The 72,089-nt window shown below is 36.8% G+C and overlaps 1 long non-coding RNA gene across 6 annotated transcripts; it reads left to right on the top strand.

Annotated features, from left to right (window-relative positions):
* Nucleotides 1–12,697: 12,697 nt before the first annotated feature.
* On the top strand, nucleotides 12,698–38,279 carry LOC113275991. 6 transcript variants are annotated; one of them, XR_003323855.1, is made up of 5 exons: nucleotides 12,698–13,076; nucleotides 13,347–13,403; nucleotides 14,920–14,990; nucleotides 17,861–17,939; nucleotides 18,621–18,943. It is a non-coding gene; the product is annotated as an uncharacterized LOC113275991 (long non-coding RNA). The 6 variants fall into 6 exon arrangements; XR_003323853.1 differs by having other exon boundaries at nucleotides 13,347–13,734; XR_003323858.1 differs by lacking the exons at nucleotides 17,861–17,939; nucleotides 18,621–18,943 and adding an exon at nucleotides 38,240–38,279.
* Nucleotides 38,280–72,089: the final 33,810 nt, after the last annotated feature.

Raw genomic sequence — 72,089 nt, 5'->3', positions numbered from 1 at the left:
AACTCAAAAGAGTCAGAGGAAAGAGTTGATAATCGCTTCTGGAAAAAGGTTCCTCCACACCCATATCGAAACAATTGTTTTGATGAAGAACGACTCCAGAAAAAAGGAAAAGTAAGAATCTCTGCCAAAAGAAACAATCAGGATTTTCCAATAATTATTTCAGACAATCACACTGACGTGAATCATAAGGAAGTCCTTAGAATGAGAAAATCCTATGAAAATCTCATTGAAAGAATTAACAGGGATCTATCAATCTCTGAAAATTCTCGCATTAGTAAGTTTTCTCCACATGATCATATCTCTAGTGTTAGAAAAGATCATCGTCTTGAGAGAAAATATTTTGGGCAGAAATTCCCTAAGAGAAACATGAACTATGTTTCTGATATTCACTGTAAGCTGGAAAAAGCTTACTCAGATACAACTTAGTTGTATCAAAATTATGCACTCTCATCCTTTTCGGTGCTCTTATTCATGGATGGGAGAGGCACAATAAAACTGGAGCACATATGTTTGTGTAGATGATTATCAGAAAAGTTGTGACACTTTGTGGATAGCTGCGAATCCATGGTTGCTTAAAAATGTTCATGTTTAACATGATTTTCCAGAAAATAGGTTTTATTTGGAGTTTTCGAATTTTAATAAACCTTCCAACTTGAAAAGTTCGGACAAAAGGAAACGAAATATTTTCCTGTAATATTTTCGGTTCTCGGATTTTCGGTCTGAAATTTGTCTCTTCTAAAGGGAAACTATCTCCTGTCTGCTTTATTGAAACCCTGATCAATCCTTTATATATATATATAGTCGATCATGCCTCCAATAACTCGCAGTATCTCAAAGGATGATAAGGAGGAAGCACAAAAGGTCAAAGATTGTCAAGGAATCGATACAGGGAGGAAGAAGATAAATAGATAAAAAATCATGTCTGATTATGATTCTGATAGTTCAGTAGGATCACAAGAAGAGTCATGTTTATTGGCTTACAACCGTCAAGATCCAACCAAAACCAAGTTGGTTCGTTCTGATAGTATGATTGACTATATTCGGGGTTTTGAAACTAAGAACCAATCTCATAATAACGGTTCGAAATCAAGACTGTCTCAATGATAAGATTGAGAAAACAAAAGCTGGAATTATTGACATGAAAATTCAAGTTGAAAAACTTGAAAAACAAGAAGTGGTTGCAGACAAGTCTCTTGATACATGCTTTAACAGTTTGAACACTGAAGAAATACTTAATCTAGAAAAAATAGGCTGCAATTTTTGATTTCTTTCATTGATTGTATTAAGTCTATTATGTATAAAAACTATTATGAATAAAGTTATTTGATTTATAATTTTTCTTGTGATAGTTTTTGATTTACATAGCCTGTGCTTGAATGGTTTATTTATTGCTATGTATGTTTATGAGATGTTTGATTTCGGTTTTATTACCTTGATATTCGATCTCATAATATGTTGTGAAACCTTATGGTTTAGTGGATTTTTTGATTTAGCGGGATTAAGTTCTATCCCATGTTGGTAGGCTTTATCAAAGGATCATGAGGGGTTCTGATAGAAACAATATGTGAAAAATTCACAATATGTTGAATCGGTTTGGTTTAGCATATAAGCATATGTGTTTCGCAGGTTTTCAACTTTTGCTTGCAATAGTTAAAAACCGATTTTCAACCTTTCTATGGTAAAGGTTGGTTGTTGTTATTCTTTTGTTTTTCATAAGGATGACAACATAATGGTATTTCGATATCAATTCTCCCTGTAAGAAGAAGATGTGATCATATTGGAGAAGTTTGATGCGAAATTGAGGTAACAATCTTGTTAGTTAATTGCTTTCCTGTTTAAGAAAATCCTAATGTTATTGCTTATATCTTTTTGCCTTTGCTTAACAAAAATTTCGGTACAATTGATGTTTTTATTCCATTATGTGTGTATGGACGTGTGTGTGATTCAATTGGTTCCGTTTAAGAAAAACTATTGTTATCTTACTTTGTTGTGTGGTATCAATTTTTTAGGCTTAAAAAATTTACGGTGCAATTGTAGTGCTTTAATGTTTATGTTGTTTAAATTGCTTCCGGTTGAGGTGAATAATTATGCAAGTTGATTTGTGTTGGTTTGTATGAATTATTTATGACTTGACAAAAGAAATTGTCTACGGGATGAGTTGTTTAGTCCAATTTGATTCCGGATTAGAGAAACTAAGTTAACTCTGATCTTATTTAGACTTATCAAAGTGGTGGTTTCGGTTATTCAAGTCTAATCGAATGCCTTAACAAGAAATGCTAGTTAACTAACCTAGTATTTGGCTTGTTTAAAACGTAAAGGCCTAAGTTATATTGATAATTCGAACCTGATGAGAAAAATAGAGTTATCTTTATTTTGTTCTTATCGAATGAAGCGATTGTATTTGTACAATCGGTTTAGCAAAGGAACTAAAATGCTTAGTTGATTTTTGGTTTTCTAAACTAGTTGGGAAAAGTGCTTCGGGAAATTATTTCCATGATAACATATCAAAGCATAATTACTTTGTAGTTTCGGTTTTGATATTGGTTATCAAAAATGATGTGTGGAACCCTCGTGCTTGACTCAACAGGTTGCAAATCTATTTTGAGATTTGTAAGATCCTTTTCGTGTTGTCGTTTATTTTTCGTTTCTTTGTCACTTTGTGACAAAAAGGGGGAGAAATATATGGAGTAAACAAGTGATGCTGGTGTCAATTTATATTGATTGGTCTCACTAAGAAAAAAGGACATTGGTGTTTGAATGTTAACGAAAGGGGAAAATCATAGACTAAGGGGGAGTAACATATCATATGATTTGGTATAACAAAGACGTGAGGATTGAAAATATACCTATCTCACCTTTAGGGGGGGTATGATCTTTGTTATTATAATGTCAACAACGGCATTTTTAAGGATTGAATGAATGCAGGTTATGTATTGTTGAATTCGAGAATCAAGCGTATGTGTAATCAATTATTGTAATTTTTTTATCCATATGATTGTAAGAGTTTTGTCACTAAAATTGACAAAGGGGGAGATTGTTGGAGAATAGATCGGTTGAACCCAGCAAGCGTTAGTATGTCAAGTTTGGTTTTCATATTTTAGTGAACCAAAACTCATTTAAGAGTCGCTTGATTAAATGTACTAGAGTCAACTTCGTATAGCTTAGCTTGAAAGTATTAGGATATGAGACATTACAAGTATTGAGAAGACTTGAAGAAGTGAAGAATTAAGGAGCTACAACCAAAACATCATCCTTCCACTTGAGGTTAGTGATATTTGACTTGAACTGTTTAATTCTCTAACGTATCTTTCAAATCGTGCATATTGAAAACAAAACTGCGAAGCATGAACACTCTATATAGACATAGTATTAAGGAGTACAATACAAGGTTTATTGCTTAACCATTAAACTTTGTAGATAAGACATCTACATAATCGTTTGAATGCTATTGTGATTATGTATGGGTATGAGGTGAGGATTTCATCATAGGAAACAATGTTTTACATGTGTTTTAAGGAAGTAATTTCATGAACTTTGTTTGTGAATTGAAAAGAAAATCGCCAGGCGTTATTGGGATTGTTCTTCATTGCATATCTTATAAACAACCAATATGTGTGATTAATATAACCTCTCATGACTTGTTTGTGTTCTTGGTAAAACTATTCACATGAGGCCTGACTTTTGTATTGGTATGACTTTTATTAGTGAAACCGATCTTAAGTAATCACCTGATGGTATGATCGAGTTTGTGTAGTTTGTAAGACCTAACACTGGGTAAAGGGGAACCGATCCTAGTAAGAGGTGCAACACATCACAATGGGGAATCGATCCTTGTATGGGGTGCAACAAGGTTAATAGCAGAAAGGGGAACCGATCCTATGGACATGTGCAACACATATAAGTTAGATACCATGTATATGTGGGGAACCGATCCTAGTACCTAATAAACTGAATTTTAGGAAGCTAGTGTGACTATGCACAGTACTCACATGGAGGTGAAACGGAAACTTGTTTTGGTAGAACTGTTAAACCCATGATTTGTGATTGAGAGTTATTAATCAATCGCATAATTCTTGAAAGTCATATGAACCAATTCTAAACTTGTTTGTAAGAGGACTTACAAAGTAAGGATGTCGACACACTTTGAACACCTGCAGTAATGCGTATCTTTTATTGTTCAAAGATATTCCTTAACAGCTAAGAAGAAAGTAAATCCCAGGATCGAAATTAAATAAGTTAAGAATCTTTTAATTAACGTTTTTAATTATATATGGAAAATAAGAATTAGTAATGTGCATTTGCTAGTTAAAGATTTTCCAAAGAGATTTTCGATCATTATTTTTGGACAGAGCATTCTCAGGAACTATGAAAAACCGAATATGGAAAATTGTTGTTGAATATCTTGAGAATATTTTCGGTTTTGGAAATTCCTTGGTGTCCAAACTTCCTTGTCTATAAATACTTGAAGTTTGCATTTCGGGTAAACTAATCCTTCGTGAAAGTAAACTTCCTCTGTTGTACTGTTACTGGTGAAGCCGCCTATTCGGAGAGGAGAGTAACCTAATTAGGCAAAATATCTTACGACCGCTCAATTTAAAGTCTTCTTTGGGATTAATAATCTCTACGAGTACCGTTGGTGGGAAACTAGATAATTGCGGTTTATCTTGTGTTTTCGATTGATTTGATTGACTATCGGTGGTTGAACTTTGATTTCACCTAGTTTTTTTATGCTTGAGAATCTTCTCTTCTGATATAAGATTCACTAAAACTAGTTCGAAGTTTCAACAAGGATTTTTAGATTGTTGTTAGTGCTAAAGACGATCTTGTGATAATCCATTGTTAACAGACTCCGTTCTGTGTGTCATTGATCACAAGAGATTCAAGTAGTTGTGTGCAGGTGTTTATTGAAGATCTAAGAAGATTTTAAGTCAAAGAAGAGATAAAAGATTTCTGACTTGGTTATATAAATCTTTGGTGTGCACAATACTTGTTTTGGCAAAAAGAGGATCTCACTATAATCGGTTTATCCTTGTGGTAGATTGGATAGAATAGTTGAGTAGATCGGAATCAATACGGTTCTTTCTGATCAAAAGTATTGATTGCAAAATCTTACGATTACCTTAGGTAATTGAATATAGGATATATCTAAGGACCCGACGAAGGAGTTTATTTGAGATAAATAGAAGAGCCTTTGTCCGACTCATATCACTTGGTTGAAGAGAGTTGATACTAAACATATTTTTTGTTCCTTTACTGTTTGGAATACGAACCAAAATAATTGTTCCAAGTACGTGACTTATTCATAAGTTGGAGGCTTTGGAATACAGACGGAACTAGGTGAACTACAGGTTTAGTTGCTTGGTTTCAACTATACGAAGTTGGTTTATTTTGTATAGCGGCTTAATCCCGAGAGTATTCAATTCTGGACAAGGTACCGGGGTTTTTCTGCATTTGCGGTTTTCCTCGTTAACAAAATCTTGCTGTGTCATTTACTTTATATTTCCGCATTATAATTGTTTTATTATAATTAAAGTAAATTACACAAACGTTAATTCCTATTTACTTGATAAGCAATCCTATTCTGTTTGGTTAAGTCCGAACCTTTGTATCAAGTAAACATACTTCGTTGTTGTATTGTCTCGATCTCGTATCCATAAACGATCACAAAGTGTGAACCGATTAGTTGTATTTTCTCGACTCAGTCCATAGACAATCACTTTCGGAGAAAGGACTTATAGGAAGGAAAAGTTTTAGCTTGAGGTATATTTGGGTACCCTCGCCTTTTCAGTATACAATCAAGAACTGAAATCTATCAAAACCTAGGGTTTATGATCAGAAACTCTTGAATGGTCTTATATCAGAAGAGAAGACCTTAGAATATACAAGAGGTGAAAAACCTAGATTACAAGTCGTACAACAATCATGAAGATTATTATCAACTCGGCTTTGTGATCCCCAATATAAAGACTTTTATCTCACTCTTGTTCACGAAGAACAGAAGACATGGAAAACAACCTTATGAAATTTTCACCAATTTTCCAAAGGGGATAAAAACGTGTAGCACTCACGAACCCTTTGTTTATAGTGAACAAGGTAGCTTGAAAGCTAAGCAAAGCTATTTTTGTTTTTCCAGACTCTCCTAATATTGCCTGGCTGAATTGGGGCCTACTGTGATTAATTTGGGCCTATAGATTTCCACATCCACCCAATATAGAAGGATATGGGGTGTCTAAAATTGCTGAAAATACCAATTTACCCTCTAAAAATTATTAATACTATAAATTTACCCCAATTAACTCTTAATAATAAAACCTAAAACTAAAAATCAGTTTCAATTTCATTTCTATAAACTGATTCCTCTCTTCTTATTCTCCCTCTTTTTTTGATTTTCTTGAAACCAAAACATCGTCGATTATCGAAGATCCAAAAACGATTAATCGTTTTCTTATTCTATGAAATGATGAAACATTCAAGAGTGAAGCATCCTACTAATAGGATATTTCCTAGTGCGAATAATCCTGGAATTGTTGAAGCGATTCGAAACAAAACCAAGAAAACGGTTGAGGAAGTTGAACAATATTTGATCGCAGAAGAAGAGGAAATGGGTCGAATCAGGTACTTTTCTATCAACCCAATCCTCTAAACTAGGTTTTAGTAACATGCAATTAGTCAAAAATCGATAATTTTGATTTCAAATTTTTCCTGGTTTACCAGAATCCGACGATGTTCATGTATTTGTGAACTGATGTTGTTAGGAATCGGTTGTTGTTAATGCCAATACACTCCGATTGTGCTGCACGTGTTTTCTGGTTCAAGAAATTTGAACCAGAATCGGTCAATGTTAATACCCACAAAGTATGATTGTGTAACTGTAGGGAACCGTTTTTCTGTAAATTTTGAATTAGAAACGGATTATATATGTGTTCACATAGCCCGATTGTGTAGCCACTGCTTATCCATAATCGGATTTCATTTGCACATGTAAAATCCGATTGTTAATGTGTAATGTTACAATCGGGTTTTGTAACAGTATCGAGTAAACTGATTGTTGTAAGAAAGAATACCCAATGTTTTTGTAACTTTTTCTTGTTAGAATTGGGTTACATTAACTCTTATATAAACCGACTATAGATGTGTTATGTTAGGAATCGGTCTTTATATGTATATCGAGTAAAACGATTGTATTCCTTGGATTTAAAAATATGCATTAAAATTCCATTGGTGTTTGTCGCGTATCTCCGTATTTTACAGGAAAAACAAGGGCTAGCAACAATGTCAAGCCTAAAAGAAATATAAGAGGAGAAATGATTTGGATTCTCCTCAGAGTTTGAGACCTCGTCGAAAGGGTGGTCAAAATTTAAATGCTTCCCACTATAGGGGATCGGGGAGTAAATCCAAAGCGATCCACATCAATGACCCACCACCTCAAGTGGAGCAACTAGCACAAGAAGAATCTGATTCTGATACACCTACTGAAGAAGGAGGTGGTGAGAAGGAAGTTAATGAAGAAGAAAGTTGTGGCAAGGAAGGTGATGGAGAAGAAAGTGGTGGCAAGGATGGTGATGAAGAAGAAACCGGTGGCAAGGATGGTGATGAAGAAGAAAGTGAGGATGGGGATGATGGAGAAGAAAGTGGGGATGAGGATGATGAAGAAGAAAGTGGGGATGAAGGTGATGGAGAAGAAAGTGAGGATGAAGGTGATGGAGAAGAAAGTGAGGATGAAGGTGATAGAGAGATATGAAAAGTTCAAGAATAAGTCCAAGGAGGAGAAGTTCAACAACAAGTCCAAGGAGGAGACACTAAAGATGGTAAGAAAGATGGCAAGAGAGATGGTAAGAATAAAGAGAAAGGGGACCACATGCCCGACCCGGAGAAGATGTTTCCTCGAGGCTCTAATGATCCTGTGAAAGGGTTACCCAGTGATGGAGGACGAGTGTTATGGGGGTACAAAGAGAGTTGGGCAGCGGTCACCGTCTGCCATATCATAGTAAGTACCTAAACCTTATGCTATGTAATATAAAAATTATTATCCGTGTAGTGTTTTGATTGTTGTCCATCGGGTTTGTTTTTTTTTATAAGATCACAAGGATGTCGTTCGTCTAATGAATCCAGGAACGTCAGTGAGTATGATGAGGAAATGGCCATTGGAAGAAATAGAATCAACTGTTGGAGAAGTTCCGGAAGTAATCGATCTAGTCAATTCAACAGGGTTGATACATGCGGTTGAAATTTTGGACCTTGGTTACGACAAACCTCTTTGTTCCGCCTTTTTCGAGAGATATTACGGGGAAACGGATACTTTGCATCTTCCGTTTGGCGAAATGACGATTACTCCAAATGATGCGAAGTTCATTACCGGGCTAAGCATAGATGGTAAAGCCGTGAAACACAAAGCGTACGTGAAAGAGCTTGATTGGGAAAAGATTTACGCGTTCACCAAGGAAGTGTTCCAATGGGATGAGGATATGACCAAGTCACAAATGCTAGTAGGCAAATCAAAGCAGAGGATATTTCATCTCTCGAAGTTGAAGGAACTCTTCAGTGGAACAAAGAAACTTCGTGCTGAGAGAAAAGAGGTGACCAAGGAACGTATCTTCGCCATGGCCAATGCGTATGTCCGCTACGTCCTGGGATTGTTATCTTTCCCGACGTTTCTGGTGCCCGTGTGAACGCCAACTTTATTCAGCTTTTGCAACCATTTGAGAAGATCCACATGTACTCTTGGGTCACTGCCATCCTTGAACACTCGTTGAACGAGTAGAGAAAGGATTCCAAGCCTGAGAGGAACCAAATCAGAGGGAACATGGATTTTCTGCAGGCGTAGATATATTTGCACTTCCCGATATTTGCTGCAAGGGCTTTTGAGAACAAGGATTGGGACGATAAGTGTTATGGAGACATGTACATCTACAAGAGTAAGGAAAAGGACCAAGATACGGTTTATTTGAAGTTGCGACGCCAGTTGGACAACTTGACGACGAAAGATGTTGTCTTTGACCTTACAAGGGGGGTTTGGCCAAAGGAAAAGGAAAGATGGTTGGGCGCGAAGAGCAAACTTATTATTTTGGGACGTTGTTTCACCCAAGAGGATCTTTAATGTATAACTCGACTAGAGTCGCAAGACAATGCAGATACATACAAAAAATCCCAAAGGAGCACAAGGATTTTAAAATCGATGAGAAGAAAACCAAGTCATATGATAATGATGTTCACGACCCTTTACCATCATGTAAATATTGGGATAAGAGAATGTTCAACGGATATGCTAAGGAAGGTCCATTGAAAACTGATGATGAGGCAATTCCGGGTTACATGCCGTGGTACCTCAATATTTCGCATACTCGAGTGATACGAATAAATGACAGACCCCGCATAGATGACAAAGATACAACTCTCTAATTCCTGGTGCGTATTATTTCTCAATTACGGTTTTGTTAATTGTTTTAGCATTAATTGTTTAATGTTTGTTGTTTAAAATGGAAACAGAGAAGACGAATCGGGCACTTGATGTCCCAAGCACATCTAGAAATCAAGCAACGGAAAAATGTAAAGGCCAATGAAAAGATGATTGATGAATTGACCAGTCTCAAAGATGTAGAAGCGGGTGCAAAATTTGGAGAAGAGGAGGAGGAGCCAAAGAAAAAGAGGAAGAGACCCCCCTCCAAAAAAAAAAAAAAAACGGTATTCTGAAGATGCATCGAGCAGCGCCCCAACTGCTAAACGAGGACGAGGTGGTCGTGGTCGTGGTGGGGATGTTGATGAATGAATGGTTTCAAACTTATGTCTTTAACTATGAATAATTATGATGTCAAAACTTATGTCTTAAATTTATTGTCGAATTATGTTTGGTTATATTCCTAGTTTATGAATTACTGAATCTGGTTTATGTTGAAAATTGTTAGTATTTGTCCAAAACACGACAAAAGTTCCCGTAGACACGACAAAATTGTTTGCATGGTGACGTTAGTATGCCGCGAAATCGTATCGGAAGGTATCTTAGACATTAAGGGTGATGGAGGCCTATATTCATGGTGATAAGGTAGTAACTTATAAATGGATGAAAGACCAGGACAAGAGTACGTCCACTAGGTGTGAGCTAAAAAGGATAGTCCATAAACTAGTTCCCACTAGTTCTGAAGTATGAGTTAAGTTTGCACCAAAATGAGACAAAAATGATAGTCCACCAACCAAGGTCCATTAAGTCCATAGTTAAGCTAGCCGACCACCCAAGTCCGTTTGCTTCCCCATAATCATATCATGGTTTTTAAAAGTGTACGCTTAACATTTCAGAGCATACACTTTGCTTCAAATTTCATCATTTCGTTTCGAAGCGGTCATGTGAAGCGCATTTTTCATAAAGCATACGTTTCGGTTCAAATTTCAGCATTTCGTTCCGAAGCGGTCATGTGAAGCTCATGTTTTAAGGGGAAATTGAACACCCCGTCCCCCACTCGTCTGGAATAGGTTGAACTGATGTACACACGTTTTGTTTTTGATAAAAAATAGACTTATATAAAATTTATATATATTATCTTCCTAATAAATTTATTATTACTAGTTACGACTAATTTATTTATAAGAAAACATCCGCTTCAAACATCAAACATGAAGCGACGCTTCACGCTTCGACATACGCATCGCTTCCTAAAAAGGAAAAACGGTTCACGCTCGGCTTCACGGTCCGCTTCACGCTTTCAATACCTTGATCCATATACCATGCAGTTCACCCTATGTATGCGCGTCATTTTCAAATAAGCAGCACATTTCATAAACAATATGTCGACACCACTGGTACCTTTGTCTTCAAGACTTTCCCTTAGACCAAAATCTTGGGAATTAAATGGTATAATTCATATACAAGGAAAATAATATCAAATAATATTAAAATATTTTGTTTAATGGAAATGATTTTGGTTTAAGTTAATAATGATATTTAGGGTTTTAATGTGAGCCGTAAGATCGATAGCATTTAATCCTATGGTTATGGTTAATGGAGAAAAAATATAAATAGTGAGCTAGTTTTGGCGTTGAGGGGTGGAGAAATTTCGGTAAAAATCCGGGGGTTAAAATTAGGTGAACATCTGGTATTGGATAGAGATAAAAACAATTTTGGATGCGATTTTGCGGCAGCCGTGTACACCGTTGGTTTTCTTTATTAATCTAACTAAGCATTTTCAGAACCACTGGCTGACTGGCAGAAACAGGTAGTATCTTACACATCTTGGAATTATTTTCGTACCATTTAGTTGTCGCAAAGTGTTTGAATCATTACCATCAGTGAATAACTCTTGTGAATGCTTTACAAATTTTAATGATTTTGATTGGCTGATTGTTTGGAGAACCATGTAATAGTTACGTATTTAATTGGTTAATAGTTCTCTGCTTTGGCTATTTGTTTGATTAATATTTCTCACTTGGACTCTCTGATTGGCCGATGCATATGAGCATATACAGAAGAAAGCTTAGTGTTAATTGTTAATTAAGTGGTGGAGGTGTTTAGATATCAATAGGTGGTTAGTACTTGAATAGGAGAATCTTGATCTATAGAGTAGCAACGAATTTAATTCATAAGGATAGTTAATGGCAGCAATAGTAATAACTGATAGATAACTGTGGGAATTGAAAAAATAGCCCTTGTTTTGATGCGCTTCAAATATACCCTTCTCTACCTACGGCCCGTTTAGGTCCATTAATATTATTTTTTTCAAATATATTCTCTACCTATGGCCCGTTTAGGTCCAATAATATTATTTTTTTCTTTCCATATTTGGACGACGATCAAAGGGAGGAGTCCCTATGCGTGAAAAATAACCAATGTTGGTGGTCACAATGTTGGTGCAAAAAAAATTAAAATCAGTTACAATTTCATCAAATTCAGAATCAAATCGACATGATCAAACAAATTGATTATGTAATTCCTTCGTATATAATCAAATCAACAGATTTCATGTTCAAATTTAATCCAAAAGATCATTAGATCGATTGGATGATTCGGACTCTAAACGAATTCTGTTTTTTGAAGAGAAAAAAAAAACAGAACACTACCAGTAATTCGGACCTAACCAAGTTTGGAAGACGATGGGTATTCAGGTGCCGACTTTGGACCAGAGTAAGAAGAAATTTTACCCGTATTTGCAAAGGAAAATAAGCTAACCAGACTGATAACTGATCTTGCAATTCTTTTTGATACCTTCATGTCAATAGAAGTCAATGATCTAACTTCTTCAAAAACTGGGTGAACCTATCCAATCATCACCATCAAATGCTTTTGTTTGATTCTCACAATCATATTTCATTAAATTTGAACCAATCACGAATTTATCCAACCAGTATCAAACCTTTCTTCTTCTTTATTTTTCAAACTTAACCCTTAATCAGTAGTCAATTAATCTTACTCCCCCAACACTAAACTTTTAAATCTGACCATAAATTTACAATTTTCACATAATAACTAGATAATGTTGGAAAGTTTTATGAAGAAAAAATTAATCTTTGCAAACAACACGTGTGCTCTATGTAGTACATGTGGTCTCCGGGTATTATTGACTACTTCGACACCTGGTTTGATCACCGTGACCCAGCCAGCTGTCTCAATACCCATTTTCCTACGCATTGTGGGATGGATAGACTCTCAAATCTCAATGAAAAGTGCATTAACCGTTTTTTGTTATTGAAAAGTGTTGTTGGCAATTTTAATAAGAAATAAATACATAAACATTCAAGAGATAAATTATCTTTGAATTGTAAACCGATAATTTATGTTTCTTTGTGTAAATACAAATTCTGATTTTGATGTAATGTTGCCTGTGTGATTTTATCAGTTTTGTTTTTTTGTCGGCCCTCACTGCTGCATCAGTAATCTGGTTATCCTTTCTTTTTTTAACTCTCGATTCTCACACTTATTTTCATCTGATTTAAACAGAAAGCCTAAAATTGAAACCATCCACCGCCATCTCCATCGCTACCACCACCATCTCCTCAGCCATCGCCACCACCACTACTTTCGCCACAGTTTCAGTATGAAAATCGATTTTGAAGATCGATAAGAACAATCTACATGAAGATTATATCAAAAGGTAAACAATCGATTGTGTTATACAAGTTTACATTTCTTATGATTTTGATATTGATTCAATCAATTTCAATCCAATCTTGGATAATATCTATCTGATTTTGTTTGAATCTTCACTAGTAATAATTTTAATTAGTTGGTTTCCTTTCGATTTTTGTTTGATTTGGTTTTTGATAATGTTTTTGGTTGCTACTGATTTTATTATATTCTGAAAATTCATCTTTGATTCGATGATTCTAGACATTAATCTCTGTTGCTTTAACAATATTATCAGGTGATTAATCAATCAAACAAACACGGGAGGAGGTGGTGGTGATGATGATGTAACTCGGTTAGTAAAACAATGTCTTTTATTGTATTTCGATCTAGTGTTGCTAATTGTAGTTGTGGTGGTGGTGGTAGATGTTGTTGCAATAGTGATGATGTAACTCGGTTAGTAAAACAATGTCTTTTATTGTATTTCGATCTAGTGTTGCTCCTTGTTGTTGTGGTGGTGGTAGATGTTGTTGCAATGGAGACAACGGTGGATTTTATTGTACTAGTTTGGCTGGGGGTGTTGGTGATAGCAGCATAAGTATTTTTTGATGCATGTAAGAGCAGCAGTAGAGTGGTAGTGTAGATGGTGGCAGCAACAGTGCTATATTAGAAGCTCTAGCTTGTAGGTTTGTGCTGATGAAAGTATTTCATTTTTTTATTCCTTTGAGTATGCATCTTTGCTGAAGTCCTGAGCCTCAATATGCTTTAGTTAGTGTGAGATTTTTGAATTTCTGTATTTGATTACGATTTTATCCTTATGTAGGTAGTGGTAATTTTGATACTTCATATTGTTTTGATAGATCTTTTAAAAGAAGATTAGAGTAGTAAATATTGTACTATGATGTAAATTAGAGCGTCCACAGTGGGAGAGTAAACTCAAATATTTGGTCTTTTGAACAGACGTAGTGGAACGTACTATCGATCAAATTTTGATCAACGACTAAAACCCAGAGTATATTTGGTCTGGGACCAAGACTAAACCCAGATATAGTCGAGCGTTGATATACTTCACGCCCCACCACCAGGCGGACATATAGTGCACGTCCCACACCAGGCGTTGGTATAGTCTACGCCCCACACCAGGCGTTGGTATAGTTTACGCTTCACATGGGGCGTACGTAAAGTCTACGCCCCATTTTTTTTTTAATTATTTTGTATGGGGAGGGCATTATACCCCCGCCCCATTCTTTGTTTCCAAAATCATTTTAGTGGGGCGGGCATTATACCTCCGCCCCACTTCTTTCATTTTTTTTTTTTTAGTGCACGTCCCAATCAGGCGTTGGTATAGTCTACGCCCCACACCAGGCGAACGTACGTTGGTATAGTGTACGCCCCACACCAGGCGAACGTATAATGTACGTCTGACCAAATTTAGTCTTTCCACCGTAGCGTCACACACCATACTAAACCCAAAATTTGATCTTTTTTTCCCTCTTTGGTCTTTGGTTATACTCGCACCACTGCAGTTGCTCTAAAGATATCGGAGCCTAGTTTAGGTGCTAGTTAGATACTGTAACATGCCTACGAATGTACCAATTCGAAGGAGCGCCCAAAATTGCATTTAAGCACCTGAGTCGACGCAATAGCAAATATACTTAACTACCTGCACAAAAATAAGATCAATTCAGTATTAAAGCGATTTTATGGTTTTGTTAATATGTTTTTATATTCTATTCATTCAACTAGCTAATTTTACTTTCCACTGGTATAGTATTTTGTTTTGGTTGTGTGGATGTAATAAGGAATTCTAACCGGTTTTCTTAGCGGTGCGCTTGTGCTTGACCATTTATATCTTTGTTTTCGGTGGGCAGTCTACTGTCAAGTGGTGGTGAAGGTTTTGGGGGTGCGGAAGTTATGGTGGTGGAGCCAGTGGGAGTCCGAGGTGGGAAATCATTTCGTTCTTTATTTACATTATTAGTCTTTTTATTGCATGATTGGCATCGATGCTTAGTACATGAAGCATATTGTTGGTGTTGGTTTAAGCCTTTGAATACTTAAAATATTAGTATGACTGATTTTTGTTAATCCACTCTGATGTTTCACATGATAATTCAAACAGTCTAGAGTATTAATATTTTAAATTCTAAGTTTAGGTGTCTTACAGCTTTAAAGGAACCTGCAGGGTCTGGGAAGGATACTTCAATGAAATAACAGATAGAAACTAGTATGTCACCGTATGTAGAAACTTGTATGTCACAATAAGTAGGTATGTTCATAGTAATACATGCATTATAATGCACATTAAGTCTAATTTGTGGTGTAACGGTAGCACACATGACTCCACGTCAGAAGATGCATGTTCGATTCACGTCAGGTTCACTTTTTTGGGATCAACTTTGGTTGTTGACACTAGATTTTGGGGTCAATTTTGGTTGTTGATACCATATTTTGGGATTGGTTGTTGACACCATAATTATCTCTTCTTATTATGCCATTGCGATTGCCCAAATTTGGGTAATACTTAATTGTTGCAAAATGCCTTGTCTGACTAATGTTGTTTCATCTTAGTTGGTTGAAATTTTTTGGGTTGTGGCAGTGTTAGTTATGTCGTAGATTATTGACTGATATTTTTGCCTGATGCATCTTGTTGCTTTTCACCCTTTTGTGTGCAACTATTAGTATACAATATATAACATTGAAGTAGTTGTATTAGACGAACTTGTGGTGTAATGGTATCACAACTGACTCTGGTCAGAAGATGCGTGTTCGATTCACATCAGTTTCACTCATTCTGAGTTTGTCAATTTTTGGTGTCAATTTGGGTTATTGACCCCATAATCTAGACCTCTTATTTCTGAATTCTCAATTTTTGGTATCAACTTTAGTTGTTGACATCAGGTTTCGAGATATTGGTATTTAAGGGTATTTAATACTTTAATTAACCAGGTTTCTGAATTCTCAATGATTTTGATGGCTTCTGCATTTCTGTTTTTTCAATCTGTTGTCAAACAACAAAGATAGTCACCGTTCCCACTGATATAGAACTTTAGTATCAACTTCAGTTGACATTAACCAAGATTAGCAACCATCCTAATCCAATTAAATTCTACAAAGCATGAACTACCGTACATCTAACTGTAAGATAATAACCAGCATTTACTACACAATGGCTTCCATTTCGCATATGTCGTATTAGGAACTGTGACTCATATTACAGTTATATAACCGTGTGCACAATACTCGTAGAACTACTGAAAATATGAGTAGTTATACTCAATAAAAAAGAAGACAACTTCAACCTGATTTCCTATCATTTACTGTCAGTTTAAAGCTTCCTAACAAAATACAGTGAAACTTTTTAATCTGTTTGATTAAAAGATTTTGAGTATCTTGCCAGTTCCAACCTAATTACATTGACTCAATGACTAATTAAATTTTAAACTACTATATACTATTAATCAAGACACTAAATCACTAAGAAAGTACCACATTTTCACAAATAAATACATTACATTGAAAACATTTTCAGCATCCTCGGAAATACATTACCAATAAAAAACAATCAACAGTTGATTTTTCCTCCTTTCTTAACACCAACATCGCAGTTAATTTTTCATGTCGATTAAATGGAACAGTAAATGTTAACAAAATTAGTATGGAATAGACAAAAAAATCATCAAATGTATCACAAAAGAAAATCGATTTCACAACAAAAATCAAAATTAGTGAATCAAATAAATTATATACCAAATCAAACTCTAATTCAACATGTATCAGTTGTTCATCGAATCAAAACCAGTAAACAATAAGAAATTAATCATGCATTAGTTTTTCAAAACCGACAAACATATTTCAAAATCAAACACTAATACAATATAACTTCTTTAAAGTAATACTCAATAATATAATATTTTCGTTAAAATAATAAATTTTTGTGGTCCCTATTCGGGCCCTTAATGCTAAAATAATAAATTCGATAAAATCATAAAATAATATATTTCAAAAGTTTCCCTTGATGATTATTAAGTGTCAAATAATATATAAAATAATAATGCTACTAGAAAAATAAAAATTTAATTGCATACATATTAAACTTTCCCAAAATATGATTTAATATTGGTTTATTTTTCCTTAAAACTTAAATAAAATTGTCGTTCATCCCCAATAATTCGTAATGCAATTAAAGTATTAGGGGCCACGTTGTTATACTGCAACAAGAAGTAATTTTGAAGTGTTACTAATACTTGGAGTGCACGTATTTGTATTGCAATTGGTCAATAATATAATGCTTTTACAAAATTAGTCGATATTTTACTTAGCCTACAAGTGTTATTCAACCTCCAAGCTAGGAATTACTTTTTCACATAACTATGTATTATTTAATTATAAAATAATAATTTATTATATTAACGATAATATAATATTTCTTTAAAATAATAAATTTTCTTGGTCCCAAGCCTATTATTTTATAGAAGTTATACTGTAATTTCAAAATCAAACATGTGCAAACTTTTTGGAAAAAAAATCTTTCGGTAGATCGTGGTTTACCTGTTGTTTCCATTTTCAAATTCTAGTTGTTCAAAACCACAGTAAATCAATTCCATGAAACCTAATGTTTTTCATGCCTTATCGGGTCATCTTCAAATTCTAGTTGTTCAAAACCACAGTAAATCAATTCCATGAAACCTAATGTTTTTCATGCCTTATCGGGTCTTCAGTCTTATCTTATGAAACATCTGATGAGATCAAAAAACTTGTTTTTAAGAATTTTGAATCGGTTTTCGATTAATTTCTCTTTTTTTTTTTCTGCAGTTGAGATCTGTGTATGTGGAGAGAGAGAGAGAGTAAGAACTAAAAATGAAAAACAGTCGATCTTAATGCGTTTGTAAAGGTAAGTTAATAATATATATGGAGGGTAATTTTGTAATCTACTAGTTCCGGATTCTTACCTTTCAGGAGGTAGGGGTACAATTATACTCCCCCCGTTTCAAAAAGATAGTCCACTTTAACTTTGTCAAGATATTAAACAGACCATAGTAGTTTACATGCCTACCCTTAATTATTTGCCTAGTTTATTTCAATAAAACTGTTAGTAATAAAAACTACCAAAAATTGTTATGGGATTGTAAATATGACATACAAAAAGGAATGAAGGATATATATTTTTTTCCTTAATTACACAAATTTCATTAATATTTTAGATTGGGTCTCATTAAAAAATATTTTATAAATATAAAAACTTAAGGGTATATTAGAGAGTTCATTGGAAAAATATGACTATAAACAGAAGCTGGTCATAATTTTGAAACAGAGAAAAATGGAATAGAGGACGGTCCTTTTGAAACAGAGGGAGTAAAGGACAAGGGAATTTTTGAAGGTCTTGAAAAGTAAGGGTATTTAATTAATGTTCCCTAGATAATTTGGTTAATTTTAGTTTTATAGTAAAATAATAATAATAATTTATTTTCATCTTTGATAATAATAATAATATTTCTTTAGAATTAATTTTAAGTTCCATAAAATTGGATTTCATTATTTAATTAAGGGTATCTAATACTTTGGTATTTTGCAGGTGATATTTGTACAAAATTGATATTTATGCACTTGTTTATTTTATGTACTGCGATCAAAACCCTAGTATCCCAATTATAAAGTAGAGGCCGATCTTCGGATTGGACGGGTTAGGTGTCTCACACCTTCCTATCCCGTATCTTGATTCTCGGACCTTTCTCTGTAAATTGGACCAGTGCTTCTTTTGGGTCCCATCTCCCTAAGTTGGGTGGCGGCTTCGATTATGAATAATTTCCAAGTGTAATAGCCATTTTAGATATTTAGAGATCCTAACCGATTTCGACGGTATCTACAGTTCCAACTACAATGTTTGTGTGCAAAAAATGCATGATTCTGTAAGTTTTTTCTGCCACAATCGGTTTACATGTACCTGTATAAAATCCGATTCTGACAGTTCTCTCAGGGGGAAAATTTCAGAATCGGATTTTGAAGTTGCACTACAAAGACCGATTATGAACATTTTGTTCACCTGGTTTTTAAGTTTAAAGAATCGGTTTGTAAGGGTAATTATAAAGTCCGATTCTGACAAAACAACAAAAATCCAGAGTTTCACAATCGGTTTATGTGGGCATCCCATGTAATCCGATTCCTGCGATGAGAAGTGACAATGTTTTTGTATCTTTTTTTTGCCAAGAATTAGATTACGAGTGACACATTAAAACCCGATTATTGAGAGGAAGATTTTGGCAACTTTTATAATCGGTCTATGTTGGTATCACTTGTAATCCGATTCTTGCAAGGAAAAGTGTCAGTTTTTCTATAACTTTTTTCGCGAAGAATCGGATTACATGTGCAATATTAAGATCCGATTATTGAGAGGCACAATTTTTATGATTTTTGGAGGATTGTAATCCGATTCTTGCAAGGAAAAGTGTCAGTTTTTCCGTAAGTTTTTTCGCGAAGAATCGGATTACATGTGCAATATTAAGATCCGATTATTCAGAGGCACAATTTTTATTATTTTGCGAGGACTCAATCGGACTATGTGGATATACCTAAACTCCGATTGTTCGAATTTAATATGAAAAAAAATAGCCGTTGAGTCTTGATTTATATAAAGACAACCTTTTTGAGCCACTCCCACAACACACACTTAGACTAGAAAATGGAGTGGGAATCACATGAAGATTTATGTCTCGTTAAATCGTTTGCTAATACGTTTCGTGAACGTCCGAATGTAATCTATTCAATGCTTTGGAAGAGAGATAAAGAGTTCTTTTACGGGCGTACCGGGAATCCCAATAACCGTAAATGGAGAGACTTAGCATTCCGCAACTATATAAAAAGCGCAATGCGAGAGTATGTTAAAGTTATAAATACGGTGTACCAACATCATCCACAAGCTCCTCTTGAAGAAAAAAATGAGTAATCCGATAATATTTATACTTATGTCATCGTTAAAAGTTCGCATACTAACATTTAAGAATTCACTGAATTTCAGTTGGAACATTTCAATGGGCTATGGAGAATTCGTAATGGGGAAACTAAGTTCATTCACCACAGAGAATATACGACATTGTACCGACGTGCTCGGAGGTTCATTGACGAACATTTGATTTGTCAAATTCTAGAATACCCATACTGAATCCTATCTTATATATGTAATGCACTAATTTCCTAAACTATGTAATGAATATTTTGTTTCTGAAAGTAAGGCATAATCGGATTATGTTGGCATATATAAACACCGATTCCCAACAATCGGTTTATTTTGGTACGGAAAAAACCCGATTCTGGGTTTACTTCATCCTTTGAAAAAACTCAACCCAGAATCGGTTTACAACTGCGTTAACATCAATCGATTCTGGATCGAGTTTTGAGAAAAAAAATTAAAAATTTTCAAGTTTTTGATGATGAATTAATGGTAGTTGATTTCAGGGTTAACTTGATTAAACATCATTTAATCACCCAAATTAGCACTAATCAATCAAGGGTAATTTTGCCGTTAGTAAAATAATTGGGTAACGGGTTATCCATTTTACTTCAAATTATCCTTTTTTGTCTTGTAGTGGTAGGGACAAATTAATCACAGTAGGCCCCAATTTAGCCAGGTAATATTGGGAGTTTTTCCTAAGTTACAACTCTTGCCAAAATAATTAAATAAATAATTAATTTAGTAAATATTGTATTTATGTGAATAAATCATAATTTATCTTAGGAAGGAATTAAAAGATATTACAAGCACTTTAATATGGTAATAAAAAATGTTTGGAGTAATAGCTATCTTGCCTAGATAAGGAAACATCAAAAACTTGACCAAAAAAGGCTTATAGTCACGTTTTATCTGAAAGATTATGTTTTCTTCTTTAAAATGAGCCAAGAAATACTCTTTTTTTTGTAACGAATTCTGCATATTTCTTTGAAAACAGGCTTTCAATTCGAAATTTCAGAAACATTGTGCAGTTGTCTTATAACTAAATATCTTGTTATCTTAGCTATTTGACTTTCTTCTTTTTGTTAATGATTTTTGTATAAAAATAGGCATTTTTTAGTTTCTAAAATGTTATAGTTTGTTGAGTTTAATTTGAAATGAGGCCCATGGTAAGTTTTGAACAATAGTGGTTTGAAAACGAAGCTTTCGTGCAAAATCTTTGATTTCAATGCACTTAATGGTTCTGAATTTATGCCCATCTCTATGGTTTAATACTTACCTGTATTTATGATCTTGTTTTATGCGGAAAAGCTAAGGTAAATTGATTTCATGGTTTATGAATCAATAGTTTGTTGATGGTTTGTTCGATACTCGTATTTAACGATGTTTGCAAACTATTTATGAATTGCATTGAGCATCCTTTTTGGTTACGAACCCTACTGATGAGTTTTTCGGGCCCACAGTGGGCAATCCATATTAATGGTGACCTATGGAAGATAATCCGGGAGATAGGGTGGTTTTCTGATAAACCTCGACAGTTGGTTATTCGGATCCTCACAGTAGATTATTGTGAACTCACTTATTTTAGATGATTTCGATTGTGTATTGGCTTTTTAAGGCCTTTGATACTTCGATTTGGATGTGCTAAACAATCTAACACATTGTTTATGCTTTATTCGATTTGATATCTTATCGTTATTGTATTTGGGCATTCTTTATACTCGTGTTATCGTATCGTTAACTCTCTACTGGGTTGTGGCTCACCCTTTTGTTTTATTTTGTTTTGTTTTCCACAAAGTTTGAGGTTGGCTTGAGGTAATAAGCTTGCTTAAGCTTAGTGCATTGATATTTGGGGGCCAAAGTGAGTACATCACTTTGTGTTCATATATATTCATATGTATCTGGGTTGGTTGTGAAAAGAATATTGTATTTTCTATTGTTTTAGTTTGTGAAAACTGATACTATCGTTTCTTATTGAAGTTGTTGTTTGTAAAAGAGAATATTATAATTAGTAAGTGTGGGTCATATTTAAATGGTTTCATGTCTCATATCTTGTATTCCACACTTTTTGGTTAACTGGTTTATGTAAATGAAATTTATTTTGTTATGTTTAATAATAAAATGACTTTTTCTCTTATTTAAAAACTGGTTTTCAATCCGTGCATCTCAAGTGGCAGCTCGGAGAATTTGGAACTTGTCAGTTGACCGAATTCCACGGCCGACTGGAAGAAGAAAATTTTTCGGGCTGTCATAGTTTTATTTTCGCAACCCTTTGGTCTTGAGGGTTACTAGTGATGCCACTCTACGAATCTTCCTTTGAAAAAATTTGTAAAACATGGTATGTTCTGCGACTTTCAGCAAAGAGTTTTAAAACTTCAGTTGTAGATATATATTTTTCCCGTAGTGTATGACTTTGTATCCAAAATACTCAATTAAATTAACCACAAGAGAACCCATGATTAATTTAATCGGAAATGCTCAACATAAAAAAACTTATGAAGCCGCACAGTATTTACACAAGGATGTGGATCATGAAAACCAATACTGCGGAATATTCAAAGATTCATTATATTTGTCATCACTATTTTCATAGAGACATATATACTAGACTTAATCTTTGTGTTAGAGCATAGCTCGGTTGAACCCACCAAGCGTTGGTATGTCAAGTTTGGTTGTCATATTTTAGTGAACCAAAACTCATTTAAGAGTCGCTTGATTAAATTACTAGAGTCAACTTCGTAGAGGTTAGCTTGAAAGTATTATGATATGAGACATTACAAGTATTGCGAAGACTCGAAGAAGTGAAGAAGTACGGGGTGTTAGAGCATTGCTCGGTCGAACTCGCATGCGTTGCTATCTCAAGCATGTTTGTCAACGTTAGTGATCAAAACTATAAGTCTTGGTTTCTAGTCTACTATAGTTAAGGTCTCGGACTAGGATAAAAAGTGTAGTTGAGCTCAAGAACTCCATGGCATTCATCATACAAGACGAAGGACTACTCAAGGAACTGGTGGATCTTCATCGATTAAAAGGTATGTGGAGACTTGAACTTATCTATCACTCAAAAGTCTATATATCTCCTATCTTGAGACAAAAGTCATTTTGCTATATAGACTTAGATTATACACATTTGGTATTTCGAGCCGAGTTTACCTCGCCTATCTGTTTCTCGAAATATGCGTTGGTAAAGCTTTTGGTTTAGCCAAGTTCATCTTTACCTAGTGACGAAAGTCATGTTATGTTTCAATCACTTTGAAAATTGCTCTGACGAAAAATGGTCTGTGAATAACGACAATATAACGTTCTCTGAGAATGTTTCAATGATTGAAATGAGAGTTTAGATTACATAACCATTGGAGGATATAAGAATTGTTGTGGAAACACATATATGTATAAGTCCTTATTGGTTGAACCAAAGTTTACAAACTTGTTGATCAAGTGAACTGGAAGTTGGCGTGAGCCAAGTCCGCGAACTGGTGGAAGTTCTCGACCCGAGAATTTCTGCCAGAGTTTGTGAACTCCTTCCAGAGTCTTAAGTCCGCGAACCCAGTCCGTGAACTTGAGTGGTTATATCTAAAAACGGTTGTTCTTGAACTCATGTTTAAATAAACTAAGGAATGCAATTGCAAACCGTGGCTATAAAGTTCATGATCCGATTCGAGTGAATCAAACCGTTTTTGCTTCGATTGTGTCTTGTGTAGTTACATAAAGATCTAAGCAGTTGAAAAACTCTCTAACTAGTTCATTTGAGTCATTTGAACTAGTTATGGTGAAGAAGAATATGGTTGATACGAAAGTTATCATATGGCTAACCATTTGGTTAACTATTTGTTGAACCAACTAATGTACACGTTTGGGTACGGTTATACAAGCCTAGAAACGTACATTTCATTTGTGTATAACAAGCTATGTTTTCGATCTAACGGTTGAGGAATATTAGCTTGAATCTAATCAGGTTTTCATATAACGGTGAATATTGAATGCTTTGTTACTAAGCTAACATTGATTGCAAACCTTGATTTGAAAGCCTATATAAGGGAGAACTCTAGCAACTGGGAAACCTAATCCCCACACATTCTGTGTGATACTAGTTTTCTAATATAGAGTCGATTCTCCTTTAACCTTTGTTTTTCTTCTTCTAAAACCAGGTTAACGACTTAAAGACTTCATTGGGATTGTGAAGCCAGACCGATACTACTTTTCTTGTAGATGTGTGATCTGATCTTGCTGTTTCTATCGTACGAGTACAATTGTAATAATTGGCTTGAGATTTCTAACTCCGATAGGCAAGATAAAAAGTAATCACAAACATCTTCGTCTCATCGTTTGTGATTCCCCAATAGCTTTTTTCGCTGTGTCGATTAAGACTATTGTGAGGTGATTGATAACACTAGGCTGTTCTTCGGGAATATAAGTCCGATTTATCAATTGGTTCCTGTTCACCTTGATTTATCAAAAGACGGAACAAAACTCGTAGGTATATTCGTGGGAGACGGATTTATCTATTACCGTAGACTTTTCTGTGTTATACAGATTTGTTTATTAAAGCCTTCGACTTTGGGTCGTAGTAACTCTTAGTTGTGGGTGAGATCAGCTAAGAGAATTAAGTACGTAGTATCCTGCTGGGATCAGAAAAGTAGGAGCATAACTGTACCTTGGATCAGTGTGAGATTGGTTGGGGTTCAACTACAGTCCAGACCGAAGTTAGTTTGGAGTAGGCTAGTGTCTGTAGCGGCTTAATACAGTTTGTGTTCAATCTGTACTAGGTCCCGGGGTTTTTCTGCATTTGCGGTTTCCTCGTTAACAAAATTCTTGTGTCTGTGTTATTTCTTTTCCACATTATATTTGTTTATATAATAGAAATAATACAGGTTGTGCGTTGTTCAATCAATTAGAATATCCGACCTTTTGGTTGTTAATTTAAATTGATTGACACTTGGATATTGGTCTTTGGTACCATCCAAGTTTATCTCACTTTGATAAAGACTGGCAGATTTTTATTTGCTTGAGTAAAGATCAAATCGAGAGATTGAGATATAAACTCTTTGATATACGTTTTATAGATTGAGTTTTAACTGATTCTCTTAAAATTATATTGGAGTTTGTCCATACAGATTGCTAATCAAAATATTGGGTGTGATTGTTAGACCCCCGCTTTTTCATTTGGTAACAGAGCAAGAAAACACGTTAAAGACCTTATAAGTCTGTATTTGAAGTGATCTGATTATGGATGAGTCTATCTCTTATAACGTACCAGTTCAGAAATTACCAGATGATTCTAAAAGCTTGGATTCACCCGAGAGAACTGTCACATGTAAGTCAATTTTTAAACATTCGCTTAATGTAAAAACTGTTGATTGGGAAACTCTCCTAGAAGAACAGTTGGATGAACTTTCTGATGAAGGTGATTCTGATATTGATAGAGATGTTGATGAGGAAGTTTCAGAGTACGTTAAGTTTTTGTATTCGTGGAATATGAAGAAGATTACAACTTCTCATGTCTCACCTCTTCTGACTCCTCTCTGTCGAGAAACACAAGAAATTGAGATGATGTTACGCAGGTGTTTATTTTTTGAATCGTTCAAACGAATCGATCCTCAAGGATTCTGAGGAAAACCTACGTATGAAGTCACTTGAATGTGATAATCTTAATCAAAAGTACTTTTTGTTGGAAGAGAAACTTGCAGAATCTGAAGCAAGGTTTAACTCTCAGCAAACAAGTTTTGATGACAGAGAAAGCGTCTATCTCGCTCGAGAAAAACGCCTTGAGGCTGATTTAGCTGCTGCTCTTGATAAAATCAAGATGTTGGAAGATGACTTGAAAAAGTTCAATACTAGTTCAAGCAAACTAATCACTATGCTAGGAGCAAGTAAAAATCATCGTGATACACGAGGATTGGGCTATAAGGGAATAGATGCTCCAAGTATTAGCAAAGAGGTAAAATTTGTCAAGGCTAGTGATTCTTCTCAACAAAAGGTTTCCACTTATGGAAAAAGTGAAATACCTTCATCGATAGTTGGGGTTCGAAAGAGCAAAGTATATCAACCTCCAAAGTCAGCACATAAGGATCGAGGTAAGAATATTCCTTATGTTTGCCACTACTGCGGAAATAAAGGTCACCTGGAAAGGAGATGTCATTTCCGTATAAGGAATGAGAAACTTCATGATGTTCTTGTTTGGGCATTACAAGAAGTTGTGAAACCAAGATCATATGTTAAGGCTAATCCCCTTAATGCTACAGGTTGTAACTGTCCAACCTTTAGGCAAAGGAATCAGTGTTGTGATAAACCTATTTTTTCCTATAAACGTCATAAGAAGCCTTTTCAAAATCGTAATGGTTATCAAAAGGATAACTTCGTAAAGACGAAGACGAGATCCGATGCTCCCAATTGGAGAAAGACTGACTTGCAAAAGAATAGTCAATCCAATTCTCTTCCGAGAATTCTTAGAAGAGAGTAATGGGAAGAAGGTTCCTAAACGCACCCAGAAGTGGATACCAAAGAAAGTCAATGATGTTTTGTGTGTGAAAAGGAATGATTTCCCAGAAAATTCCATGACCATGAAGAAGGAAGTATCCATGATGTTAGAACTTAAAGAGTTCTTTGGAAAGTTGGATTTGAATGTGAAAGGTTCTAAAAGCGATCTCTTCATGATAATCCAAAAGTCACTTGTGGCGAGCAAGACATTGCTCACCTCAACACAACTTGAGTGTGTTGTAAGTGCATCCTCACCAAGGAATGCCCTGTTATGTATACGGTGAGGGAAGCACGAAAATTAGGGCGCACATATGTTCGGTAAGGCTGTAGAATCTAACTGGATTCTTCTAAAATGGTATGTCTATAAACTTGAGCAAGATTTGTGTTTTTATTTGCTTAGAGAACTTATAATGATCCACGTACATTTATTATCGTTCATTTCTACCTAACTTGATCTGTGTTTAAGGTTCTTAAATTTTTAGGTTTGAAAATAATAGTTCGGGATGTTTGGACTACATGGTACATATACCTGGTATGCAGAACATCATTTAAAATCAAAATCCATGGGTTTAAGTACCCATACCCGTTTGCATACTGCTCCAGGATACGAAAATTCGTTTGCAAACCCGTATGCATATTAGACGTCGATATTCGGTAAATTTTTTTTGGCCGTAACTTCTTCGTCCGAACTCGGAGTGACCTCATTCTTTTTGCATTCTCTTCCTCTTTGAATTCTATTCAAAATGTGATGAGAAATCCTAAATTGGAATCAGTTGAGGTTGGTCTTTGTCCCGTATCTTGTTTTTGAGTAATTTGCTCCGTTTCGTCGCACTTGTTCTACTTCTGTTGGACTTGGGCACTTGGATTCTTGGAGTAATTCTCTTATAATATCATTTGTATATTTTACAAGAATGATGTTGGTGAATCACAAAGAAGGAAGTTCAATAATAGGCAGTAGTACGCATTGCTATGGGATTCTTGAATATTCACAATCATCTTATGTGAACTATGATACATGGTATTTAATGACTTTGTGTGTTCTTCTTTGTTAAGAAAATCTTTTTATACGCCTTAGGTAACCACTCTTGATGTAAATCCGTACGAAAAAGATTGATTCTACCTTCAAAGGGAAAAGATTGTTTTTGCAGTATTAATCTTTATTGGTTTTATATATTCCAATTTGTCATGGGATATGTGTGTTTGCGTCCGTGAACTACGATTGTCCCATACGTGGTAAAAAGTTAGCTCTTTCATATGTCGATATGCAAGTATTGATAAAAAATAGATGAACTTTTGACAAACAAAAATTGAACCAATTATGTCATTATGCAAATAATTGATGGAAGATAGGATGAATTTTTGTCTACAAAGATTATGACTATTATATGTCATTATGCAAATAATGATGAGAATAGAATGAATCTTTGTACATTCCGCAGTATTGATCTTCCCTGATCCATATTTTATGTATATACTGTGTGGCTCCATAAGTATTCTTATGTGAGCATTTCCAACTAAACTAATCATGAATTCGTTTGTGGTTAACTTGGTTGAGTATTCCGATTAAATTAATCATGGGTTCTCTTGTGATTAATTTAATTGAGAATTTTGGATACAAAATCATATCCTTTGTGATTTTTGGTGTCCAAAGAAATCCTTCTGTTCTTGTAAAAGTAAGGTCGCTCTTGTTGTTCTTTCGGGAATGACATCATATGGGGGAGAGTTCTTAATTGAACTTGTGTTTAATTGCCAAATCTTTATGGGGAGTGCGGCTGTGGAATATTAGAGGGGTTATCTTGTATCTTTATAGACTCCTTGATGAATGCTTTTAGCTTCGGCTTTATGATTGCATCTAAATAAGATGATATATGCTTACTTTTGGTCATGAAATGTCTCGTTTGGAAATTTCATTAGGATCCCATTCTTGTACCTTTTCCAATTTTATTGACAAAAAGGGTGAGAATTAATATCTAGTTCACACTACAAATACATATGGTTTTCGGATCATTATGTAAGGCGGAGTGGTTTCCATGTGAGATGGAGTATTGACTAAGGGGGATTGATATATCACCATAGCATTGTTGTTAAAGTTGTGATGCAATTGGACTTTAACGCTTTGTAATGATACTATGGCACTGTATAACAATGATTGAGAACTCTTGTTTTATCATTGTTATAGCTACGGATTTTCAACAACGATGATGCTAAACTTACCACCTTTGGGATCACTGGACTACTTGGAAGTGACGAAGATTTCGAGTAATGTTGAAGATTAGACATGTGGAATAGGATCTGCAAAGTTTATTTATATATTTTTTGTATTCCATATGTATTGATAGTTTTGTCACTAAAATTGACAAAGGGGGAGATTGTTAGAGCATTGCTCGGTCGAACTCGCATGCGTTGTTATCTCAAGCATGTTTGCCAATATTAGTGATCAAAATTATAAGTCTTGATTTCTAGTCTACTATAGCTAAGGTCTCGGACTAGGATAGAAAGTGTAGTTGAGCTCAAGAACTCCATGGCAATCATCATACAAGACGAGGGACTACTCAAGAAACTGGTGAATCTTAATCGAATAAAAGGTATGTGTAGACTTGAACTTATCTATCACTCAAAAGTCTATTTATCTCCTGTCTTGAGACAAAAGTCGTTTTGCTATATAGACTTAGATTATACACATTTGGTATTTCAAGCCGAGTTTACCCCGCCTATCTGTTTCTCGAAATATGTGTTGGTAAATATTTTTCTTTATCCAAGTTCATCTTTACTTAGTGAAGAAAGTCATGTTATGTTTCAATCACTTTGAAAATTGCTCTGACGAAAAATAGTCTGTGAATAACGACTATATAACGTTCTCTGAGAATGTTTCAATGATTGAAATGAGAGTTTAGATTACATAACCATTGGAGAATATAAGCATTGTTGTGGAAATACATATATGTATAAATCCTTATTGCTTGAACCAAAGTTTGCGAACTTTGTTGATCAAGTGAACTGGAAGTTGGCGTGAGTCAAGTCCACGAACTAAGTCCGCGAACTGGCGGAAGTTCTCAACCCGAGAATTTCTGCTAGAGTTTGTGAACTCCTTCCAAAGTCTTAAGTCCGCGAACCCAGTCCGCGAACTTGAGTGGTTATATCTAAAAACGGTTGTTCTTGAACTCATGTTTAAATAAACTAAGGAATGCAGTTGCAAACCGTGGCTATAAAGATCATGAACCGATTCGAGTGAATCAAACTGTTTTTGATTCGATTGTGTCTTGTGTAGTTACATAAATATCTAAGCAATTGAAAAACTCTCTAACCAGTTCATTTGAGTCATTTTAACTAGTTATGGTAAAGAATAATATGGTTGATATGAAAGTTATCATATGGCTAACCATTTGGTTAACTATTTGTTGAACCAACTAATGTACACGTTTGGGTACGGTTACACAAGCCTAGAAACGTACATTTCATTTGTGTATAACAAGCTATGTTTTCGATCTAACGGTTGAGGAATATTAGCTTGAATCTAATCATGTTTTCATCTAACGGTGAATATTGAATGCTTTATTACTAATCTAACATTGATTGCAAACCCTGATTTGAAATACTATATAAGGGAGAACTCTAGTAACTGGGAAACCTAATCCCCACACATTCTGTGTGATACTAGTTTGCTAAGATAGAGTCGATTCTCCTTTAACCTTTAGTTTTCTTCTTCTAAAACCAGGTTAACGACTTAAAGACTTCATTGGGATTGTGAAGCCAGACCGATACTACTTTTCTTGTAGTTGTGTGATCTGATCTTGCTATTTCTATCGTACGAGTACAATTGTAATAATTGGCTTGAGATTTCTAACTCCGATAGGCAAGATAAAAAGTAATCACAAACATCTTCGTCTCATCGTTTGTGATTCCACAATATCTTTTTTCGCTGCGTCGATTAAGACTATTGTGAGGTGATTGATAACATTAGGATGTTCTTCGGGAATATAAGTCCGATTTATCAATTGGTTCTTGTTCACCTTGATTTATCAAAAGACGTAACAAAACTCGTAGGTATATTCGTGGGAGACGGATTTATCTATTACCGTAGACTTTTCTGTGTGATACAAATTTGTTTATTAAAGTCTTCGACTTTGGGTCGTAGCATCTCTTAGTTGTGGGTGAGATCAGCTAAGAAAATCAAGTACGTAGTATCCTGCTGAGATCAGAGAAGTAGGAGCATAACTGTACCTTGGATCAGTGTGAAATTAGTTGGGGTTCAACTACAGTCCAGACCGAAGTTAGTTTGGAGTAGGCTAGTGTCTGTAGCGGCTTAATACAGTGTGTGTTCAATCTGTACTAGGTCCCGGGGTTTTTCTGCATTTGCGGTTTCCTCGTTAACAAAATTCTTGTGTCTGTGTTATTTCTTTTCCACATTATATTTGTTTATATAATATAAATAATACAGGTTATCCGTTGTTCAATCAATTAGAATATCCGACCTTTTAGTTGTTGATTTAAATTGATTAACACTTGGATATTGGTCTTTGGTACCATCCAAGTTTATCTCTCTTTGATAAAGACTCGCAGATTTCTATTTGCTTGAGTAAAGATCAAATCTAGAGATTGAGATATAAACTCTTTGATATACGTTTTATAGATTGAGTCTTAACTGATTGTCTTAAAAGCATATTGGAGTTTTTCCATACAGATTTCTAATCGAAATATTGGGTGTGGTTGTTAGACCCCAGCTTTTTCACTGGGATACAACCACAACATCATCCTTCCACTTGAGGTTAGTGATATTTTGAACTGTTTCATTACCTAACGTATCTTTCAAGTCGTGCGTACTAAAAAGAAAACTATGAAGCATGAACACTCCAGATAGACATATTATTAAGGAATACAATACGAGGTTTATTGCTTAACCATTAAACTTTGTAGATAAGACATCGACATAATCGTTTGAATGCTATTGTGATTATGTATGGGTATGAGGTGAGGATTTCATCCTAGGAAACAATGTTTTTACATGTGTTTTACGGAAGTAAGTTCATGAACTTTGTTTGTGAATCGAAAAGGAAAATCGCTAGGCGCTATTGGGATTGTTCTTTATTGCATATCTTATGAACGACCAATATGTGTGATTAGTATAACCGCTCATGACTTGTTTTTTTTCTTGGTAAAACTATTCACATGAGGCCTGACTTTTGTATTGGTATGACTTTTATTAGTGAAACCGATCGTAAGTAATCACATGATGGCATGATCGAGTTTGTGTAGTTTGTAAGGCCTAACACTGGGTAAATGGAAACCGATCCTCGTAAGAGGTGAAACACATCACAAAGGGGAATCGATCCTTGTATGGGGTGCAACAAGGTTTATAGAAGAAACGGGAACCGATCCTATGGACATGTGCAACACATATGAGTCAGATACCATGTATATGTAGGGAACCGATCCTAGTACCTAGTCAAACGAATTTTGGAAAGCTAGTGTGACTATGCACAGTACTCACATGGAGGTAGAACCGAAACTTGTTTTGGTAGAACCTTTAAACCCATGATTTGTGATTGAGAGTTCTTAATCAATCGCATAGCTCTTGAAAGTCAGATGAACCAATTCTAAACTTGTTTGGAAGCGTGGTAAATTGGTTTCAAGTGTGTAAGTATGAAAGAGGACTTACAAAGTAAGGATGTCGACACACTTTGAACACGTGCAGTAATGCAATCTTTTATTGTTCAAAGATATTCCTTAACAGCTGAGAAGGAAGTAAATCCCAGGATCGAAATTAAATAAGTTAAGAATCTTTTAATTAAGGTTTTTAATTATATATGGAAAATAAGAATTAGTAATGTGCATTTCCTAGTTAAAGATTTTCCAAGGAGATTTTCGATCAATATTTTTGGACAGAGCATTCTCAGGAATTATGAAAACCGAATATGGAAATTATTTTTGAATATCTTGAGAATATTTTCGGTTTTGGAAATTCCTTGGTGTCCAAACTTCCTTGTCTATAAATACTTGAAGTTTTCATTTCGGGCAAACTAATCCTTCGTGATAGTAAACTTCTTCTGTTGTACTTTTACTGGTGAAGCTGCCTATTCGGAGAGGAGAGTAACCTAATTAGAAGAAATCTCTTACGGCCGCTCAATTTAAAGACTTCTTTGGGATTGAGAAGCTCTACGAGTACCGTTGGTGGGAAACTAGATAATTGCGGTTTATCTTGTGTTTTCGATTGATTTGATTGACTAACGGTGGTTGAACTTTGATTGCACCTAGTTTGTTTATGCTTTAGAATCTTCTCTTATGATATAAGATTCACTCAAACTAGTTCGAAGTTTCGACAGGGATCTTTAGATTGTTGTTAGTGCTAAAGATGATTGTGATAATCCATTGTTAACAGACTCCGTTCTGTGTGTGATTGATCACAGGAGATTCAAGTAGTTGTGTGCAGGTGTTTATTGAAGATCTTAGAAGATTTGAGACAAAGAAGAGATAGAATATTTGTGACTTGGTTATATAAATCTTTGGTGTGCACAATACTTATTTTGGTAAAAAGAGGATGTCACTATAATCGGTTTATCCTTATGGTAGATTGGATAGAATAATTGAGTAGATCTGCGTCAATACGGTTCCTTGGGATTAAAGGTATTGATTGCAAAATTTTATGACTACTTGGTGTAATTGAACATAAGATAGATCTAAGGACCCGATGAAGGAGTTTATTTGAGATAAACAGAAGAGCCTTTGTCCGACTCATACCACTTGGTTGAAAATATTTGATACTAAACAGATTTGTTGTTCCTTTACTGTTTGGAATACGAACCAAAGGAATTGTTCCAAGTACGTGACTTATTCATAAGTTGGAGGCGTGGGAATACAGGCAGAACTAGGTGAACTATAGGTTTAATTACTTGGTCTCAACTATACGAAGTTGGTTTATTTTGTATAGCGGATTAATCCTGAGAGTATTCAATTCTGGACAAGGTCCCGGGGTTTTTCTACATTTGCGGTTTTCCTCGTTAACAAAATCTTGTTGTGTCATTTACTTTATATTTCCTCATTATAGTTTTTTTATTATAATTAAAGTAAATTACACAAACGTTAATTCTTATTTACTTGATAAGCAATCCTATTGTGTTTGGTTAAGTCTGAACCTTTGTATCAAGTAAACATGCTTCGTTGTTGTATTGTCTCGATCTCGTATCCATACACGATGTGGATAGATTAGGTGTATTGTCTCGACTCAGTCTATAGACAATCACTTTTGGAGAAAGGACTTATAGGAAGGAAAAGTTTTATCTTGAGGTATATTTGGGTACCCTCGCCTTTTCACTTTGTAAACAAAAGTTCATCCTATCTTCCATCAATATTTGTCAAAAATTCATTCAATCTTTTATCAATATTTGCATAATGAGATATGGAAGACTTAACTTTTGACCACGTATGGGACAATCATAGTTCACGTATGCAAACACACGTATCCCATAACAAGTTTCAATATATGAAACCATAAAGAATAATACTGCAAAATCATCTTCCAAATAAACTTTAGAATTTAAATAAATAAATATAAAAACATTGCAAGATGAAAATCGTTGGAAATAACTATGTGTACTCAAGCTAAGAAACAAAGAAAGACTCCTAAACCGTCAAATCCGAACATGAACTGAAATCAATTAGCTTTTCCGGAATCCTCACAAGCCTTGAGACCTTTGAGCTTGTGATTGACAACATCCACTGCTTCTTCAGAGAAGATATCCTCATTGAGAAGATCTTTAACATGTGTCTTCATGAGAACAAGGTCAGAATTAACCTTTTTCAACTAAGTTCTTAACACATCAAGACTCTTCATAGTACCAATGAGTTGCAGTTTTTCTTCCTCAAAGTATTTAAGAAAATCATGAACCACTTCAGCAGAAACCATATCCTCATTCTCAACATCCTGATGTGTATAGGCATAGTAACATGAGGCATTAGGATTATCATCTTCTAATAGGGTTCTTTTCTTCCTCTTTTTGGACTCGAAACCAATACCATTATCAAGAAATCCTCAAGAAAAATTACCAGTGCGAGAAGGTGAAGACATTCTTGACAAAACAAAAAATAACCTAGAGTATGAGTACGTGACTCAATAGGTCTGGTATTTAAATGGTTTCTTAGGGACACAATTTTTAGGGTTTCTAAAGACGGTCCGTGACAAGAAAACATGGGTACCCGCAAAAACACAATCCGAACCCAAAACAAAACCAAAACGGATCTTCCTTTTAAGACTCAACAGAATAATTTTGCTACGTAAATTTTTTCTTTCACAAATTTTTGTCTCAATAAATTTTATATCTCCACAGAGAAACAATTTAGAGCACAAGAGTAGCAGGCAACTTAGTTGCAACGAAAACTTCTTCGAAATTAAAACAAAAAGAAAAACGAAGAACTTCTTGAGATACAAACAAACTTAGGAAGCGCTGTCTAGAGACAATAGTTTATCTATGGACGATAATAAGATAGCTTGACTAATTAGAAAGAAAATACATACCTGACAATATCTCACTCAACCAGGATTTTTTGTGAGTGAGAATTCAACCTTGTGATTTAATTAGCACAAGTATGAGCTCTAAGCTCATTACATGAACGGTGTTCATGGTTGAGTCTGTTTTTCCTTCCACCTCTAGGAAAGAATCCTTTTTGATGTGAAAAATTATCATAAAACTTGTTATCATCAAAATATGAGACATAGTTCGAATTCTTACCAGAAGAAGTTTGTGCAGAGGATTTTGACAACATGTTGATAAGATCCTTGTATCCTTCAATTATAAGATTTAGGTTGTCCTTCATATCTTCACTGTTGCCTCCCTTTATATCAACCTTTTTCACATTTCGAACATTATTTTTCACATTACATTGAGGGGAACCTTTTTGAGATCTCCTTGACCCTATTGAATTGAAGTTACAATTTGGCCGAACATTCGATGAGCAAGTAGAACCGACTTTCCTGGAAGAATTCACAGGGTGAATACTAAAACCAATATATTTAGGCATCCGATTGTCAGTTACACCTTTGAGTATTAAATCTAAGGTGTGTTGAAGTTGAAAAAGAGTATTGTTATTCAACCTAGACTTGCTTTTCTGTTCAACATGTCCTTTTGAATCACAAAAGAGACACACTTTCTGATCACATGAGTGATTAGTGTGAACATACTTAACACCGTTGTTAGGAGATTTACTCATTTCATGTGATGTGTAAACTCCTTGATTAGAGGAAGATACAAGTATATCTTTTCCATTAGGAAGGGATTTTGATTTTTCTTCTGGGACTGAAAATTTTCCAGTTGAATCAGAAGCACTTTGTATAGTGGATTCTTTAGAACATCCTTGAATAGAGAATTTACACAAAAGACGTTCAATTTCCAAGGCATCCTCTTTGAGCTTCACCTCGAGCAGGGTTCGTGAAGAGCAGAATGAGGTGAAATCCTCTTGAATAACCTTTAGTTGCGAGTCACGATCATTTACTATACCAACAAGATCACTGACTTTTTGTTCAAATCGATTGATTCTATCAGCCTGGAATCTAATAAATTTTAGAATAATTTTACTCTCTTTGGATGCTTCCTTTTCTTCAACAGAGATAGATTCTTTTGAAAGGTAATCGGGGTAACACTTGTCAGTGCAATTCTGTTTCGTGGGAACACTAGGTTCATCTATATTTGAGATTGATAAATCTTTCTCTTTAATAGATTTCATGGAAACTGTTAGAGCACTGCTCGGTCGAACTCGTAAGCATTGATATCTCAAGCTTGTTTTTCAATATTAGTGATCAAAACTATAAGTCTTGATTTCTAGTCTACTTATAGTGATGTCTCAGACTATGATAGATTGTATAGTTCATTACTGGACTTCACGGCTTTCATCAATTGAAGACGAAAAACTACCAAGGATAGCTTGTGGAACTTCATCAACAAAAGGTATGTGGAGACTAAAACTCATATATTACTTGGAAAGTCTATTTCTACTCTATCTCATATATTGAGACAAAAGTCGTATTACTATATAGTATTCGATTATGCATATTTGATATTTCGAGCTGAGTTTAATTCGCTTACATATTTCTTGAAATATGTGTTTGTAAGCTTTCGCTTCAACGAAGTTCATTTTATATTCATGACGAAAGTCAAAATATGATAATGTGAAAATCGTCGAGTAACATCTTACATGGTTTGTGTGATACAATCATTTGGTGTAGACTTGGAATGTTTCGTTATGATTATTTCTGTTTTTTCAATCTGCTGTCAAGCAACAAAGATAGTTACCATTCCCACATATATAGAACTTTAGTATCAACTTCAGTTGTTGATCCCAGTTTTTCATGTCAACTTTGGATGTTGACACCAGTTCTTGGAAGAAAATGTCCCTGGATTCCAATTTTTTTAGCATCAACTTTCGTTGTTGATCCCAGTTATTTGTGTCAACTACAGTTGTTGACACCAGTTTTCTTGAAAAACTTTGCATGTTTTCTATTTGTCATTTATTAACATACTAACAATGTTTAGTTTCTGGAATTATTTTTCATGCTAATTTCATTATTCATTTTAGTTCCATAGACATTAACCAAGATTAGCAACCATTCTAATCCAATTAAATTATACAAAGCATGAACTACAATACATCTAACTGTGAGATAATAACCAGCTTCCAGAGAATATCCAATGAAGAAAGTTCATGCTCACAAGGTAATCAAATGATTAAAGTAATAGAATAACAACATTATATACTATCAAAAAATTGAAATCCACTGCCGAAGCAGCTTACCCAACCTCTCGGTTACATTTACTATACAATGGATTCCATTTCGCATATGTCGTCTTAGGAACCGTGGCTCATATTACAGTCATATAACCGTATGCACAATACTCGTACAACTATTGAAAATATGAATACTTATACTCAATAAAAAAGCAGACAACTTCAACATGATTTCCTATCATTTACTGTTAGTTTAAAGCTTCCCAACAAAATACAATGAAACTTTTTAATCTGTTTGATTAAAAGATTTTGAGTATCTTACCAGTTCCAACCTAATTACATTGATTCAATGACTAATTAAATTTTAAAAAAAACTTTTAACTACTATATACTATTAATCAAGACACTAAATCGCTAAGAAAGTACCACATTTTTACAAATAAATACATTACATTGAAAACATTTTCAGCATCCTCGGAAATACATCACCAATAAAAAAAAATCAACAGTTGATTTTTCCTCCTTTCTTAACACCAACATCGCAGTTAATTTTTCATGTCGATTAAATGCAACAGTAAATGTTAACAAAATTAGTATGGAATCGATAAAAAATTATCAAATGTATCACAAAAAAAATCGATTTGATAACAAAAATCAAAATTAGTGAATCAAATAAATTATATACCAAATCAAACTCTAATTCAACATGTATTAGTTGTTCATCGAATCAAAACCAGTAAACAATAAGAAATTAATCATGCATTAGTTTTTAAAAACCGACGAACATATTTCAAAATCAAACACTAATAATTTCAAAATCAAACATGTGCAAACTTTTTGCAAACAAAATCTTTCGGTAGATCGTGGTTTACCTGTTGTTTCCTTCTTCAAATTCAAGTTGTTCAAAACCACAGTAAATCAATTCCATGAAACCTAATCTTTTTCATGCCTTATCGGATCTTCAGTCGTATCTTATGAAACATCTGATGAGATCAAAAAACATTTTTTCAAGAATTTTGAATCGGTTTTCGATCAATTTCTCTATTTTTTTTATGCAGTTGAGATCTGTGTATGTGGAGAGAGAGGAAAAAATAAAAATGAAAAACAGTCAATCTTAATGCGTTTGTAAAAGTAAGTTAATAATATATATGGAGGGTAATTTTATAATCTACTAATTCCGGATTCTTACCTTTCAGGAGGCAGGGGTATAATTATAATGGACAAGGATATTTTTGAAGGTATTGAAAAGTGAGGGTATTTAATTAAGTTTCCCTAGATAATTTGGTTAATTTTAGTTTTGATAATAAAATAATAATAATAATTTATTTTCATCTTTGTTAATAATAATAATATTTCTTTAGAATTAATTTTAAGTTCCATAAAATTGGGTTTTATTATTTAATTAAGGGTATCTAATACTTTGGTATTTTGCAGGTGATATGTGTACAAAATTGATATTTATGCACTTGTTTATTTTATGTATTGCGATCAAAACCTTAGTATCCCAATTATAAAGTAGAGGTCGATCTTCGGATTGGACGGGTTAAGTGCCTCACACCTTCCTAGCCCGTATCTTGATTCCCGGACCTTTCTATGTAAATTGGACCTGTGCTTCTTTTGGGTCTCAACTCCCTAAGTTGGGTGGTGATGAGTGCTAAAAAGTGCATATTTCTATATATTTTTCTTGGCATTTAACTCATCTTTTGTGCATTAATTCTACATTTTATCCCATATTCTGTATTTTCATTGTTTTCAAGAATAAATATTTTTATTAATTAATTTTGTATTTTTAGGTACTAAATAAAGCTTGGATGAATTGTTGAGCGAAAAGAGCAAAGAGACGGTCAAGACTCCCGCAGGAAGGCAGCGAAGAATGATGTTTTCAAGAGCCGGATAAACTAGAAGTGGGCTTGAAGAGGAAGAATTATTCTTAAAGAAGATATGGGCTTGGCATTCCCAAGGCCCAAAACCCTCACCCAAATCCAATTCCTATATCCATACCCGTTTCCCTTTCTAGCCGTCAGATTGGATCATCTCAGCATCCTACGGTCGCTTCATCGTCGTGCATCGAAGTCTGAAGCTCCTGTCAAACACTACAGCACCTAACTCCATCTTGAGACGTCAGTTTCGTTGTATCGGGCATCCAACGGTCGCTTCCCGCTTCCTTCCATCTCGCCGTTAGATCGATCCATCATCTTCGCATCCAACGTCTCATCCTCGCTGTTCATCAAAAATTGCCAAACCCACTCAACACCCTAGCATCTAGGTTTATAACCCAAAACCAAACACACCCCTATCCCTAATTCCATCGACTCCACCTCCATCTTCTCCACTCCGTCTGCAACAGCCTCACCTTCACCACCTGCTCCGCCACCAACTTCCTGCCACCTCAACCACCACCGAGCTCTCAAATCACCAACAACCCCATCACCCCATCATCCATCACCTATTCCCTTCTAATTTCAGAGACCTAATTCACCTAATTCACTCGCCTCTTCTCAGAAACCCTAGGCGTGTGAGTTTGGTAAATTAGGTTGAGAAATAACACAAATTGGAGGCATGGGTAGCATCAGGAGAGTCAGAAGAAGAATGGGTCGACGTACAGAAGCCATTATCAAAGATTAGGTAAACTGAATTTCAATTTTCAGAAACCCTAATTTACTGTTTTGGGGGTTTTGCTTGTAAAGTGTAATTGAATATAAATAGATGCTTTGGTATGTTGTAATGGGCATGCCTGGATTAGCCAGAGCACCACCAAGAGGCCTGGAATAGCCAGGACCTCAACTGTTAATGTTGTTTCAATTTCAGTTCAAGTTCAGTTCAATGTTTTAAACAATTTCAATTCCATTGTCATTTAATTTCATTATGTTCTAACTCCATTTGCTAGGGGTTAGATGATACTCTTGAATTGTAAGCTAGGATAGTCCTTGTTCATGTCACTGTTCTTGTAGTGCTGAAACTAAGTAGGATTGATAATTGGCTAGTTGAGTGAATGCACCTGTGATCAGCTGTGCTGTAAGAAGACAGCTGATTCTAGGGGTGTAAGAGTGAGAGTAGCTAAGGATTCAGTCCATTTGAAGGACTGTGCTTAATTGAAGTAGGGAAGTTAGTAAACTTAGTGATCAAATGCACCTGTGATTGAGTGTGCTGTAAGAAGACACTCAATGTTAGGGGTGAACTAGAGAACTTAGGGGATTAACCTTCCGCCAATGCGGATTGATAGATAACTGGTTGAGCAAACAAGCCTGTGATCAGCTGTACTGTGAGAAGACAGTTGATGCTAGGGGTAAGTTAGTAAGATTAGTTAAGTAAATCATCCATAATCTTCCCTGAGATGAAGCAAGAACATGATTTGATTAGGATCTGCCTTAGTTTAGGATCAAGAAGTGGATTCAAAAGCCCTAGCATGTTCCTGTTTACTTGCTTTACATTCTACTGTTTTTCAGTTCAGTCACTGCCATCATCTCAAGTGTGTTTTAACACAACCAAGACTCTTTGTTACAACTCAGTTTTAGTGAAACCTTAAGCTTCAACTACACACACCTTGTTCCTGTGGATCGACCCGTATTTGCATTGTTCTACACCTCGACACCGTGAACTTGCGGTATTAGTTTGTAGGTCTTTTTAGAAACCTACCAAGTTTTTGGCGCCGTTGCCGGGGACTGGTGCTGTGTTGAAGTTGTTTTCTTGCTTACATTCCTGCATCATAACTTGCATATTCATCTTTGCATTGCATTCCTGCATGAGCATTTAGTGTAGCATCTAGTGTAATTTTCCTGTTCTTTGTAGCTTGCTCTTAACTGATAACTCTGTTGAGTAACAGGTGCCTTCTCCAACTGACCTGTTGCTTGCCAAGGACATGTTGCTGCTTTACCTGCTGTTGCCTGTGGTGCTGCTGCCAACAGCTGCTGTTGCTGAAGCTGTTGCCCCTGCTGTTGCTGAAGCTGTTGCCCCTGCTGTTGTTGCTGTGACCTTGCTGTGAGGGACACAAACTGACCTGGTGCTGCTGCTGTTTCCTGCCAGGCCAAGCCTGTTGCTGTTGCTGAGTTGATCTGGTGTTGTTGTCTGCTGCTGCTGCTGTAGCTAGACCAAAACACAACTGGGATACACAAGCTAAGGAAAAGAACAAGGCCCAACTGGGCTGTGCAACTAAAAACAGAGCAGCTGGGCTGTGCTTAAGCAAGTAAGCCTAAACCCATTAAGAGAACCCAACCTGTGGGCTTCCATTTTTAATTTGTGGGCTTGTAATAATTTTTTCCATTTTTTTGTTGGGCTTGTAATTTAAGTTAACTTTTGGGTTTGTATTTGAGCTTAACTGTGGGATTGTCCCTATCAAAATTTTGGGTTTCAAAAACCCAACAAACAACCTAAACAAGTTTAACTGAACCTACCAACTCAGCTGGGCTTCGTTAGTTTCTGGGCTTGCTGAAGTCGTTAGTGGGCCGTGTACCCAAACTCTAGGACGAGAGTTGGGCTCTGTTTCACAACAATTTTTCCAAAACCCAACAGTGGGCTTGGCCTTTTATCCCATAAAACCAAAGTTTTCAAAATCCAATAAACCAAAGTGTTTTCTTTTCCCATTAAGTCCAAATTTTCTAAAACCCATTAAAAACCAAATTTCTTTTTAATCCCAACAAAACCAAATGTCTCCCATTAAAACCAAATTTTTCCCAAAAATCCAAACCCATTAAAAACCAAATTTTGGGCTTTGTAACATAGTTACTTAGCTTTTGAGCCAAATCATGTCTAGATCTTGGTCTACAGTTGGGGAATACAACAAATCCCTTAGAGAACTTGCATATGGACATACTCCACGTTATGAACCTCCCATAGACCATGATGTCAATAGTTCTAGGAATTATTATGTACATTTTCGAAGTCCCGAGCCTCAATATATGAACCCTAATAACTATTCACACATGCATCATTCATCACATGAACATTTTGCTAGTGCCTCACTCACACAATCATCACTGATCGATCAATTAGAAGCTCGAATCGCAGCTTTAGAAATGCAATCACATGAGGAATCTGTCACATCTAATTTTCTTAGGCAACCTGAAATCTATGCATGTCCCGCATGTGGTAGTTTAGACCAACCTGTTGAGAATTGTCATATTTTGCATAATTTTAGGCAATCTAGAGAAAATCCAAGGTATGAAATGCCCATAAATTGTGAGAATGGTAGTCATTGGGACCATAATCAATCCTTTGAGGGTTGCGATCAATATTTTGTAAACCCTAATGACCATGAACACATGTACCATTCACCACAATTTGAACATGAAGAATTTTGTACTCCCATGAATTTAGACTCCACCACAGAAGCTTTCAGACTAGTGAGCAAAACTTTGAGATCTACATCACGAATTCAGGCATATTTAGATCAGATTTTGCTTCACCTACAAAAGGAGGAAATTCATGAGGAAATGTATGTTGTCCCTAATGAAGTGTCTAGTCCCATTCATGTAAATGATGTTGAATATGAACCTAATTTAGAGGAACATGAATCGACTAATGACACCACCACTGTTAATGAGGACCAATATGCATGCTACCATGATGATGATTATGATGATTATGATGATATGTTAGAAGAACATGAAAATATTGTGGAACCTGTTGGTTCAAAACATATGGCTTCTCGCCCTCGACCTTCATGAATGTTGTTTTTCTAATACTCATTGTAATTCATATGATTTTGATATTGACATGGGATTCGTACAATTATTCTGTGAAGATGAGCATGACATAGGAATAGTTGAATCTTCTGTAGACACTAATGTTTATGCATGAAAATATATTTGATGTGTCTGATTCTCTACCTAGGTCACATTGTGATATTTCTCCTGATTTGCCGATGCATGAGAATAAATCTTTGATGATGTTGATGACTCTGATTGTGATCTTGCAATTTGTTTGATGATTGTGAGCATGTTGTGACACGTGTAGAAGACTTAGGAGATGTTGATGTGATTAATAATGATGTGCCTATCGTCCTACATAAGTCACAATCTGATGGCCTTCCACCCAACCTAGATTTGGTTTGTACCATATTGTCAAACCGACTTTTCTGAGAGTCCCTAATCCTAGGTTTGGAACTGTGTGCTTCCCAAGTCCTTTGGACTATTTTGCATCTAAGTATAATACTTTGAGGACCACAGTTGGAATTAGCATGTTTGCCCGTCCCTAGCAGTTCATTTGAGTTAGACCTTGTCATGATGAACCCCCAAAACTGCGAGATTTTGTTTCCAAAATTTTATCCGTTGAAAAATCCAGGTTTGGGGGTAGCTCATTTTGTTTCACAGTTTCACTTGCGTTTATTTCCTGTTATATTTGTGTGAAGCTGTTGAAACCTCTACACTTTGTCTTTTGGGTTGATCCTCAACTCTTTAGATTGTTAGTGTATGGTGAATTTTTTGTATATAATCCAGTAGATAAAATTTTTAAAACCCTTTTGTTCCTTTTGTATATATTTTGCTAATCCAATATGATCTCGGCTAATATGTTGGATTTTGCCTTGAATAACGGAGTTCTAATCTTGCTTTCGCCGAAATCGGGTATTCTCTTTCCTTTTTCTCTACTCAGCATGATCCTCTTCATATGTTGTATTATAATATTGTTCATATTTTGAAACATTGAGGACAATGTTTAGTTTAGGTTTGGGGTTGAAAAGTAGATACTTTGATAATATGCATATTGAAAAAAGAACTCCTTCTTTTTGAAAAAAATAAAAATCAAAAAAAATAAAAATTAAAAAACATAAAAATGGAGCTCATTTACCTTGAAATGTTGACTCTTGTGCAAATATGTATTATTAGGATTCTTAGTCTAGATATTTAGGCACCCTGATTCTAGCACAATTCACATGTGATAAGAAACTTGCACGCGCACGATCTACCAATACATGTATAGCCTCGATCTTCAAGGTGTTTGATAGGAAGTTAGTTGCCAATCACTTTAGAATACTGAATGAGACTTGACTAGCTTGTTCTTTGGTTGGCTGGGATAGAAGTTGGAGGATACGTTAAGAAAAGCAACCATAGAATTTGACGGTGCATCGATAAGGGCCACCTCTTGCTAAGAGTCATGTAATTATGTTTTTCTTTTTGTTCATGTATCAAAAGTGCACTATGTTGTAAAGATCAAAGTTATTTCTTCAAAAAAAAAAAAAAAAAAAAAAAAAATCAAAAATCAAAAAAAAAAAATATATCAAAAAAAAAAATATATCAAAAAAAATAAAAAAAAAATCAATTATTTATTCTATGTTTTGTCATGTTAAAGACAATAGTTCTCTCTTGTTCCAAAAATAAAAAAGAGTAATCAATGTAAATAAGAGTCATGTAAAGAGTCATCTTTTTGTTGTAAATAGTCTTGTAATAAGCAAGGAGGGTGCAGCCATCGATGTATAACGCGGGTAAACTGAAATATCACCAACTCATTGGGTGAACATTCACAATTCTCGTAAAGCCGGACAGCTAGCTTGGCTTAGAATTCGGTTCTTAGCCTAAAAACTATCTCTTGGTGATTAGTAGTCATAACTTCAGGTCATTCTAGAAACATGTGTAGATACACTTTACACTCTTATCACATGTCTTTATTTGTTATCAGTGCTAGGATTGTGCCTTAGATAGCTAGATTGACATCTCCATTTTGCTATGAGCTTCTACTGTCTTGCACATGTCACGTTTCATGGAATCTGAGCTTATACTTTATCCTAGAACTTTGTAGGTACGTTCTAAGAAAACCTTCACGAGACTTCACTCGTCCACTAGGGACACTTAGTGGTTTAAAAGGCTTAGTGCATATGCTAAATGCATTAGAGAGACCAGCGACAGTGGTATAGGTAGGATTTCCTTAGTTTTGTTTTACTTGAGGACAAGTAAAATTCAGGTTTGGGGGTATTTGATGAGTGCTAAAAAGTGCATATTTCTATATATTTTTCTTGGCATTTAACTCATCTTTTGTGCATTAATTCTACATTTTATCCCATATTCTGTATTTTCATTGTTTTCAAGAATAAATATTTTTATTAATTAATTTTGTATTTTTAGGTACTAAATAAAGCTTGGATGAATTGTTGAGCGAAAAGAGCAAAGAAACGGTCAAGACTCCCGCAGGAAGGCAGCGAAGAATGATGTTTTCAAGAGCCGGATAAACTAGAAGTGGGCTTGAAGAGGAAGAATTATTCTTAAAGAAGATATGTGCTTGGCATACCCAAGGCCCAAAACCCTCATCCAAATCCAATTCCTATATCCATACCCGTTTCCCTTTCTAGCCGTCAGATTGGATCATCTCAGCATCCTACGGTCGCTTCATCGTCGTGCATCGAAGTCTGAAGCTCCTGTCAAACACTACAGCACCTAACTCCATCTTGAGCCGTCAGTTTCGTTGTATCGGGCATCCAACGGTCGCTTCCCGCTTCCTTCCATCTCGCCGTTAGATCGATCCATCATCTTCGCATCCAACGTCTCATCCTCGCTGTTCATCAACAATTGTTAAACCCACTCAACACCCTAGCATCTAGGTTTATAACCCAAAACCAAACACACCCCTATCCCTAATTCCATCGACTCCACCTCCATCTTCTCCACTCCGTCTGCAACAGCCTCACCTTCACCACCTGCTCCGCCACCAACTTCCTGCCGCCTCAACCACCACCGAGCTCTCAAATCACCAACAACCCCATCACCCCATCATCCATCACCTATTCCCTTCTAATTTCAGAGACCTAATTCACCTAATTCACTCGCCTCTTCTCAGAAACCCTAGGCGTGTGAGTTTGGTAAATTAGGTTGAGAAATAACACAAATTGGAGGCATGGGTAGCATCAGGAGAGTCAGAAGAAGAATGGGTCGACGTACAGAAGCCATTATCAAAGATTAGGTAAACTGAATTTCAATTTTCAGAAACCCTAATTTACTGTTTTGGGGGTTTTGCTTGTAAAGTGTAATTGAGTATAAATAGATGCTTTGGTATGTTGTAATGGGCATGCCTGGATTAGCTAGAGCACCACCAAGAGGCTTGGAATAGCCAGAACCTCAACTGTTAATGTTGTTTCAATTTCAGTTCAAGTTCAGTTCAATGTTTTAAACAATTTCAATTCCATTGTCATTTAATTTCATTATGTTCTAACTCCATTTGCTAGGGGTTAGATGATACTCTTGAATTGTAAGCTAGGATAGTCCTTGTTCATGTCACTGTTCTTGTAGTGCTGAAACTAAGTAGGATTGATAATTGGCTAGTTGAGTGAATGCACCTGTGATCAGCTGTGCTGTAAGAAGACAGCTGATTCTAGGGGTGTAAGAGTGAGAGTAGCTAAGGATTCAGTCCATTTGAAGGACTGTGCTTAATTGAAGTAGGGAAGTTAGTAAACTTAGTGATCAAATGCACCTGTGATTGAGTGTGCTGTAAGAAGACACTCAATGCTAGGGGTGAACTAGAGAACTTAGGGGATTAACCTTCCACCAATGCGGATTGCTAGATAACTGGTTGAGCAAACAAGCCTGTGATCAGCTGTACTGTGAGAAGACAGTTGATGCTAGGGGTAAGTTAGTAAGATTAGTTAAGTAAATCATCCATAATCTTCCCTGATATGAAGCAAGAACATGATTTGATTAGGATCTGCCTTAGTTTAGGATCAAGAAGTGGATTCAAAAGCCCTAGCATGTTCCTGTTTACTTGCTTTACATTCTACTGTTTTTCAGTTCAGTCACTGCCATCATCTCAAGTGTGTTTTAACACAACCAAGACTCTTTGTTACAACTCAGTTTTAGTGAAACCTTAAGCTTCAACTACACACACCTTGTCCCTGTGGATCGACCCGTATTTGCATTGTTCTACACCTCGACACCGTGCACTTGCGGTATTAGTTTGTAGGTCTTTTTAGAAACCTACCAGGTGGCGGCTTCGATTATGAACAATATCCAAGTGTAATAAACATTTTATATATTTAGAGATCCTAACCGATTTCGATGGTATCTACAGATCCAATTATAATGTTTGTGTGCAAAAAATGCATGATTCTGTAAGTTTTTTCTGCCAAAATCGGTTTACATGTACCTGTATAAAATCCGATTCTGACAGTTCTCTCAGCGGGAAAATTTCAGAATCGGGTTTTGAAATCGTACCACATAGACCGATTATGAAAATTTTGTTCACCTGGTTTTTAAGTTTACAGAATCGGTTTATAAGGGTAATTCTAAAGTCCGATTCTGACAAAACAAAAAAAATCCAGAGTTTCACAATCGATTTATGTTGGCATCCCATGTAATCCGATTCCTGCAATGAGAAGTGACAATGTTTATGTACCTTTTTTTTTTTTTCCAAGAATCAGATTAAAAGTGACACATTAAAACCCGATTATTGACAGGCAGATTTTGATAACTTTTATAATCGGTCTATGTTGGCATCACTTGTAATCCGATTCTTGCAAGGAAAAGTGTCAGTTTTTCTGCAACTTTTTTCGCGAAGAATCGGATTACATATGCAATATTAAGATCCGATTATTGAGAGGCACAATTTTTATGATTTTGCGAGGACTCAATCGGACTATGTGGACATACCTAAACTCCGTTTGTTCGAATTGAATTTGAAAAAAATAGCCGTTGAGTATTTATAAAGACAACCTTTTTGAGCCACTCCCACATCACACACTTAGCCTAGAAAATGGAGTGGGAATCGCATGAAGATTTGTGTCTCGTTAAATCGTTTGATGATACGTTCCGTGAACGTCCGAATGAAATCTATTCAATATTTTGGAAGAGAGTTAAAGAGTTCTTTTACGGGCATACCGGGAATCCCAATAACCGCAAATGGAGAGACTCGGCCTTCCGATTCAACTACATAAAAAGTGCAATGCGAGAGTATGTTAAAGTTAGAAATATGGTGTACCAACATCATCCACAAGCTCCTCTTGAAGAAAAAAAATGAGTAATCTGATAATATTTATACTTATGTCATCGTTAAAAGTTCGGATACTAACATTTAAGAATTCACTGAATTTCAGTTGGAACACTTCAATGGGCTTTGGAGAATTCTTAATGGTGAAACTAAGTTCATTCACCACAGAGAATATACGACATTGTACCGACGTGCTCGGCGGTTCATTGACGAACATTTGATGTATCAAATTCTAGAATACCCATACTGAATCCTATATTATATATGTAATGCACTAATTTCCTAAACTATGTAATGAATATTTTGTTTCTAAAATTAAGGCATAATCGGATTATGTTGGCATATATAAACACCGATTCCCAACAATCGGTTTATTTTGGTACGGAAAAAACCCGATTCTGGGTTTACTTCATCCTTTGAAAAAACTCAACCCAGAATCGGTTTACAACTGCACTAACACCAACCGGTTCTGGATCGAGTTTTGAGAAAAAAAAATTAAAAATTTTCAAGTTTTTGATGATGAATTAATGGTAGTTGATTTCAGGGTTAACATGATTAAACATCATTTAATCACCCAAATTAGCACTAATCAATCAAGGGTAATTTTGCCGTTTAGTAAAATAATTGGATAATGGGTTATCCATTTTACTTCAAATTATCCTTTTTTGTCTTGTAGTGGTAGGGACAAATTAATCACAGTAGGCCCCAATTTAGCCAGGTAATATTGGGAGTTTTTCCTAAGTTACAACTCTTGCCAAAATAATTAAATAATTAATTTAGCAAATATTGTATTTATGTGAATAAATCATAATTTATCTTAGGAAGGATTAAAAGATATCACAATCACTTTAATATGGTAATCAAAAATGTTTGGAGTAATAGCTATCTGGCCTAGATAAGGAAACATCAAAAACTTGACCAAAAAAGGCTTCTAGTCACGTTTTATCTGAAAGATTATGTTTTCTTCTTTAAAATGAGCCAAGAAACACTCATTTTTGTTTTGTAACGAATTATGCATATTTCTTTGAAAACAGGCTTTCAATCTGAAATTTCAGAAACATTGTGCAGTTGTCTTATAACTAAATATCTTGTTATCTTAGATATTTGACTTTCTTCTTTTTTTTAATGATTTTTGTATAAAATGAGGCACTTTGTAGTTTCTAAAATGTTATAGTTTGTTGAGTTTAATTTGAAATGAGGCCCATGGTAAGTTTTGAACAATAGTGGTTTGAAAACGAAACTTTCGTGCAAAATCTTTGATTTCAATGCACTTAATGGTTCTGAATTTATGCCCATCTCTCTGGTTTAACACTTACCTGTATTTATGATCTTGTTTTATGCGGAAAAGCTAAGGTAAGTTGATTTCATGTTTTATGAATCAATATTTTGTTGATGGTTCGTTCGATACTCGTATTTAACGATGTTTGCGAACTATTTATGAATTGCATTGAGCATTCTTTTGGTTACGAATCCTACTGATGAGTTTGTCAGTCCCACAAGGGGTAATCCATATTAATGGTGACCTACGGAAGATAATCCGGGAGATAGGGTGGTTTACTGATAAACCTCGACAGTTGGTTATTCGGACCTCACAGTAGATTATTGTGAACTCATTTATTTTAGATGATTTCGATTGTGTATTTGGCCTTTGATACTTCGATTTGGATGTGCTCAACAATCTAACGCATTGTTTATGCTTTATTCGATTTGATATCTTATCGTTATTGTATTTGGGAATTCTTTATACTCGTGTTATCGTATCGTTAACTCTCTACTGGGATGTGGCTCACCCTTTTGTTTTGTTTTGTTTTGTTTTGTTTTGTTTTCCACAAAGTTTGAGGTCGGCTTGAGGTAATAAGCTTGCTTATGCTTAGTGCATTGAGCTTTGGGGGCCAAAGTGAGTACATCACTTTATGTTCATATATATTCATATGTATCTGGGTTGGTTGTGAAAAGAATATTGTATTTTCTATTGTTTTAGTTTGTGAAAACTAATACTATCGTTTCTTATTGAAGCTGTTGTTTGTAAAAAGAGTATTATAATTAGTAAGTGTGGGTCATATTTAAATGGTTTCATGTCTCATATCTTGTATTCCACACTTTTTGGTTAACTGGTTTATGTAAATGAAATTTATTTTGTTATGTTTAATAATAAAATGACTTTTGCTCTTGTTTAAAAACTGGTTTTCAATCCGTGCATCTCAAGTGGCAGCTCGGAGAATTTGGAACTTGTCAGTTGACCGAATACCACGGACGACTGGAAGGGGAAAATTTTCCGGGCCGTCACCGTTTTATTTTCGCAACCCTTTGGTCTTGGGGGTTAGTAGTGATGCCACTCTACGAATCTTCCTTTGAAAAAAGTTGTAAAACATGGTATGTTTAACGACTTTCAGCAAAGAGTTGTAATACTTCAGTTGTAGATATATATTTTTCCTGTAGTGTATGAATTCGTATCCAAAATACTCAATTCAATTAACCACAAGAGAACCCATGATTAATTTAATCGGAAATGCTCAACATAAGAAAACTTATGAAGCCGCACAGTATTTACACAAGGATGTGGATCATGAATACCAATACTGCGGAATATTCAAAGATTCATTCTATTTTTCACCACTATTTGCATAGAGACATATATACTAGACTTAATATTTGTAAACAAAAGTTCATCATATCTTCCATCAATATTTGCATAGTGACATAATAGGCTTAACTTTTGTTTTTCAAAAATTCATTCAATCTTTTATCAATATTTTCATAATGACATATGAAAGACTTAACTTTTGACCACGTATGGGACAATCATAGTTCACAGACGCAAACACACGTATCCCATAACAAGTTGCAATATATGAAACCATAAAGAATAATACTGCAAAATCATCTTCCAAATAAACTTTAGAATTTTAATAAATAAATCTAAAAAACATTGCAAGATGAAAATCGTTGGAAATAACTATGTGTACTCAAGCTAAGAAACAAAGAAGGACTCCTAAACCGTCAAATCCGAACATGAACTGAAATCAATTATCTTTTCCGGAATCCTCACGAGACTTGAGACTTTGAGCTTGTGATTGACAACATCCACTGCTTCTTCAGAGAAGATATCCTCATTGAGAAGATCTTTAACATGTGTCTTCGTGAGAACAAGGTCAGAATTAACCTTTTTCAACCCAGTTCTTAACACATCAAGACTCTTCATAGTATCAACGAGTTACAGTTTTGCTTCCTCAAAGTATTTAAGAAAATCATGAACCACTTCAGCAGAAACCATATCCTCATTCTCAACATCTGATGTGTATAGGCATAGTAACATAAGGCATTAGGATTATCATCTTCTACTAGGGTTCTTTTCTTCCTCCTTTTGGACTCGAAACAAATACCATTATCAAGAAAGACTTTTGCAAAATTACCAATGCGAGAAGGTGAAGACATTCTTGATAAAACACAAAATAACCTAGAGTATGCGTACGTGACTCACTAGGTCTGGTATTTAAATGGTTTCTTAGGGATATAATTTTTAGGGTTTCTAAAGACGGTTCATGACAAGAAAACATGGGTACCCGCACGAACACAATCGAAACCCAAAAAAAAAACAAAACGGATCGTCCTTTTAAGACTCAACAGAATAATTTTGCTACGTGAATCTTTTCTTTCACAAATTTTTGGCTCAATAAATTTTGTACCTCCACAGAGAAACAAGTTAGAACATAAGAGTAGCAGGCAACTTAGTTGCAACGAAAACTTCTTCGAAATTAAAACAAAAATAAAAACGAAGAACTTCTTGAGACACAAACAATACTTAGGAAGCGCTGTCTAGAGACAATAATTTAGCTATGGACGATAAGAAGATATCTTGACTAATTAGAAAGAAAATACATACCTGACAATAACTCACTCAACCAGGATTTTTTGTGAGTGAGAATTCAACCTTGTGATTTAATTAGCACAAGTATGAGCTCTAAGCTAATTAAATGAACGGTATTCATGATTGAGTCTCTTTTTCCTTCCAACTCTAGGAAAGAATCCTTTTTGATGTGAAAAATTATCATAAAACTTGTTGTCATCAAAATATGAGACAAAGTTCGAATTCTTACCAGAAGAAGTTTGTTCGGAGGATTTTGACAACATGTTGATAAGATCCTTGTATCCTTCAATTATAAGATTTAGGTTGTCCTTCATATCTTCACCGTTGCTTCCCTCTACTTCAACCTTTTTCACATTTCGAACATTATTATTCACATTAGATTGAGGGGAAACTTTCTGAGATCTCCTTGACCCAATTGAATTGAAGTTACAATTTAGCCGAACATTCGATGAGCAAGTAGAACTGACTTTCTTAGAAGAATTCACAAGGTGAGTACTAAAACCAATAGATTTAGGCACCCGAATGTCAGTTACACCTTTGAGTATTAAATCCAAGGTATGTTGAAGTTGAATAAGAGTATTGTTATTCAACCTAAACTTGCTTTTCCGTTCAACATGTCCTTTTGAATCACAAAATAGACACACTTTCTGATCACATGAGTGATTAGTGTGAACAGAATTAACACCATTGTTAGTAGATTCCATCATTTCATGTGATGTGTAAACTCCTTGATTAGAGGAAGATACAAGCACATCTTTTCCAATAGGAAGGGATTTTGATTTTGCTTCTGGGAATGAAATTTTTCCAGTTGAATCAGAAGCACTTGGTATAGTGGATTCTTTAGAACATCCTTGAATAGAGAATTTACACAAAAGACGTTCAATTTCCAAGGCATCCTCTTTGAGCTTCACCTCAAGCAGGGTTCGTGAAGAGCAGAATGAGGTGAAATCCTCTTGAAGAACCTTTAGTTGCGAGTCACGATCATTTACTATACCAACAAGATCACTGACTTTTTGTTTCAACCAATTGATTCTATAAGCTTGGAATCTAATAAATTTTAGAATAATTTTACTCTCTTTGTCTTCTTCCTTTTCTTCAACAGATATAGATTCGTTTGAAAGGTAATCGGGGTAACACTTTGTTTGAGGGTGAAAACAGTTTCTGCTGATTTTGGTAATTTTGGGTGTGTGGGTGAGAAACGAATCTAAACCCTAAACAATGTACTGCACGGGAGTACTTTTGATTCGAGAGATCAATCTGTACAATCCTGGCCTAAACCAAGAAATGGCCGTTCCAGGCTTGCTTCAGTCACAAAGTGAAGGAGAAGGGTTGATCTTAGGGTGGGAAGCGAAGAGAGTGTTGAGACCAGAATAGTTGATTCTGAAGGTGTGGTTTGTTTTACGACTTGTATCGGAAGAGACTGGTTAGCCGAATGGAAAGCTACCATGTGATTTCTAGATACTGTATTGTTACCGACCGAAACTTGTTTTTTGGTGGAAATAGGTGAGACCCATTTATACAAGTCATAGTGAAACGTACCCTGGTCTCATAGGAAGTGGAAACGATTGAGTGGTGGAAGAAAAGAGTAACGTGTAACTGCCAGACGTTATGTTTCCATGATGAAGAAAGTGAATTCGTGTAACCGCCGGTCATTACTCTTCCATGATGAAGGAAATGAATTGTTTACACAGTTACTTTTCACCACCACTAATTATCCTACTTCATGACACTTTCTTGTAACGGGCGCATTGCACGCCGTATGCTGTAAACCGCCAGACCAATACCCTGATGAGCATCCCCCAGTTTGTGACATATTTTGATGTCTCGAGTGTTTTCATGGAAAACATGTAGCACTTTTCTACGTGTGGCAAGTTAAAATTGAGAGGCTTGCCATTGATTATGGCCACATCTTGTTGTATAGCGAAGTGGCGTCAGCCACATGCTAATGGCATGCCAGTGGCGTAACCATGGCATAAAGTCATGATAGTAGCCGCGTCATAGTGGTATATGCCAGTGATGTTGCGGCATGGCCAAAGCTAAAAATTGGCTTCACAGCCAAAGTTAGGGTTTGGCGTCGTGGAAGGATTTGGCGTGGCCAAGTCTTGGCATCGTGGAAGGATTTGGGCGCGGAGAAGTCTTGGCGCCGTTGGGAGGATTTGGCGCGACCAAGTCTTGGCGCCGTTGGGAGGATTTGGCGCGACCAAGTCTTGGCGTCGTTGGAAGGATTTGGCGCGACCAAGTCTTGGCGCCGTTGGAAGGATTTGGCGCGACCAAGTCTTGGCGCCGTTGGGAGGATTTGGCGCGACCAAGTCTTGGCGCCGTTGGAAGGATTTGGCGTGGCCAAGTCTTGGCGCCGTTGGAAGGTTTTGGCGTGGCCAAGTCTTGGCGCCGTTGGAAGGATTTGGCGTGGCCAAGGCACCGTGGAAGAATTCTTCGTGGAAGAATTAGGGCTTGGCGTGGCCAAGGCGTCGTGGAAGAATTCTCCATGGAAGAATTAGGGCTTGGCGTGGCCAAGGCGTCGTGGAAGAATTCTCCGTTGAAGAATTAGGGGTTGGCATGTCCAAGGCGTCGTGGAGTCGGACCCACATGTGGCGTGGAAACGTTGGCCCTGTTGCCATGTCAATCCCATTGCTCTGGGAACGTTATTTGGCTTTGGTAGAAATTTACTCAAATTAGGGTTTGTTGAATACTCTAATTAGTGCACGTGGCGTACGGCTGCGTCATGGCGCTACTTTTGTGAAAATTGCGCCATGGCTATGCCAAAGGAACCATGGCAAGGCCATAGTGTGGAAACGGCCACATGAGTAGGAATTTCCGCGTGGTGGCTATTTATGGCAGGTTTCCACGAAGTTGGCATGTTGTGAAGTTGCCGCGGTAGGGCGCGTTTGGCCTTTAATGTATGGTGGCAAGTTTTAGAGTAACCTAATTAGCCAAAAAAGGGGTCGGCCAAATATAAGGCACGACCACACTTCTGGTGAGAGTGTGGCGCCTTTAGGGCGACCTGATTGGTCGATGTGAAGTGGGTCCGGCAAGCTAGGGCGTGGCCACATTTCCAGCGAGCTGTGGCGGGTTTAATTACCTAATAGGATTAATTTTGACAAGCAAGGTCTGGTATATTGTGCGAGGAACAAAACCCTAACTTCTGCAAGTTAATCAGGTTGACTGAATTCTATGTGTCGACACACATCTCTTTTAAGTTCGTTGCCAGAGAGAAGCATGCTTTTCTGATTGAATACCTTATGTAAAGATCTTATTCTTGATACTTGGATATTTGTGCTACTCTGCTGCGAGTGAACACAAATCGTCATGCCATATCAATATTAAGAGTTCCGCCGGAGAACATAGCATAGAAGGCATTCAGAGGAACTTACATTTAAGTGAATATACACGAGGCGCCGAAATTTGCAGAACATCTGGGATTCGCCGGTCTGGATAAATTCCATTTAAGTATATTGAGCGGCTCAATAAAGTTTCCAGTGAAGAGGTTAGCACAAGTGGCTATGTTTCCTTGAAGAGTGACATCACATCAGATGCAATGTTTTACGATTTTAACCCTGAGCTAAAAACCACCATCAACATTAAGTCCCCTGCTTAGATCGGAACAGTGGCATTGTTGCGGGTAAGCATGAGATGGTGACGGATAAGAGTAAAATCTAAAGGGCAATACGTGAAGAGTTTACCAGAGAAATTCAACTAACCTTTAGTAGAAGGCATGAGGAATTCGTGATCCTTGTATTCACGACTTGGCGCATTTCCGGCTTGACCAGGGGGTGTTGGCGTAGAGTTTTTTCTTCCCGGAAAGTTGGTGTCAATTTGGGCCATGGGGTGGTGAAGATGGTGCTTCCGGTTTCGGAATGGCGGACGCGCAGCTTCAAACGGTGGAGATTGCGTTGTCTTGAACGACGAAGATGGTGCTTCAATCTTGGCAGAGCGAAGATGATGCTGCGGAATGGAGAGTAGCGCAGATAGCTTGGAAGAGCCAATGGCATGACTAGCTTGGAAGGGCCGATGGCATGACTAGCTTGGAAGGGCCAATGGAATGGCTGGCTCGGAAGGGCCAATGGTGTGGCTGGATCGGAAGGGACGATGGCGTGGTTGGCTCGGAAGGGCCGATGACGTGGCTAAGAGGGGCCATGGAGCGTTAGAGGTGGATCCATGGAGCGTTGGCTTAGGACGCGGAGATTGCGCTGTCTTGAACGGCCAAGATGGCGCCACTTTGAACGACGAAGATGGCTCTTTGATCTTGGATGTGCGCAGATGGCGCTGGCTAAGTCATAGGATGACTTGGATACCAAAACCCTAATTATTCCGTATAAATATTTTATCCAGCTGGTATCACGCGTGTGAAGCCTTAATTCACGGCTGGTAAAAGATTTTCTGCTGAATATAAGAGGTGGTCTTGAATCCTTCGCACATACAGATCATCATAAAATCGCGTCCAACTTCTTCACAGATACTGTCTCGTGTTTCTTCTTCTAGTCCCATTTTGTCTTTCTCATCATGTAGACTGCCGGTGCAAACGTGGTAATTTTTTTTTGTGTAGCATATAATGGGATCTTCCAATGATGATCATACCTCTTCGGAAAGAAATTCTGAACCCGACGAAACCCAGTTTTCTTCTTATGAGGGGGTTTTAGACAGAATTGATTCTCGGTTCCGTGGGGCTAACAAGATTATGGAAGGCATGTCTCTCTCCCATTTATGCAGAGTGCGGATGTGTGTTCAGACTCTCTTGGATTCAGTGGACATGGAAGAAAAGTGGAGGCATGATGAAGCATCCCAGCTCGTCGGGGGATCTCAGAGCAATGAAGCTTCTCTACAACCCAGTGCTAGGGCTGAACGATTCGCCTCTCGGTTGAAGCGGCGGAAGACTGAGTCCACGAAAATTTTAGATGAGAACCAGTTTAATTACCCTTTCCATGATGGTATCGTAATCCTTGACTTTGATGCGGACGAACCGGGACACCCTCAAGAAGCTGCTGGAAAAGCTCATGAGGAAGATGTCGACACGGCCACGAGGCTGAAGCAGCTTCCGGAATGGACGCCGAAACTGTTGTCAGGGACGTTGACGCAAACGCTGAGGATGCCGTCAAGGCGGACGAGGATACGGATGCAACGTATGTTGGAGACATTGGAGAAGCTACGGAAACATAAGCTGGGACTGCTGTTGAAACAAACGCCAGACAGAAAGTGGAAGTTGCTGCTGAGGTGGCTTCTGGATGGGATGCCGCGGTCGTTGCTGCTGAGGTGGCTTCTGGATGGAACGCCGGAGTTGCTGCTGCTGAGGCGGCGTTTGGATGAAACGTTTGCTTCCAGAAAGGGTGATGGGGAAAGTGTTTGAAAAAGCTCTGATGAAGGAGCTATTGATCCAGGCGTCTGCCATTAACGACCAATTTTCCCACTTCTGCTATTTCTTCTCGGAGTGTAGCCTCTTTTGGTATTCCAAAATTTTACTTTCACTTTCTTGTTTTCATGACGGAGTTAGGGCTTCGCCAAGTAACATTCTGTTATTCAGTTTTATGGTTTCACATCTACGAATGAATTAATAAAACCTTCGTACTGAAAAGATCCAAAAACCCTTTATGCGAAAATAAGTTTCTTGCCCCTCCTAGTCATCCAGTAGATAGACAGACGCCGTACACAAATAGTGTGGATGGAATTTGCCGCATGTACTGGCCGACCTGCTGTGCCGCCAATGCTTCCGAACGCCTACATCACCCATAGTAACTCGAGACAGGAGAAAATAACAATAATAGTTAAGGGTTCGACCGACCTTCCTTGCATATTCCCTTCTTAGGTATTTTGAATAGATATATCCCCCCTTTTTTGTAGTGGTTTGGTTTCTCTGGTTTTCAATCCACATACAATGATTCTGTGAGAGTTTGGGTTTGCTTGGTATTTTTCCTTCAATATGGCTTGGGAAGACTTTTTAAGGAAATATGCTCTTTTTAATTGAAATTGAAAACTCTACTCATGAATGCAAGCAGTGCAATCATTTTGGAGAAGTTACAAACATTGCATGGAAAAAAAGGGAAAATGCATAAGGAAATGCCGAAAGGAGAACGCTGGAGGTGAAGGTAGCACAACGTTTTAGGTATTGAAGGGTTTGAGCCGTCGCGAGTGAATCGTCACACCTTCCAATTTGTCAGCATTGATGAGTTTGCAGTAACCACCCAAGATAACATCTGCCACCAGATATGGATCGTCTTCTTTTTTTTTGGGTGGACCGGGTCGAGCAGCTATCTTCACTGTTATATTTCAAACTTGAAACGAGGTTGTCTTGACTACCATATCTCCAATTTGAAACGGGTTTGGGAGTTGCGCAACCACTTGGTTTTTGAACTCGTCATCTTTGGCTGTGACAGCTTCCAGATTTTTTACAAAGCACTTGAAAGGCCTAGCGTCCCATTCACATCTCCTAATGGCGCCTGGGTTGATAATCGGAGCGAGTCCCCACGCCTGGCCCAGAGGAGATGTGACTGGGTGCAGAAAGGGTTGTTTAACCAGACTTACTTGTGTTCAGAATCTGCGGATGAACATCGACGGGCTTTCACCAGGTAATTGATTTACATTGGTAAGTTGTTGATACGACAACATGTCATCTCCAAAGTTGGACGGCTTGTTGGAAATCCTTTCGGGTATCGACATCGGCAAAGAGGATACTCCTAACATTGTTTTTTTGCCGTGTACCCATGCGCGCCCCAGAATCATGTCGTAATTTGAGAGTTCTTTGAAAATGTGGAATTTTCCATGTGTTAGAGTGTCTCCCACCTTGATTTCAATGGTGATGTAGCCATACGCGTCCATCGCCTCGCCTTCCATGTTTTTGACCACGGTTTGGGAACGGGTAGCCTCCTGTTTCGAAATTCCCGCAACTCTCAGGGTTTTGATGGTAATGTTGTTGAAGTCAGAGGCCGCGTAAATTAATGTGTTGTCGAGATCAGCGTCCCTCAGATGAACCGTGGTCAGCAGTCCCCAGTTGCATTTTCCAGCACCGCTTCCCGAGAGAGTTTGGGGTTCTGACGTGGTTTCTTCAGTAGGAAAGAGTTGTTTGCCTGATACAACATGATTAAAGGCTGTGAAGATATCTTGACGCTGTGTCTTGGAGAGATAGAGAATTTCACACACACGCTGCATCATGGATTGCACAGTCTCGTGTACAGAGTCCCCAGAGACCATGCAATTTCTGACTGGGAGTGGATCTCTGTGAACACCTTCATTTCCCAGATGAAGTTCCTCTGCTTCTATATTTTCTTTTAATATATGCTTTAACTTGTTGCAGTCACTGGTCGGGTGGTGGACAAATCTGTGGTAGCGGCAATATTTGGGGTTTGCTATTTCCGTTTCGGTTGGTGGGCGTCTGGTAGGAGGTAGTATGATGGCGTCGTCTTGGATCCATGCTTCCAAGAGTTCAATCACTTCCTCAATTGGGAACGGGAAATCCCAGACGTTTTGTTCAGCTTCTTGAAGTCGCATGGGAGCTTTAGCAGTAGTCTTCCGAGGCGGAGCTGCCTGTCGTGCTGGCGCTGGGCGCTTGGATTGTTGTTCTGCCGCTAGAGCCTTACTTTTTCCTCCTTCATCTACCACGCTCACAGAGGAGGTACCTGTGTTTTATTACTTATTGATGAGGCGTCTGTACCCTCGAGTTTCACGTGCGTCCTTGCCTCTAGTTGTCCTGGTTCTTTCCAACAACGCTGGTGCTATTGTGGCCGATCGTTTTGCATCTTCGTGAAGTTCAGAGAATGTCTGTAATCGCATATTCTAGTAAGGCCCGGTAGATGGTAATCATGCCATTGATGCAAGAATCCACCAATTGTTGTTCGATCACGTTTAGGTCATGACAATCCAATGCTTGAATTCTGAATCTTTTGACAAAATCATTCGGATGTTCTTTGTTTCGTTGGAACATCCTTCCTAAATTTGAGAAGGTAATTTTCTCAGACACAAAGAATTACTTCTTGTAAAAAGCCGCAACCATGTCAGACCAGTTGGGGATGCTTCCCGGCGTAATGCTGTTATACCACGTGTATGCTCTTCTAGTAAGTGATTTCGAGAATTCCATCAAATGGAGAACGTGATGGTATTCGTGCTCCCCCAGGGACTCCAAGAATCAAGAGACATGTTCACACGCATTACCGGTGCCATCATACAAGGAGAATTGAGGGGAAGAGTACCCCCTTGGAAGAGGAAAATATGTCCATGAAATCGCTTTTGTCTCAGTTTCGGAGAAGTTGCTCCAAATCTTCTCGTGCGAAAAAATTGAACGGTTGACTTATCTCCGCTGGAGTTCCTGGGCGAGCCTCTTCATCTAAAAAGGTGCACCATGTTGAGGTGCTGGCGCCAGGGGTATTGGAGGCGTTTCTCATGGGCTCTGCCTGGCGTGATTCTTGTGGTAGCGTTAATGTCTTGAGAAAAACAAGTACCTACTTCTGAGTCGAGGCCATGTCCGTTTGGTATCTAGCGAGAACCTCCTGTCTGTCCATCAAATCAGCAATAGTAATATAAGATCGGCTCCCTCTGGGTCCTCCAGTTTCTCGTCCTAACGGCGGAGTAGCTGCGGCTCTGGTGACGGTTGGAGGTGTCACACTTGACAGAATATTGGGAGCGGCGGCAGCGGCTCTGGCTCTGGTGATTGGAGGTGTAACACCTGAAGGAGAATTTCTGCTGCAGAGGCTCTGGATGAAACATTCTCCATGTTGCTGTTGTTGACATGTGGCATATTAGCACCACTGGAAGGAACGTTAACACCGAGAATAATTTCGACGCGAGTGTTCTCAGGGTTTTTCAATGATTCGGACCTGAGTTCTACCATATTAAGATCGTGGTTGAAGGATAAGATCAGGAATTGAAAAATTGATATTGTAACCGAGAGATTAATCTCCCACTGTGGTCGCCAATTATTTGAGGGTGAAAACAGTTTCTGCTGATTTTGGTAATTTCGGGTGTGTGGGTGAGAAACGAATCTAAACCCTAAACAATGTACTGCACGGGAGTACTTTTGATTCAAGAGATCAATCTGTACAATCCCGGCCTAAACCAAGAAATGGCCGTTCCAGGCTTGCTTCGGTCACAAAGTGAAGGAGAAGGGTTGTTCTTAGGGAGGGAAGCGAAGAGAGTATTGAGACCAGAATAGTTGATTATGAAGGTGTGGTTTGTTTTATGACTTGTATCGGAAGTAGAACTTGTTAGCCGAATGAAAAGCTACCAGGTGATTTCTAGATACTGTATTATTGCCGACCAAAACTTGTTTTTTGGTGGAAATAGGTGGGACCTATTTATACAAGTCATAGTGAAACGTAACCTGGTCTCGTAGGAAGTGGAAACGATTGAGTGGTGGAAGAAAAGAGTAACGTGTAACTGCCAGACGTTATGTTTCCATGATGAAGAAAGTGAATTCGTGTAACCGCCGGTCATTACTCTTCCATGATGAAGGAAATGAATTGTTTACACCATTACTTTTCACCACCACTAATTATCCTACTTCATGACACTTTCTTGTAACGGGCGCATTGCACCCCGCACACTATAAACCGCCATACCAATACCCTGATGAGCATCCCCCAGTTTGTGACATATTTTGATGTCTCGAGTGTTTTCATGGAAAACATGTAGCACTTTGATACATGCGGCAAGTTAAAATTGAGAGGCTTGCAGCAGGTAAATAACATGTAATACTAGGCTCGTCTTGGCTATACTAGTACAGAAATGGCCTTTAACCACGCCAGACATAAATTTCCCTGTCACGCCTTTTTGGTTTTGGCGTGTCTATAGGGTATACTTCTACCCTATAGACACGCCATGTTCTATGGGTGTGTTAATATAAGTGCTTTCAGCCACGCCAGGGCTAGTAGCGTGTCAAAATATCAACTGTTTAGTCACGTTAACTTTTAGTTTTTGATTGGGCGTGTTTATAGACCAGTCTATGGATACGTTAACCAGTTGTGGTGTGTCCATAAAAATAGTCACGCCACTTGAGGCGTGTTTAAAAAGTTAGTTTTGTTAGACACGCCAGTATGCGTGTCCATAGTGTTCGATTTACAGACACGCTGGTTAATTTGCGTGGCTATAAAGTTGGTTTTATTAGACATGCTAGTATGCGTGTCCATAGTGGCCGTTTTATAACCACGCTGGTTGTATTGCGTGGCTAAAAATATCGGTTATTGGACACGCTAGTATGCGTGTCCATAGTGTGCGTTTTATAGACACGCTGGTTTATATGCATTTTATAGACACGTTGGTTTATATGCGTGGTTAGAAAGTTGGTTTTATTATACACACTAGTATGCGTGTCCATAGTGTGCGTTTATAGACATGCCAGTTCTATATATTACTGGGTATGGGTATACATGAAATGGGCTGTAACTGCGACAGCACTGGCCTAACTCTGTGGGCCTTTTTCTTCTCCAGCCAAACAGTCATTAAATGCCTTTCAAAAAATAAATAAAATAGCTTCTGCCCAAATTCGAACGGATGGTCTCGACTCGAAGGAGATAGGTAAGAAGACAAATCAACCACCAAGCTTCCCATCTATAGTTGTTTAAGATTAGTTACAATAACCTGTTTCTGCTATTCCATAGGGACGAAAGGATAGTTACAATCTATAGATGAATCATTTGATGCTCCACAACTCACAAAGAAGAAATTCTTCCTCCTCATGCTTTGCAACTCATTCATCCCTTTTACCCCAAACCTATATTTCCATTTCCTCCTCCTTTACTACTATTTCACCCCTTTAATCCCAAGCACTAGTACTAATGCTTGGACTTGGTTTTGTTGTTGTTTCTTGTTTGCTGCTGAATCCATTAAAATATTTTGGTGCTTAAGTGTTTTAATGGATTCAACAGAAAACAAGAATACAACAACAAAAACAAGTCCAAGATGCTCTGCCAAGTTAACCTGCAGCTGAATGGCTATAAATAACTCATCTGATAGACTTGCCTTCTATGAATGCATAAAACCAAATGTTTGACCTAACAATGCACCTCTTAATTGGAGTAAAAGCTAATGAATTAAGCGACTAGATATAGGCTTTGAAAATAGGGTTTAGCAGAGTAATGACGGCTTTGAAGAGGGTGCGCATGGTTATGAAAAGGTGTTAAAAGCCAAGCGACAAACACTTGACCAAGCTCCATAAAAGACCATTTATGGATAAGCTACTGCCATTATTTAAAGAAGGCATGGGGATAAATGGATTATTATACCAAAAGAAGAAATCATAGAAACAGAGATTAAGAAAACAAATAATGGCAGAGAATGCTAGTAGTTCAGCAAATGGAAATCACAACGAGCCACCACCCGATTCAGATGCAATGATACGTGCAAAGTTGACAATTGGGACTTTATCAAGCTTTGAGATTGAAAGGTTGATTCCTTTTCTGAATCAGGAGAAGATAAGGAAGAAAGAGAAAGAGGAGCGAGAAGAATTTGAAAGATTAAGGGTTGAAAATGATGAGGAATTTCAGTTATGGATGAGAAAGTTGGATGCCAAAGAGGCACGTCGACACAGGAAGAATCTTCAACGACGAGGAGAGTGGAAGTGTTCATTGGGGAAAACTCGCAGTGCGAATGAAAGTGATAGTGAAGATGAAGAAAAAAACCGTGAAGGAGTAGAATATGAGGAGAGCAGTGATGATTCGATGAAGAGAGATGAGAGAGCAAAAGAAGCAGAGAGGAAGAAGAGGAAAAGGCAATAGTTTGAAGATGTGATGTACAAGTGCTATCTCTCCGAAAAGAAGAACAACCCTCGTAAGTTTGCTCGAACCATGTCAGAACCCCTGAACGTGGATTCTGACGGAGAGGAGATTCATGGGTTAGACCTCGATAGGGAGCCTGTTTTTTCCGGCGGTGAGATGGTGGTTTGCAGTGAAGCGGAAGATGAGGAAGAATAAACCGAAGATGATGATCGCCAGGGTCCCTACACATCTTCAGACAATGATGATAGTACTGGTGCCTACTATGAAGATGATGAGTTAAACTACATCAGCAACAACGATGGCGATTCTTGGTGATTGCCTTATAGGTACTGTCAAATCCCTTAGAACTAGAGTAATGTGATATTTTGATTAATATTTCTCTTGTGCATCTTCGTGAAAACTTGTGGGGATGTTGATGGTACTTTATGTTGCTGAAGAAGTGTATTGAGAATGGGGTTCAGTTTCAGATATTTGGTGGTTATTTTTTGTTTGATAGATACATGGTGTTGATGAGATCTTATAAGATGTAAGGTGATTTTTGGGTTCAGTTTGCAGCAGGTGCACTGTTTGGATAGCAGCTGGAAGAGTTGCATTTTATGTCAGGTAAATTAGTAATGTTGCAGCTTTGAATTTTGGTTGTACAAAGAAAGTTGTAATGGCACTGGTAGCCCGTTGGCTGTTTAGAATTGGTATTCTGTTTGCTTCTTTAGATGTAATTAAACTAGTTGTGTTCTTCTAGTTGTTTGAATTTTCAGTAGTATTAAACTTGTGATGGATGTAGGTCTGAAGGGTTTGAAGAAATTTGTCAGTTTTTCTTGCTCTTTTGATTTCAGTAGTGATGGATTGAATACAATATATGTACAAACAAGCAATGTTCTTGGTGAATGATTCTAAAATTCCAATGATTTTAAAGTAGATATTGGTAGGAACGACTGAATTAGTGAATCAATAGGGTATATAAAATGTTGGTTAAGATTGTAGAAACTAGGGTATTAGTCTAGTTTATAAAATGTTGTTGGAGTAACATTAATTCAAAGACTATTTTAGGCCCAATTCTAAAAAAAAATATATGTGCAAGCCTAGTACTATTACTAACAATCCTAACATGACAGAATATTAATTCAACAATCAGTATAGCCAAATCCAAACTCATCCAACATTGCTAAAACCCATCTGCATACAAACCCCACCATGATTTAAGAATCAATTTTTTTCAACAATCCATACATTCATTCTCTAGTTAACATGAAATTCCAAACTGCTGACTTAAATTTGTACCAACTTCAGTACCATGATGATCATCATTACCAAAATAGTATAACCCAAAACCAAAAACAAAGGCTAAGAGTATATAATTTACACTAACCAGTTCCTTGAACAAAAACCAAAAAATGTTCCAACCTAATCATTCATCTATTAGCAAACACAAACAACTACATTCTATCACCTGGCTTCATTATCACTTAGTCCTTGGAAATGGTTGCCCAAATGCAGTCGTTTGAGAAGCAGGGACTGCTTTTGGTACTGGTGATTTCCTTGCAGTTCTACCCTTAATGTCGTCCCGATAGTAATCATCCCTGAATGTCCTTTGCAGGTCAAGTTTATCTACCTTCCGCAATTTATACTCATTCAGACAAATAACTGCCGTACTAAATTCCTCGTCGACTTCATCACCATCATATTTCCAGATTTGGGTAGGTGCACCTAACACAATGGACTTTTTTTTTATTTTCCTGGTCTGGCACATAAAATACCTGCTTAGATTGGAGGCTACAATGAAAGGATCATCCTGGAGTCCCAACTTATCTATCTCAACCAAAATGTAGCCAAGTTTGTCTTTTGAGACCCCTGCTTTGGTAACCCATTTACACCTGAAAATTTGCATTTTCAGCGAATGATATGTCAGCACCCATATCTCTTGTAAAACACCATAATAATCCGCCATATTAAGGGTAATCCCCGCTTTTCTAATGTGCGTGTCAGTTGCCTCTACGTAAACCACGCTATTCTGGTTAACAGAACCATCATGAGATTTTGTGCGAAACAGGTATCCATTAATGTGATATGCTTCGTATGTCTCTACTTGTGCATTCGGTGGGATTGATAGCCACCTTAAGTCCTAATTGAAGTTTTCCCTAGAGTCTGCCCACTCACTCTCAACCTGAAATACATTATAAGGATTAGCCTCCGTCTCAACGCAAAAGTTACATATAGCAAGAGTGACATTTTCTGCAAACTCTTACCACTTTTTGTAACCATTTAGCGAACTCTTCACGATGTTTTTGATCTAGATGTCTATCACTCATACCAAGATATTTATCCTTCAAAAAATTCTGGTGTCGGCTGGACAATGCAATGATTAATGTTATTATCTTTACAGAAATTCGGACACAGAATCAAAAACTAAATAAAAAATGAGGTTATTTGGTTAGATCTAGTTATACTTACTCAATGTAAGGATTAACTTCAGGAGAATTCCGCAATACATAGAAATGCGCTTTATCAAACAGATCCTTATCAACACGAGGAAAATTAGGATTTGATATTGGTTTTCCCCTGAAAGAATAAGAATCTTCGCCAGTGTCAGATGTGTTTTGTTTGTCTGGTGGAATTCCAACTGTATCATTCATGCTTTGTTGGTGCTCACTGATAACCTCAATTGTCTCTTCCGCAAGGTTCCCTTCAGCAATGCTTCCTCCATGTTTGTTTCTGTTTCGCACATGCCCTTTAATGACCTTCATGCACCTTTCAAATGGATACATCCATCGAAATAATACAGGACCACAAATTTGTACTTCCCTGGTAAGATGCACAGTTAAATGAACCATGATGTCAAAAAAGGATGGAGGAAAGTATTTCTCGAGCAATCACAACGTCACAACGAGATCCGACTGCAATTTTTCTAGCTCTGCCACCTTGATTTCTTTGCTAGATATTACCCTGAAAAAGAAACAAAACCTGATAATAGCATATCTTGTTGGCTGCGAAATAATTGATTTAATCGCAATGGGAAAAAAATGCTGCATTAGCATGTGATAATCATGCGATTTTAGTCCGATAAGCTTTCGATATTTTTGATTCACCAGGGTTGAAAAGTTTGAAAAATACCCTTGTGGAACCTTTATCTCGGATAATGTTGCACATAACTTGTCATTTTTCTCCGGGCATAATAAGTGACATGATGCCTTTAGTATATATCCCCCTTTGCCATTTTCCCGAGGTTGCAACTCGTCTCTGAAACCCATCTCCTTCAGGTCCATTCGAGCAGCAAGGTGGTCTTTCGAATTAAATTCATTGTTTAACAATGTTCCAATGATACTCTCGCATATATTCTTTTCGACGTGCATGAAATCTATGCAATGTTGGACAACATGATACCGCCAGTAGGGGAGGAGCCAGAACCATATATCAAACTTTCTCCAGTAGGGCCTTTCGGTCTCCTTCTCCTTCCCCTTTTTTGGGTCGATGGTCTTTTCGATTCTCTTCATCTTTCCACCTCTTCCAGGGTTATCCTGCACGAATTCCACCACAATGTTCTTCCGTCCCTTTCCCCATTTATTCTTTATAGACTTTACCTCATTGTATATTTCTGAAGGGGTCATAAGTTCCGGAGCCTTTTCATTTTCTTCTTTTCCGTTGAACCCCTTCTGACGTCTGAATGGATGACCGTATGGTAGGTATCTTCTATTCCCGGTATAAACCTATTTTTTACAATGTTTCAGCCTGACATAGTAAGTATTTCTCCCACACATCTTACATGCGTCTCGTCCCTGGTAGGGGAAACCACACAGTGTATCGAGAGCCGGGTAATCATTTATTGTCCATAAAACAACCGCACGTAAAGTAAACATCTCATATTTCAGCGCATCAAAACATTCGACTCCCTCAAACAATTCCTTGAGATCCTCGACAAACGGTTGTAACATAACATCAATGTCCTTACAAGGCCCACCATCGATAATTAATGACAGCATGGTGAACTTTCTCTTCATACACAACTCTGGCGGAAGGTTATAAATCACTGTCAGAATTGGCCACACACTGTGCTAGTTTTGCATTCCTTTGTTTACGTCAACCCCGACAGCCGAAATTCCTAGCCGCAGATTTCGAGGATTATCACGAATTACGGTATATCTTTCATCTATATTTTTCCACGCTGGTGAGTCCGCCGGATGCTTCAAAAAACCCTCTTCTTCTTTCTGGTGTCGTGCCACAATAAATATTCGACAATTCTCTTTGATTGAAACAACCATTTCAGTCTTGGGATAATTGGGAAATACCACAAGACTTTTGCCGGAATTTTTTCATGCACCTCTTGGGTGGTGTCGTCAACTTTCCATCTTGATTCCCCACAGGTGGGACACTTGATGTGATCCTTGTAATCCTTCCTATAGAGAATGCAGTCATTGATGCATACATGTATTTTTTCGTAACCTGAACCCAAATCTCTCATCACCTTCTTAGCTTCATATGTACTTTTCATCATTTAATTTCCTGGAGGGATCATGGATTTTAACAGTGGTAGAATTTCATTAAAGAACTTATCGGAAGCTCTGTGCTTGCTCTTCAAGTTAAACAGTTCACACATTGCAGATATCTTTGTAAAATCAGCACATCCTTCGTATAAGGGTTTCCCAGTATCTTTGAGTACCCGTTGCATCTTCTCAGAATCCTTTTAAAAGTTATCTCCTAATAAAGCACTAACCATTTCTATAGTCTCCGCAACATGTGTTGGTTCATCAGAGTGCGTACTATCGCTGCCATTACCATCCAGAATGTCCACCTTGATGACTCATCTCCTTCTCCGTGCTTAGTCCATACGGCATAATTTTGAATGAATCCGGAAAGAATATAAATGAAACTTTACTTTACTTGCCTTGTGCACGTAGAGGTTGAGACATTTCACACATGGACATAGAAACTTAACTTGCCCTTGTCGTATGGTTTCCGTTTCCCATTCGCAATATCCTGTTGGTATGTATGCGTAGCAAACTTTAAAAATGCATCGACTCCGTCTTGATAACGGCATTGGGTTCTATCGGTATACATCCAAGATTTATCCATTGCTCTAGGATCCATTATGAATTCTCAGATACCTGGACGGAGAAAAAACTTGTCAACATCTTTTGAAAATGTTATTGTGGTCCGAATAAAACTACAAATTATCATTGCAAAGAGTAATACGTACACAAAGAGTAATCAAAAATCACAATGTGAGTTCAGTTATCATATATGAATCATATAAATAATCAGAGGCTAGCTACCTACATACAGTTGCATGTGAAGACAATATTTACCCTACTATGACCATTGGAGTTACAATCTCAGTTAACAAAGCAGTACTGAAAAGAATTACTTACACGGTCGATCCGATTATTCCGCAAAGCAAAACTGATAGGGGAATACATGGTTTATCCAGGAGATGAATCAGATGATCAAAGTAAACAACTTGTTCTGTTTTCTAGGGGGAGGTTAGAAGATTTAAGAGCAGAAACATGAAATGATTTAAGACGAGAGAGATGAACACAGAGGGTAAATGGATATTTGGCGATATTTTTACTAATAAATAATTTGGCAAAATATTTAAGTGTATATCCTAAATAATTTGGTAAAATAGGAAGGTAAAGATCCTTCAATTTGCAAGTTGCACTTTCTATGTTAAGAATTTTCTCAGTCAAATCTTGTTATCCTTCTGCATAATTTTCTTCTTTGACGGCTCTAAAAGACCGGAGTTGGATACGATGCAATTAATATTCATTCCATCCTGAAGATTTTTTTGTTCGTACCCGTATTTAGAAAATAAATCAAAATGATAGGTAAAAAGCGGAGTACATGTTGCTGCAGTTGTTATAACGATACTAAAGTAAAAAACTAACTTTGTATAAAGTGGAGTACGTGTTGGTGCAGTTGAAAAATAAAATCATACTGGAAGAATCTATGGCCCAATTAGAATTAAGTGAACTAAAACACACTACTCTATTTGTGTGTTCTGTCCAATTAGAATTAATATCTAAAACCAAAGCTTGATTCATCCAATTAACATAATAGGTTTGATCATTGATGGATTTTATTAAAGTTTCACAATCTGATTCAAATATAACATGATTAAAGTTCTTAGAGGGTGCCAGAGTAACAACTGCCAGCATAGCCTTACATTCCATCTCCTCAGCTTCAACTCCTATCTTCATTCCTCCATTGAAGCATTGTCCTTGCACCCGAATGCAACTACCTGCACAATTCCTCACTATTAGCCCTATTCTACCTTGTAATGAATCTGACTTAAAAGAAGCATCAAAATTTATTTTCTAGATAAACATTATCAAGAGGTTTCCATCTTAACAGCTGCACAACCCCATTAGTAGAAGAAACAAGATTAGTTCCAGGAGGCACAAGTTTATTAATGCCATCTATTGACATTGTCCTATTTGGAGTTATGTTCTGAAAATATTTGAACATCAAATAGTCCAAAATGATGTTTTAAAAAAAATAGTCCAAATTGAAACCATTAGCAATCTATTAATCTCATGTCTAGTAATTCCTGCACCAAAGGTAATATTATTTCCTGCAGAAAACCAAGAGAGAATCCAGATACTAAATGAACCACGCTGTACCATAATATTACTAACATCGATATTTAAAACCAAAAAAATAGATCTAGCATAACCACATTCAAGGAATAGGTGATTACTGGATTCCACGGGATGATTACACAAACTGCAATGCAATTCTAGCTAGTTTATCTCTTATTGGGACTATATATTTTAAGCACTTCCAAACAAATAATTTAACTTCCAAAAAGCTTTCCGTACCTGTGGGAAACAGAATTAGTACCTGCAAAAGTATTAGATGCACTAGACAACATATTATAGACACTCTTAACAGAGAATTGGCCTTTGCTATCTGGAAGCCAAATAAGAGTATGAAGTCCAATTCACCCACCATTGGGTTCTGGTGGTACTCCGTAGCTGATGGTACTCCGAAAATATAAATACTATGAAGTAAACGATTTCATCAAATGTGAATGCTTCGCCCTTTTCCTCTAAGTAGCGCGCTTTCACGACTTCGTGCTACAAAAACAACACAGAAACTTATTTGGTTACATATAAATTGAAAAAAGTATTGTATCGAATAAATCATAAAGATACGTACAAGTTGTAGAGGGGACAAGCTCAGGTGGCTTGCGTCCCAGATCCGGTGTTTGATTTTAAAAAACCCATCTACCGCATCTAGGATGATGTTGTTCCTATCCTTGATATGTTGAAAACTTCTTCTTTTCGGATTCCCATAATCTTGGCTAAATTTGTTATGTATCTTCGCCCAAAGGGTCTCGGTCGAGGAGCGATCTAGAACTCGACTTTCGGCTGTCCATGCTTTGGTGATTTCCAAATCTTTCGCGGAGTCAAACGACGCCATTTGTTGTATGTGGAGGTAGGGAATGAGTAGGTTATCTAATAGGCTACAAGTGGAGTGCACGTACGTTGCTGGTCGAACACCGAGTTTCAAATACGCCTTCTTCCCTGTTAAACCAATTTCTTAGCATGACAGAACATCGTTGCGAAGTGAATAAAAACAAAATCGAGAGAATACATCAACAGATTCTCCTTTCTGGCTATATAGCAATGCCGGCCTAATCTACAATGCAACTTTTACTCCTTACAACAACAAAACCTAATTCCTAAATCCATAAAAAAACCACCACTGACAAAAATTAACTCAACCTAAACCAAATTCCACAATTTCGGTCACAAAATTCACACAAAATATCAATTGTTTCAACCAATTAATACTGTCTAACAAAAATCAATAAGGAAATCATAAGGAAACGTGATCATCCATGTGAACCCAAACCCAAAATTACAATCTTATTATTAGAATTTATCATAGAATGCTCTAGTTGAACTCTCTCTAAATTGGTTTATGATCATAAAAAAATGAAAAACCTGAACAAAACAAAAGAAACCCTAACAATATCGATGTGCTTTCACAATTTCCATCACAGATAAGATATTGAATCCCAGCCAAGATCATAAAAAAACTCATAAAATTGACAGAACCCTAGGTTTACAGAATATAGTAGAAAACGGTTTTAGTTTTAAGAAATGTATATACCTGAAACCCTAGCGATAGTGATTTCAAATTAAGAAAAACCCATCCCCCATTCATGAAATTAAACAAGTAAGTTCGAATTTAATCTGATAAGAGAAGTATACAATTATTTTTTTCTATTTCCTTACCTAGGGTTTCTCTATTTCGCCTCTTCCAGTCTTTCTGCCGCGCAAGTAAGAGAAGGAAATAACTTTTTTCTTTTCTTTTTTCTCTAGTTATTAAAGCTACTTTAATTACCAAAATGCCATTTTACCTAGGTTTATCACGTCATTATGACATAGTGGTCTAGAATTGATGCCATTTAGACTATGAAACGTGTTCGATTAAGTCTTTATCTTG

The sequence above is a fragment of the Papaver somniferum genome, chromosome 4, assembly GCF_003573695.1.
Source record: "Papaver somniferum cultivar HN1 chromosome 4, ASM357369v1, whole genome shotgun sequence".
Lineage (NCBI taxonomy): Eukaryota > Viridiplantae > Streptophyta > Magnoliopsida > Ranunculales > Papaveraceae > Papaver > Papaver somniferum.
This window is presented reverse-complemented; position numbering and strand designations above follow the sequence as displayed.